Source organism: Gopherus flavomarginatus, chromosome 25, assembly GCF_025201925.1.
Source record: "Gopherus flavomarginatus isolate rGopFla2 chromosome 25, rGopFla2.mat.asm, whole genome shotgun sequence".
NCBI lineage: Eukaryota > Metazoa > Chordata > Testudines > Testudinidae > Gopherus > Gopherus flavomarginatus.
The window spans coordinates 15,141,387-15,211,992 of record NC_066641.1 but is presented as its reverse complement, the minus strand read 5'-3'; the positions used below and the strand labels follow the sequence as shown (position 1 = coordinate 15,211,992).

Here is a 70,606-nt window from a genome sequence, read left to right as displayed (position 1 = left end):
ATCAGCAAAGTTACCGGAAAGACAGTCACACAGTGGAGGGTGACTAGGTGCAGCTGCGTGGAAAGCCAGATTCTGCCCCACCTACTCAGGCACCACTCTTTAATCAGCTCAAATAGGAGAGGCCAGGACCAGCCAGGGCGTTCTGAATTGAGATCTTTATTAAGTAAGGGGAGTGGAGACTAATTCTAGTCTATTGCTCATTATTAGCAACCCTAGTTCATTTTTGGGTTCATTCGTACTGCTTGGGACTCACTGAGTCGGCACTGCTGACCCCAAATGTTCCAGAATCATGAGCCAGGCCTCAGAAACTCCTGAGATGTCTAGAAAGAACACATTTTCAGTTCTTCTTATGGGCCTCTGATTCTGAGCCTTGGAGGTCACATTTTCAAGCTCCCCCAATGTTTCATAAAAGAGGGTGAGACACTGGATATGTTTCCCAGGGAGCACTGCCAGTGACATGGCAGGTGCAGTTCACCTGGCATCATTTGCTGCTGTGCCTGGTGTGACCAGGCTAGTTGCTGAGAACTGTGATATTATAACCCCAGTGCTGCTGTTCTTACCCCATCCTGGGGCTCTAATCCGAACAAGTGTTACTCATGCTTTGAGTGCCTAGGCACAGGCCAGGCCTTTCAGGTCTGAGCCCATCACCTTATCTTCAGGCCTCAGCTGGCGCAGAAGAGAGGCCCAAAGGAAGGCCGACCCCCTGTGATGTCATCCCCCAGGCCAGCATTCCACTGTCAGTTCCTGATCAAGGAGACACAGGTTCTGCTTGTGCACTGGCTCCAAGGGGCCACATTTTCACGTTGTAAAGTCAATCCAGGCCAGAAAAGGATTAGTGTCAGCACATCCACTTACTCAGATCTTTGTCTGGGAATCCTGCACATGCTTCCCAGTATCTCATGGCTCCCTCGATACCCAGGCCCCTTATGTTAGGGTGGCAAGATTCTCATTCTGCCCCTCTGCTCCCCTGCTCCCTCTCTCATCCCAGAGCTGCAGGGTGCCATGCATTGGCCCTGTCTGGGATCCCTCTAATAATGCAGGAAACCTGGTGGTCTAAGAGAGCCTGGAAACCACAAAGGCATAAACAATGAACATTTTGATTTCCCCACCCCCACCCCAAGAAGTGACATTTCCAGTGAATGAGTGGGGGAGGGGTGCTGGCGAAGTGTTGAAATAGCACGAAGTGTGATCCCAGGCAGCCCCGGCGTGAGCTTTTGTGCCTTTTAATAGTATATGAAGTTCTCTCCTAGCCCTGGAACAAAATGTCACTGAGTCTCTTTATTCCTGCCCTTTTCCCCAAGGGATATTAACATATAAACTATGCGGCAGTGACTCAGAGAGCAGAAGAGAGTGCTTCCCCAGCCCTGGGTGTAAAGGGCACCTCTCCGTCCCAACACTGAGCTACCCCCAGTCTCCGGACAGCATCGTGGGTGATACATACCCGCCAGCACTGCTGGGCATACACTCTGCACCCAGAGAGCCTGCACTTGGTTTAGTGCCTGGGCTTGCTCTCGCCAGGTTGGGCTGCAAGATCTGGAAAAAGTTAGGCCTGGGTGAGACCTCTGTTCCAAGGTCAAACAGAACCAGAACCTGCATGACATGAGGTTTGGAAGAATCCAAGAACGTTTCCCCAGTGCTGTCTGTCTTAGATTTATCACATCTGCATTTTCTAGCTTCAGCCATAAGCAGAAATCCTGGGATATCATGAAAGAGATTATTTTCCAACCTTTATGAAACCTGGCACTGGTGGAAATCTCCCAACAGAGCCTGATTTGGGTCTCATACTGAGGTGACAGGCATGGTCTAAGAACTGGAATAGATGTCATGGTGTCACGGAGTGTGGGGGAGTCCGGCCCTGCACCCCTCTTCCTGGGACCCACAGTGACTCTCAGCCAGCCAGTAAAACAGAAGGTTTATTGGACAACAGGAACACAGGTTACAGCAGAGCTTGCAGGCACAGTCAGGACCCCTCCACCGAGTCCTTCTGGGCTTTCAGGGTGCTTGGATCCTAGCTAGGATACCCTGAATTCCGCCCACACAGCCCCAAGCCCAAACTCAAACTGCTTCCCTCCTGCCGCTCCCTTCCTTTGTTCCCCTTCCCGGGCAAAGGTGTTTGACCTTTCCCCTCCCTTACCTAGCTCAGGTTACAGGCTCTGGCATCGTCCATCCCCTAAAGTCCTCCCCTGCTCTCCCACTCCCCACACAGACAGTCCCTACTGCATCACATCTCTCCCCCCTTCGAGACTGAACTGAGCGGGGTCACTCTGCCCAGTGACCTGGGGAAGTTCAGGGTCCCCTCTCCGGGACAACGCATCCGCTGTCAGGTTGGCACTTCCCTTCACATGGACCACGTCCATGTCATAGTCCTGCAGGAGCAGGCTCCACCTCAGGAGCTTGGCGTTGGCTCCTTTCATCTGGTGCAGCCAGGTCAGGGGAGAGTGGTCGGTGTACACGGTGAAGTGTCGCCCAAAGAGATATGGCTCTAGCTTCTTAAGGGCCCACACCATGGCCAGGCATTCCTTCTCGATGGCCGCGTAGCTTTGTTCCCGGGGTAGCAGCTTCTTACTCAGGTACACGATGGGGTGTCTCTCCCCCTTTTCATCCTCCTGCATTAACACTGCCCCCAGTCCCGTATCTGAGGCATCAGTGAACACCATAAAGGGTTTGTCAAAATTTGGGTTTGCTAGAACTGGGCCACTAACCAGAGCCTCCTTCAGCGCCCGGAAAGCCTCCTGGCACTGCTCAGTCCAGATCACCTTGTCTGGCTTCCCCTTTTTGCATAGTTCAGTGATGGGGCCGGCTATGGCACTAAAGTGGGGCACGAACCTTCGATAGTACCCCGCCATCCCAATAAAGGCCTGGACCTGCTTTTTGGTTTGGGGAGCAGGCCAGTCTCTGATCACCTCCACCTTGGCTGGTTCCGGCTTCAGGCAGCCGCTCCCCACCCGATGGCCCAGGTAAGATACTTCAGCCATCCCCACCTTGCACTTCTCAGCCTTTACTGTTAACCCAGCCTTTCGGAGTCGGTCTAGGACTTGTTTAACCTGGGACATGTGGTCCTCCCAGGTCTGGCTGAAGACGCAGATGTCATCAATATACGCCACGGCAAAACTCTCCATCCCCCTCAGTAGCTGATCCACCAGGCGCTGGAAGGTGGCCGGCGCTCCCTTGAGGCCGAAGGGCAGGGTCAGAAACTCATAGAGCCCCAGAGGGGTGATAAAGGCCGATTTCAGCCTGGCATCTGCGTCCAGCGGCACTTGCCAGTAGCCTTTGGTAAGATCCATAGTGGTGAGGTACCGAGCACCTCCCAGCTTGTCTAGGAGCTCGTCAGGCCTGGGCATAGGGTAGGCATCCGATACGGTGATGGCATTGAGCTTTCGATAGTCCACACAGAACCGGATTGACCCATCCTTCTTGGGGACTAGCACCACTGGCGAGGCCCAAGGGCTGGAAGACGGCTGGATCACCCCCAAAGCCAGCATGTCCCTGACCTCTCTTTCAAGATCCTGGGCAGTTTTACCAGTGACCCGAAAAGGGGAGCATCTTATAGGGGGATGTGACCCAGTCTCCACCCGGTGGACAGTCAAATTAGTGCGTCCAGGCTGGTTGGAAAACAGCTGTCGGTATAGATGCAGCACCGCTCTGATCTCAGCGTGCTGGCCCGGGGTCAGTTGCTCAGAGACGGGAATCGCCTCCAGGGGGGAACCAGCTTTTGTCCCAGGGAATAGATCCACTAAGGGGTCATCTCCCTGCCCCTCCCAATGTCCACACACGGCCAACACCACATTCCCCCTGTCATAGTATGGTTTCATCATGTTCACATGGTACACCCGACGGTGATGTGCCCGGTTTGACAGCTCCACCACATAGTTTACCTCATTCAGTTGCTTGATAACCTTGAAGGGCCCTTCCCAGGCGGCCTGGAGTTTGTTTCTCCTCACGGGGATGAGAACCATCACCTGATCCCCGGTGGCGAAGGTACGGGCTCGTGCTGTGCGGTCATACCAGACCTTCTGCCTCCTCTGGGCTCGGGCCAGATTCTCCCTGGCCAGGCCCATGAGCTCGGCCAGTCTTTCCCGGAAGGTCAGGACATACTCCACCACTGACTCTCCCTCGGGAGCGGCCTTCCCCTCCCATTCGTCCCTCATCAGGTCTAGGGGCCCCCTCACCCGCCTTCCATACAACAGTTCGAAAGGTGAAAACCCGGTAGATTCCTGGGGTACCTCCCTGTACGCAAACAGCAGGTGAGGTAAGTACTTGTCCCAATCTTGCGGATGCTGGTTCATAAATGTTTTTAGCATCATCTTCAGCGTCCCGTTGAACCTTTCTACCAGCCCGTTGGACTGGGGGTGATACGCTGAGGCCCAGTTGTGCTGGACCCCACATTTCTGCCATAAGGACCGGAGCAGGGCCGACATGAAGTTGGACCCCTGGTCCGTTAAGACCTCCTTGGGGAACCCCACCCGGCTGAAAATTGTCAGCAGCGCATCTGCCACTGTGTCTGCTTCGATAGAGGACAAGGCCACCGCCTCGGGGTAGCGAGTGGCAAAATCCACCACCACCAGGATGTATTTCTTCCCTGACCGGGTCGTCTTGCTGAGAGGTCCCACTATGTCCATGGCCACCTTCTGGAAAGGTTCTTCTATGATGGGTAAAGGCCTCAAAGCCGCTTTCCCCTTGTCCCGGGCCTTCCCCACCCTCTGGCAGGGGTCACAGGATTGGCAGTACTGTTGGACATGGGTAAAGACCCCAGGCCAGTAAAAGTTCTGTAGCAGCCTCTGCCTGGTGCGCCGGATTCCCTGGTGCCCTGCGAGAGGGATGTCATGGGCCAGGTACAACAGCTTGTGACGGAACTTCTGGGGAACCACCAGCTGCCTCCTGATCCCCCATGACTCTACTTCCCCTGGGGGAGCCCATTCTCGGTACAGGAACCCCTTCTCCCACAGGAACCTCTCCTTGCAACCTCTCCTCATGGTCTGTACCGCACTAAGGTCAGCCCGGTCCCTGTGCTTCCGCAAGGAGGGATCTTTCTGCAACTCGGCCTGGAACTCAGCAGCTGGGACAGGAATGGGGACCGGCTCTCTCTTGCTGGCTGGGTCTGAGGCCGCAGCCTCTCTGCACCGTGCCCCTGGGCGTTCCCCGCTCCCTGAGCTAGGGTCCTGCACCTCAGGTCGAGTACCTTCCCCGTTGTCGGGGAGCAGTGCCATTTGCTGACTCTGACTACGAGTCACGACCAGGGCACTCTGGGTGTTACTAGGCCAGTCCTCAAGGTCCCCTCCCATTAACACGTCAGTGGGCAAATATTGGTGTACCCCCACATCCTTGGGGCCCTCCTTGGCCCCCCATTTCAGGTGTACCCTTGCCACGGGTACCTTGAATGGGGTCCCGCCCACGCCCATCAGGGTCAGGTAGGTGTCGGGCACCATCCGATCTGAGGCCACCACCTCGGGCCGGGCCAGCGTCACCTCTGCGCCCGTGTCCCAGTACCCAGTGACCTTCCTCCCATCCACTTCCAGGGAAACAATGCACTCCTTCCGGAGGGGCAGCCCCGCGCCCACTCGGTAAACCAAAAACCCGGAACCGGGAGCATCCACAGGTGGTATGTTGCCAACCCCCCTTTCCTGGGAATGTAGCCCCTCCTCCGATTGGGTTTTTACCCAGTCCACCCTCTGCGGGTTGGGTCTGCTTGGTCTGTCCCTGAGCTTGGGGCACTGGGCCCGTATGTGACCTCGTTGGCCACAGCGATAGCAGCCCATATCTCGTGGGTCCCCTTGAGTGGGTCGGAGGGACCTGCCGCTGGATGTTCCCCTTTTGGGGGGGTTCTCCATAGGCCCCTTTTGGGAGGTCCCATGATGACTCTCTCTCTGCGTTGAGGCAGGCCTGCTCCTTCGAGACTCCTCCCTGCCATCCCCTGCCCGACTGTCCACAAATTGGTCGGCCAGCTGGCCTGCGTGCTGCGGGTTCTCCGGCTTCTGGTCCATCAACCACAGCCTCAGGTCGGACGGGCACTGCTCGTACAGGTGCTCCAGTATGAATAGGTCAAGCAGGTCCTCTTTAGTTTGGGCCCCAGCTGTCCACTTGCGAGCATACCCCTGCGCCCGGTTGACCAGTTGTAGGTATGTGACCTCACGGGTTTTACGCTGGCTCCGGAACTTTTTCCGGTACATCTCAGGAGTCAGCCCAAACTCGCGGAACAGGGCCTGTTTGAACCGTTCGTAGTCCCCTGCCTCCGCCCCTTTCAGTCGGCTGTACACCTCCACGGCTGTGGAGTCCAGCAAGGGGGTGAGAACTGCGATCCTGTCTGCAGGGTCAACCCTGTGCAGCTCGCAGGCATTCTCAAAGGCCGTCAGGAAGGTATCTATGTCCTCCCCCTCCTTACGCCGGGGCAGCAAGTGCTTATCAAAGCTCTTTGTAGGCTTGGGTCCCCCCTCACTCACCGCAGCTGGAGCCTCACTGCTCCTCAGCCGGGCCAGGTCCAGCTCATGTTTACGCTGTTTCTCCTTCTCCTCCCACTCACGCTGGCGCTGGTTCTCCTCATGTTTACGCTGGTTCTCCTCATGTTTACGCTGGTTCTCCTCATGTTCACGCTGTTTCGCCTTCTCCTCCAGCTCTCGCCTCTTTAACTCGAGCTCCTCCCGTCTCAGCTCCCTTTCATATTCCAGCCGCATCCGCTCCACGGATGCCGAGCGTTGCCGGGAGGATCCCCTGCTGGGGGGTGGGCTTCGCCGGGCAGATCCCCTGCTGGCCGGGGGTGTCACGGTGCCCTCGGTATACACTGGGCTCCTCCCTGCCCTTCCTCTACGCCTAGGAAGGGGGGGTCTCGGGAAGCCCTCGTCCGCCGGCTGACCACTCCCAGCGGGGACAGACACTGGTGCCTGCGCTGCATCTGCTCGGCTGCTTCCCTCAGCGACAGGGCTCCGTTCATTCATGCGGTCTCCCTGCTCCAGCTGTGCAATCAGCTGGTCCTTGCTGAGCCTCCCTGGGTGCAGCCCCCTCTGCTTGCACAGCTCCACCAGGTCACACTTGCGCCGCTTGGCATACATCTTCCTGCTGACCACTCACAGGCCGGGGTGCTCGCCGCTCCCCACGGTTTCCAGGGGGACCCCTAGTGCACCAGCCCTTCTTGAGGTCACCACCTCTCTGCCAGGGTCGAGCTGCAGACTCCTCCGCCCCTGGGACCGCTCGCTGCAATCCCCCGGGGGACCCTGTTACTGCAAAGTCCTTCTCACTGGGCACACACTCCCAGGGGTTAACCACCCCTTCGTTTTACTGCTCCCCAGTCACTTACTGCAGGAAGCGCCGTCCACGGGGTGCAGTATATCCCACCGCTGCCACCAGTTGTCACGGAGTGTGGGGGAGTCCGGCCCTGCACCCCTCTTCCTGGGACCCACAGTGACTCTCAGCCAGCCAGTAAAACAGAAGGTTTATTGGACAACAGGAACACAGGTTACAGCAGAGCTTGCAGGCACAGTCAGGACCCCTCCACCGAGTCCTTCTGGGCTTTCAGGGTGCTTGGATCCTAGCTAGGATACCCTGAATTCCGCCCACACAGCCCCAAGCCCAAACTCAAACTGCTTCCCTCCTGCCGCTCCCTTCCTTTGTTCCCCTTCCCGGGCAAAGGTGTTTGACCTTTCCCCTCCCTTACCTAGCTCAGGTTACAGGCTCTGGCATCGTCCATCCCCTAAAGTCCTCCCCTGCTCTCCCACTCCCCACACAGACAGTCCCTACTGCATCACACATGGGGGTTTCCAGACTGAAGAACCTGGGAGATGTATCCATTCCTTTGGCTTCTTATCTGAACTGAACATTTTGAATCTGTCTTGTAAACAGTTTTTAAAGAGCCTTAACATCGTATAAGCATTTAACCAGGGCACTCATTAGGAATGTGTTCTCATCTCCAGCGTTCATATTGGATAAGTAATTTGCAAGGCTTTTGTGGCCACATTTAGGTATGTGACAGCTTTAAGCCACTCTGGAGCTTTGTATTCACATATAGACATAAGCCAAAAAATGTTGCCATACAAGAAATTATCAAGCATTTGGGGCCCTTCAAATACAACACATCACTACTGTGGAATGTGCTTATTCATTTACTGCACTTCACTCTGACGTCAAAGAACTCATATTTATTATTTCTTTCAACAGGCTTCCAGCAGTGTTCAAAATAGGTAGCGTAGCTGCAAGAGCGGGGAAAAATCTTCCTTTAATCAGTTTGCATTGTTGAATCAGTGTCTTTGTAGCATCTCCCTTCCAAGGGCTACAGGGACTGTAAAAACTAATCTGAGACAATATTTCCAGCATGATACAGTGTCCTGAGCAATTTTTAAAGCTGTGTTTTACATGCTGTCCACAAACACTGGTCTTGGGGGATGTTGTACCCAAGACAGGCTCTTTCAAAGTTTTCCAAGAAGGCCTCGGTGTCATCACCTGCCTTGTAGGTGGGAAATTTCCTGTGCTGTGGAGCAATATTTGGCGCCGGGTTGTTAGGGTTGGCTGGCACAGGCAGCCCAGCTTTTGCCATCTCCAGTTCATGTTTTCTCTGTTTTTCCTTCTCTTCATTCTCTTTTTGGTGCTTTTCCATTTCTCGGCGGTGGGCCAACTCTTCTTCTTCTTGTTTCCTTCGGTGGGCGAACTCTTCTTCCTCTAGTTTTCTTTTGTGTGCTGCCTGTTTGATTTGTTCTTCTCTTTCTTTCATCTCCATCTCTTTTTGTTTTATTTCCAGTTGTCGCCTGTGTTCAGCTTCTTTGATTTGTTCTTCGGCGTCAATTTTTGCCTTAGAAGTCATGGTTCCTGTTTTCTTGTGTTGGGGTGCCCTCCGGTGTTTATCTTCTGAACTGCAGGTTCTCTGTTGCCTCCTGAAGTCTGCCTAGCAACAGTGCCTTTAGCTAATTTTCCTTTTCTCTCTCTAGCTAATGTTCAATGAAGGGAAACCAGAAAAACCACTTTATTTGCATGCCTATAAGTGCTGGTACTTGCCTCCTAATGGGAGGGCTATTGCATGACAAAAGACCCTTAACATGCAAGCCACAAACTGCGAGAGAGAGCAGAAAAAAAAATTCTCTCTGGTTCCCTTTTAAAACCAACTGCTTCTCTCTGCTAAAAAGCCCTTAGCAGAGAAAAGAAAAATATAATATTTCTACTGGCTTCTGGATTTTGTCTATATCCCACCACTGCTACACCATGTAATAACCTTAGTCCCAGATTTGGACCTTAGCGTCCAAAATATGGGGGTTAGCATGAAAACCTTCAAGCTTAGCTACCAGCTTGGACCTGGTACCTGCTGCCACCACCCAAAAAATTAGAGTGTTTTGGGGCACTTTGGTCCCTCTGAAAAACCTTCCCTGGGGACCCCAAGACCCAAATCCCTTGAGTCTTACAACCAAGGGAAATAATCCTTTTTCCCTTCCCCCCTCCAGGTGCTCCTGGAGAGATACACAGACACAAGCTCTGTGAAACTACACAGAGGGACTCCCCCTCTCCGTTCCCAATCCTGGAAACAAAAGTACTTTCCTATTTCCCCAGAGGGAATGCAAAATTAGGCTAGCGATCCAACACACAAATCTCCCCTTGATTTCTTCCTCCCACCAATTCCCTGGTGAGTACAGACTCAATTTCCCTGAAGTAAAGAAAAACTCCAACAGGTCTTAAAAGAAAGCTTTATATAAAAAGAAAGAAAAATAAGTACAAATGTTCTCTCTGTATTAAGATGATACAACACAGGGTCAATTGCTTAAAAGAATATTGAATAAACAGCCTTATTTCAAAAGAATACAAATCAAAGCACTCCAGCACTTATATTCATGCAAATACCAAAGAAAAGAAACCATATAACTTACTAGCTGATCTCTTTGTCCTTACACTTAGAAACAGAAGACTAGAAAGTAGAACTACTTCTCCAAAGCTCAGAGAAAGCAGGCAGGCAGACAACAAAGACTTAGACACTCAATTCCCTCCACCCAAAGTTGAAAAAATCTGGTTTCCTGATTGGTCCTCTGGTCAGGTGCTTCAGGTGAAAGAGACATTAACCCTTAGCTATCTGTTTATGACAGGGGCAGATGTTATTATATTAATGTAATGGTACTCTGCTTGGAGAAATTAGGGTTTCATTCATGTGAGACTTGGAGGGGCAGCGAGGGGCTCAGTCTGTGCCATTCTTAGAGTGCAGCATTGGCTGGGATCTGGGATTGAAGAAACCACATCTTGGATGCATTGAGTGAAAACCTGGCCCCATTGAAGTCAATGGCAAAACTCCCACTGACCTCAGCGAGGTTAAGATTTCACCCATAGACACACAAGAAGGTTATGATTCTGTAGAGACAGGAGGAAAGCAGTACATGCAGGGTTGACAGCTGCATTGTGATTCAGTGACAGCAGGAATGTGCCAGCTAAATCAGCCATTATTTTCCATTGAGATTTACAATGTACTATTTCCATTCTCCTAAATTAGGCAACTTTTAGCCAAATCACCGTCTCTCAAGGAAGAAGGAATTTTTTTTCCTCTTCCTGATAATGCTTAGCACTTACACGTTCAGAGCACTTTCCAACATTAACCATTAGTTCTCCCAGCACTCAGGCGAGGCAGTTAAGCATGACTATTCCTGTTTGGCAGATGGGGAGCTGAGACAGTTGAGACAGAGCCACATTTTCAGAAATGGTCTCTAAGTTTGGATACCTGGGGCCAGCTGCTCAAAAGTGCTGCACATCTACAATGTGAGGGGAAGTCAGTGGAGCCACTGTGTCCTCAGCACCTTTGGAAATCAAGCTAAAGATGGCTCGAGTTTGACATTTTAAATTTGAGGCACCCAAAATTAGAGGGCACTTTTGAAAAATTAACCCTTGTGTTCAGTGTTGCCAATTCCCACAATTTTATAGCAAGTCTCTTGATATGAAAAGCCATGTGATGATGTGACAATCTCCGCTTTATTGATTTATTTTTAAAATATGTTTCTGGCCCTCATGGTTGTGGAGAAAAGTTTGAAAATATAACCCAAGTGCTCTCTGCACAGCAGTGACTCTAATCCCATCTGCAGAATTCCCACTGAGTTCAGTCTGGGGGGCTAACATGAGTTCTAGCATAGCTCATGCAGTACAGGATGCTGACACTGGTTATACACACACATGCCTCTCCACTCCGTCACCAGCACCTTTCCTGCATAGACCAGCCATGCAGATAGTCCAGTGTGAGCACCTCAGTTCTTACAGCAAATAAAACTAAGAAATTGCAGAATCTCATCAGCGAGTCTTATGAGTAAATTTATGTGCGAGCAAATCAGATAATAAAATTAGTAACTCTGAGAAATCAGCCCAATAGACCATGGACATATGATACATAATTCACCTTAACCATGAATAGTGTTTCACTGGCTTTCTGCAGAATTCATGGTTATTATCACTCGCCCAAGGCAATATTAAAAGACTGTAATGAAAAGGGAGTGTTAATGATCAGGCTCTGCTTAGAGGGGAGTTTTCGCTTTTCTTGAAGAAATCAGAGCAAAGTGGCCAAAGGATGGACTGTTCACATCTAATCTTCAAGTGAACGTCTTGCAGGTAAAAGGTGCCAGATTAGCAGCCCAGGAACTAAAATCCTGTTTTAATCCATGTGGCAGGAACAGCCTGGGATCGGGCAGGTCAAGCTTTCTACATACATGCCTGGACGCACACGCACGCACACTGCCCCTGCCATCTGACCCTGATGATGTGACAGGATCTTTAGGAGTGAAATGGAATTCTGTCTCCCTGCCCCCAACATCTCTGGCTCTGCATAGACTGCCAGCAAAAAGCTGATAACTGCTCCTCTGGCAGTTCTTGGCATGGGGATGTGTTCTATCTGAGAGACTCAAGGATACCTGGAGCCAGTGGTGGTGTGCATTAGCAGTTGGTACCTGACTGGCACTGCTTCTGAACCAGCGACCCAGGAGTGAGGGAAGGGAGCCTCCCAGCCGTATAATCAGCTTTCGGGGGGGATTCCAAAATTGTAGCTTTCAAGGGAAACCACAGCTGGTGGAGTTCGGTCGCACCTACGGCTCCATTCAGTGTCAATGGGAGATGCAGGTGCTCAGCACCTGCCTCTGAAAATCAAGCCCTCAACCCACTCTCCAGATTCTCAGGAATCAGAGATGGCAAAGTGGCAACAGCCTCTGACAAATAACGATTGTTTATTCATGAATAACTGTCCTACATTGATGGGTGCCTGATGGCGTCCCTGGAAAGGGTCACTTCACCTCTCCCTTCAGTGAAATGCAGCCACCTCTGGAGTGCAACATATCTGCTCATTGACTGTGCACAGCAGTACTGCACCACTGGTTAGAGCAGAAAGTGAAGAAGGAGACCGTGGGTGGGATCTTGGGCAGAAGAATATAATCACCTGAGACAGGATTCAACCAGGACATTGAAGCTAATGACCCTCCATTTACAGAAGTGCCAAGGGACCCTTAATGAGCGCAATTGATCAGGACCCCAGATTGATGCATTGCCTGACAGTTAGCACCTCCAGCGACACAGCTGCCCCTAACATCATGTTGAGGCATCAGTTCAAGTCTTCTTCAAGAGAAAAGTGACCCCTACAGAACCACCAACCCCACCTCCTGTACCTCTTGCCATAATGTTCCATGGAGGCCTCCCACCCTTGCACTGGGCCATCAGCATCCAGTATTTATTTGTGAGATCTGATGAAACCGCAGCACAAGATTGTCTGGCTTGCAAATATGGGAGAAGATGCCTGTGCTGCACACTGAGCCTGGGGCCTGGTGCTGCTAGCTGTGCACGAGGGCTTGGCCCTCAGACACACTGTGCTCACTGCCGCTGGGACGATTTGGGTTCGATAAGGTACTTTTTTATTTTGCCACGATCGGAAATTCTTTTCTAAAGAAAAGACAGTAAGATGGCCTGGAGCTGCATTAACGGTAGGATTATTCAAATGCATGTGGGGGAACAGTCACTCACCCCCTCCCTTTTTTTTATGCTAAAGTCGCTGCAGAGATTGATTCCTGAGTGTGAATATCCCATGCTGGCCTGAGCATCAGCCAAATGTTGTGTGGAAGGGATCTGAATTACATCCAGCAGCAGTGCGATGTTCTGTACATCAGAAATAAATTATGTCTCATACTATCACTCTCTGATGGACCAAGCCTTGTATGAAGGCTTTTACTTTTCGGTTATCCTCATGCTGATTCCTCTAGAAGACCCCTGATGAGATCAGATTATATCAAGGCAGAATTATTCCTCCTTAATTTTGATCCTCCTCAGAAATCCCAGGCCATGTTGGCCGTGGGGTTCCGTTTGGTCAGCAGCTGAGCTACCATGTGGGGTTGCTTTTCACTGTTTTACACCCAGCCAGGAGAGGGGGAGGGGAAGTGGAGCTATGCTGTGACACAGTCAGGAAAACGCCGCTGCACTTGCTGTCGCACTGGCTCAGAGAGGAGGCTACTTGCTGCTCCCGCCGCCTGTTGGCCATTTTATGCCTGAGAAGCATCAGGCCTGGGATGCTGGGAAGAGAGAGCAGGGGGAGTGTATCATGACCAAACCAGACTGGAGTGTGGAAGGAATAAAGAGACACTCAAACTGTGAGTGGAAAACCCCAGAATCATCAGTATGGGGCATCCCGAATCCAGAGGGCGTGTAGTCCCTACCCAGACTGCAGGTGGGAGTCTGGTGGCAGGACAGAGGAGGCTGTGAGACGTGTGATTTTTGCCCAGGTGACTGTGGCTGAAGGCTCGTTTCAATGTGCTAGCCATGCAGCAAGTGCATCAGCAAGTGTAATCAGGAAAGCCAAGGCACAATTGGACTTGCAGCTAGCAAGGTATGTGAAGAGTAACAAGAAGGTTTCTGCAGGTATGTTAGCAACAAGAAAAGGTCAGGGAAAGTGTGGGCCCCTTACTGACTTGGGGAGGCAACCTAGTGACAGATGATGTGGAAAAAGCTGAGGTACTCATTGCCTCTTTTCCCTCAGTCTTCACAGACAAGGTCAGCTCCCAGACTGCTGCACTGGGCAGCACAGTATGGGGAGGAGGTTACCTGCCCTCTATGGAGAAAGAACAGATTAAGACTATTTAGAAAAGCTGGACGTGCACAAGTCCCTGGGTCCAGATCTAATGCATCCCAGGGTGCTGAGGGAGTTGGCTGATGTGATCGCAGAGCCATTGGCTATTAGCTCTGAAAACTCATGGCGATCGGGGGAGGTCCTGGACGATTGGAAGAAGGAAAATGTAGTGCCCATCTTTTAAAAAGGGATGAAAAGGGAACTCAGAGAACTACAGACCTGTCAGTCTCACTTCAGTGCCCAGCAAAATCATGGAGCGGGTCCTCAAGGAATTCATTTTGAAGCACTTGGAGGAGAGAAAGGTGGTCAGGAACAGCCAATGTGGATTCACCAAGGGGAGGTCATGCCTGACCAACCTGATTGCCTTCTATCATGAGATAACTGGCTCTGTGGATATGGGGAAAGCAGTGGATGTGATATATCTTGACTTTAGCAAAGCTTTTGATACAGTCTCCCACTGTATTCCTGCCAGCAAGTTAAAGAAGTATGGATTGGATGAATGGACTATAAGGTAAACAGAAAGCTGGCTAGATCGTTGGGCTCAACGGGTAGTGATCAATGGCTCTGTGTCTAGTTGGCATCCGGTATCAAGCGGAGTGCCCCAAGTGTAGGTCCTGGGTCCGGTTTTGTTCAATATCTTCATTAATGATCTAGATGATGGGATTAATTGCACCCTCAGCAAGTTCACAGATGACATTAAAATGGGGGAGAAGTAGATGCGCTGGAGGGTAGGGATAAGGTCCAGAGTGACCTAGGCAAATTGGAGGATTGGGCCAAAATAAATCTGATGAGGTTCAACAAGGACAAGTGCAGAGTCCTGCACTTAGGAAGGAAGAATCCCATGCACTGCTACAGGCTGGGGACCGACTGGCTAAGCAGCAGTTCTGCAGAAAAGGACCTGGGGATTACAGTGGATGAGAAGCTGGATGTGAGTCAGCAGTGTGCCCTCGTTGCCAAGAAGGCCAACGGCATATTGGGCTGTATTTGTGGGAGCATTGCCAGCAGATCGAGGGAAGGGATCATTCCTCTCTATTTGGCACTGGTGAGGCCACACCTGGATTATTGTGTCCAGTTTTGGTCCCCCCACTACAGAAGGGATGTGGACAAATTGGAGAGAGTCCAGCGGAGGGCAATGAAAATGATTAGGGGGCTGAGGCACACGAGTTACGAGAAGAGGCTGAGGGAACTGGGGTTATTTAGTCTGCAGAAGAGAAGAGTAAGGGGGGATTTGATAACAGCCTTCAGCTACCTGAAAGGGGGGTCCAAAGAGGATGGAGCTCGGCCATTCTCAGTGGTGACAGATGACAGAACAAGAAGCAATGGTCTCAAGTTGCAGTGGGGGCGGTCTAGGTTGGATATTAGGAAACACTATTTCACTAGGAGGGTGGTGAAGCACTGGAAGGGTTACCTTGGGAGGTGGTGGAATCTCCTTCCTTAGAGATTTTTAAGGCCCAGCTTGACAAAGCCCTGGCTGGTATGATTTAGTTGGTGTTGGTCCTGCTTTGAGCAGGGGGTTGGACTAGATGACCTCCTGAGGTCTCTTTCAACCCTAATATTCTATGATTCATAGACTTAAGGCCCTCCAAGAGCCGGTTGTTGGAAGATGGAACATCTTTGTTTGCAGAACCAAAACACAACATTTCACACATCTTGCGGTGAGGGTGCAGCCATTTTTATGGCCTAGGGAGCGTATAAGCCAAAAAGGCGCTTAATGATTTCAGATGTATCATTACACTTTGTTAGCAGTCTCTGTGACGAACTGGGAATGTTCTTAATGTGTTCTTTGAATGCTGAGTGAGGAGTGTTGGCCTGGGAAGGTTGCAGGGAAGTTTTGCTGAGACAGTCTGCACTGGGGATGGGAGACTTTCCTTGAGGGAGGATACCTGAGCATGTAACATGAGAACCCAGGAAGGGGGTTGGAGGCCAGGTGACACCTCTGCCCAAACTGGACAAAGGCTGGGGGAGGAGTCGGGGGGAGGCTGAGTGAGACGGCTGGAGGGGGTTTCAGTTTGGAGCTGGATGGGAGAATGGAGGGGAGCTCAGATGTGGCTCTGGCCTCCCAATGTGGCTCTGGCCTCCCTGGCCCCCCAGACAGACCTAACTGAGGGGGTCCTGTTGTCTGTACCTGCAATGCCTGTTTTGGACTGTGTTCCTGTCGTCTAAATAAACCTTCTGTTTTACTGGCTGGCTGAGAGCATGGTGAATCGCCTTGACTCCCCCACACTCTGTGACAGTCTCGTTACCAGCGTGATCTGCAGAGATTAACAACCACCTCCAGTTTACCCAGTTCCACTCTGTAACGAAAACCTGCCTATCTCACGTGACAGTCAGGCCAGTGTCCTTGCACCGGGGACATGGGCTCACTTCACCACCAGGACTGGAATTTAGCACTTGAACTAAATCAGAAAATCTGTGGCTGCCTGGCGCTGGCAGTTTGCTTGGTTTGCACAACTAGCCCAGCACCGGCAGCTACTGTCAGGAAGTGCTCGCTTGTGTATTTCAGTTGAAACTATTATTAAAACATTTTATTGGAAAATGGGAACAAACAGGAGTGATTAGTAGAGTGAGTCCCTTCATGAAGTTCAAGGGCAGGACAGTGTCCTCCAGAAGACTCCAGTAATTCACCAAAGCGATGGAGACCCTGCCATTTATTACAGGTTTCCTGGAGTATCTCTCCTGGTGACTCATGCTTTGTGTTTTCATAATCCAATCATTGTTTCAATTTCCACATTACATCCAACTTAATTATATCTCCAATGTTTAATCTAGCAGTTTAACTCTTTCTCTGTGGCTTCTCTGCCTTGCTTATTACTCAAAAGCAGATTTAGTTGTGCATTGTTCATAATGGGACTTTAATACAAGGAGACGTATCCATAATTTCTGACTCAAGGCTTTCCTGATAAACAGTGGGGTGATCCTTATAATTCTAGGTGATTTCTTTCTCCTTATCTTATCAAACTGTATGTCATACACAAGCCTTTTTCTTGTCTTGGGGGATACCTTATAATTGCCCTTAAGAACTTTTATTTACCAGCTCAGTCCCAATGGATATTAAAACCTCTTTCTTAATGGGTTACAGCATCACATCTTTCATGAGCAGGTTTTCTGCAACATACGGGATACTTTTGCTGCATTCTGAGCTATGCTTGCAATGTGGCCCTCAGGAGCCAGCCTCTAGTGAAAGAGGGAGATTTTGAGAGCTGAGGGCTTAAATGTTTGTGAAAAGCAGAGCACGTGTAGCTGGAAAAGGCCTTCTGTTTATGTATGTATAACTGGATCCGATGCATATAGCTGATGCTGAAGCCAGTGGTCAAAGGCACAAATGGCAGTTGGTGCTCAATTTCCATTGACTTTCAAGGGGGGTTAGGCACCTGTTTTGGAAAATTTCGCCCAGCAGCCCTGTGCTTTGGATACAAACTCCAGACTAGCCCAGCCTGATCTGACGCTCAGCCCTGATGCACTGAAAGGTTTGCACGTCCCCATTAAACTCACTCTTGTGGGTTTCTAAGAAAATCAGTTTCACCTGGTTTCACACGTGAAATTTTCTCACCACTTAGTGGCATAGTGAGATGGACAGCGCCAGCTCTGAGCTACACTGGAAACCTTGTCAAAAGCACCGAGGGCTTGTCAAGGCTCCCTTGGGAAGAGGTGGCTCAGGGTAGGGGGCCATGGAAATCTGCCATAAACAGAGATGCGCCAACTGAAGCAGATGCAACATAAACCTGCAGAACCTTAACCTAACACTCAAACTGAGCGATTCGTTCTTTGCGGTTCCAGGAGGTTTGGAAGCTTTGGTCCATTTCTTTGAATGTTACTGTGTCTCTGTACTTGCAGGTTCCAGCCAGGACAGGAAGCTGACATCCCACAGTAACATAGGGAAGGCTGTTCTCACGAGCTTGTCAGTTTCCCAGTCAAATGGGAAACCCATATTGGTGCTTTCCTGACCTTCTGGGTCCTTGTTCATCCCCCGTAGAGACTCAAGCACCAGATTGCAATTGGTATAAAAGAGAAACAGGTGAGAGCACTGTCACAGCACAGACATCACCCTCCCTGTGTTGTTCTGAAGGCATTGGTCACCTTGCTACCTTAGCAAGCACTCTCTGGAATGCACGTCCAAGAAACCCTTGTGTGAGTGCATGGGGCAAAGCCCCCCAAAGCCTGCTGGGGCAGGCATATAGATTTGGAAGCCCATTTGGCAGCTTGTCCCATTTCCCCTGGTGATGCTAGAGGTGAAGAAGGAATGCTGATTTCTGCATGCTGATTAGCTGCGGCAGCCTCGGCTTATTGGCTGCAGACAATAGCGCCATTGTGAACAAATCCAGCACACACAAAATGCGCTTTTCTCAGCATGCAAGATAACTTAGCAGCCTTTGCTAATCAGCATCCCAATATCCTTCTCAGCCTGGGAAGCTGTATTATCAGCGTGAAGGGGGCAGTGCACACAGCTCTGTGTGAAGTAGGAACCAAGGCAGCCCTGTGCTGTCAGCTTCTCACATCAGCCCTTTGCAGAGCTGAACATTTTTACACTTCTTATAACTGCAGGATGGGAAACTCCTTCTTGTCTGCCTCTGTCCCAAAGCTCTGTGTGTGAAATCCAGCCCAGTGACAAAGCCCTGGAACTGAAAGGGTTAGTGCTAGCCCTCTGCACCCGGGTGCCAAGAGAGGAGTGCTGTAACACCCCAGACACATGGCTGCCAAGGCTGTGGGAGAAACACCTGAAGAGGATCGGGGACAGCTTAGATCCCCTGGCCAAGGACAGTCACATATCTTTGGAGACGTTATTGATTGAGTGCCAGGCTGGTCGTCTCAGGCTGGCACATCTCGCATGGATATTTATGTCTACTGAAGGGCAGCAGTGGTGTGTGGGGCCTTGAACCATGGGCAGACAGGAAAAGCCCCTGTGCGGCCCCCAGGATTCCAAGTGTCTTGACTGATCTATTGACCTCTGCTGTGTCTGTGCCTGGACTGGAGATGGGCGCCAGGAGGCTGGAAAATCTGGTGGGGCAGGTAGCATGGTGTAACCATTCGAGCAAAGCTCAGCATGCCTCGGTTCTTCTCCCAGTGCTCGGAGGCCGCGTGTGCTGTTGGGTGCTATTTCCATGCCAGCATGAAGGGAGCACTCACTCTGCCCTCTCAGAGCTGGAGGTTCTCATCAGGAGGGACTAGAACCTGCAGCATGCAGCTGCTCTTGGCAGAGACCTGCCTCACCCAGGCCCTGCTCCCGGGGCAATATCCTCGGGTTCATGTGAAGTGGCGGGAACTCGGCTCCTGGCTGGCATGGGTGAAAGGCCTATTTCCATACACACAGTGCACACCAATAATTCATTCACAGCCCTGAGGCTCTGCAAATCCCAAAGATCAATATTGATGCTCAGTAATAGAAGATAATGAAACATAATGAGGAGTGAGAAATCCATTTACCTTTCAGGTTTTCTTAATTGCTGTCTGGATATTAATAGTTACGAGATACTAATTTGTAAAGATTTCTCCCTTCACCTCTCTCCTATAGCCAACATCTTGCCCTTTCCTCTCCTCACACTAATTGGCCCTAATTCCCCATCTGAGATGACATATCCCTTTCCTGCAGCGGGGATCCTGAAGCCATGAACACAGGGATAGACATGCAGAAGCGAGGAGGAGTGGGGGAGGTGGAGGGGAGAGACTTTTTGTTCACATTGTAATCATGAAGAATTAGGTGGTTAGGGTAAACTCCTGCCCTAGGCCTAAGCCCCTCAACATGAGGCATGTGTGGAGTGTAAGGGTACACAGGCCCCTGCACTGGGATGGATTTCACCCTTGGAGATGGAAACCCCCCACCCTGCCCCCCACCCCCGCCATTGTAAAATGCCTTGGGCACTGCTGGGAACAATTCCCAGCTCCTTTGCCCTGGCCAAGGCGACTGAGATGCAGGAGTGCAGTGTGAATTGGTGAGGTCTGACCCTGGTCTGTTCTTCTGATCTCCAGCAGCCAGGCCTCTGCTCCAGCCTGTGGGGGTCTCTGTGTTCCAGGCACTGCCAAGTCACGGGACTTTCCCCAGCCCCCAGCTTGCGGATACGACAGAAAGATACTTGCTATGGGTGAATTCACAAGGTCTAGACAATGCTTAAGCCCTATGTCAGCCCCCGGGGTGCTGGCCCACTGCAATGGGATGATTCTCATGATCTGTCCCAGGCTGAAGTGGCTCCCAAGCTCTTAGGCTGCATCACAGAGGCTTGGATTCTTGAAACAATCAACCTGAAGTGAGTCCAAGTGCAACATGGCAAATTTCCCAGTTTGCCAACAGTTGAGAGTCGAGAAAGGTTGACCTGTCTCCTCGGCAGACACCATCATCCAGAATTGATAGACAGTCCAGAGAGAAGCATCAATCACACATGGTTAATGGACTAGACCCTGCCAGCAATGAAGATGATGCATGGGCAATGCTGAAGTAATGGAAGCAAAGAGCCTGGATTTCTCACCCTAAATCACAGCCATTTTCAAAGTGCTTCCAGAGATGAGATCTGGGCTGCAGCTCATGACAACACCTGCACTGGGAGATAAAAGGGTTGCATCACCCATTAGTGCCCAACTGCAGCCACTTCCTAGCTAATGACACAGCAGAATCGGTAAGGACATAATGTCGTGCTGTGCTCCCAGTCTCACTATCTGAGTGTACTTGCTGGAGAATCTTGGCTAGAAACATCCAGGAATGTGTCCCCAGAAGTGTGTGTGCCTGGAGAGGGGACAAGAGGGAGATGGAGCCTGCAGGCTTTCTATGCTGCTGGACATTTTGCAATATAAGACTCCAGGCTAGATTCTGATTTCATTTACACTGGTATAAATCCAGAGCCATTGCACGGACGGAGTCCTGTGGGAACAGACCAAGGCAAACCCAGAGTGACCAAGAGCAGAATATGGCCCTTGTTGGGCTTGGTTTGGGTTTGGTTTGTATCTGCTCCAAAATGTTTTGCCAAAAGGAAAATGGGAATTTGCTCCGCAAGAATTCTGGAGCTGCCACCAGCAGAGAAACGTCCTCAGCTTGCCTTGGTCACATGGTCTGGTGCTCATAGGCAAGTTGAAAAGGGAACATTTGATACAAAGGGCAATTTACCAGGCAGTATTTGTGCATCTTCCCTTGGTAACTATTAGTTTAGAAATGTGTTGAGTAAAGACCCTGGGCCACGTTCTGTTCTGCATCAGTGGGGCAGCCACACTGACCTCAGCGTAACTGGGTGAACTTCAGCTGTGGGGAGAGGAGTCTGTACAAAACCCAGGCACCGTTTAAGGGATGACTGTCGGCACAGCGCAAAATCTCACCTCCTGAGAGCCGATTTTGGTTCCTTCTCATTATCCCAGTCCAGCTTCTCCTCCTTACAAAGTCGGTCCTGCTAGCCAGAGTGTCAGCCTGGGTTTGCCTCATCAGGCTCATCAAATATCTGTCTGCTGTCACTGGCCAGGTGGGCTGGGCCCTTGTTGACACAAAGCATCTCTATTAAGTTGCAAGAATGTCAGAGGTCATATATAAAAACACATGCAGTGGAAAAGCAGTAAAACAATAAACACAGGGTGACCTGCTCTCTGCATGAAGGAAACCACTTCCAAAAGGCAGCCCTTAAACAACCACTTCAGAGTTTCTAGGACACTCTTCACTGACCTCTGCTAGTCACCCAGTGTGTGGCCCCTTGGTTCGGATGATCCAGAACCAAGGTGGGTGAGTTCGATATCTGGATCCCACGTCATCTAATCCATGCACCCATCCGTCTAAGGTGCCAGCCACCGTGGCAGCCACCATTACCTCAGAGCAGGCACCTCTCCAAGCACCTTTGCTGCAACCAGTGTTGGAAAGTTCTGGTGAGCTGGTTTGTATCCTCAGGTCTTTGTAGTGTCTCCCAGGTCCTGCTGAACTCCTATGGGGTGAAATATTCCAGGGGTTACTTCTGTCTTCCTGCTTCTTTCCCACGTGCCCTGCTGCGGAGCTGGGCTTCCGCTGCTTTTCCTGTGCTAAGGAGCCTGCCAAGTACCACGGCTGATGGACTTTCTGCTCCTTCGGCAGGACAAGGAAGGAAGGGGGAACTCCAGGAGCACCTGAGCCTTCCCCCCCCAGCACTGTTCAGAGAACAAATCGCCCGTCCTAGACACTGCACAGTGCAGTCGTCCTGTGTTGGGGGCTCCCCTCCTGTGAAGTGCTTGCACAGCTCCTGTGGCCGATGAGCCATTCCTCAGCACATGCCAGTGTGTGGAGAGGTGGTGCTAAGTTACTCTCTGAAGAGTGGGCTCCCGTAAACAGAATTAGCTTTGTCCTTTCGCAAGGAATCTCCTCTCCTGAAATGCTAGCTTAACTCCCAGTCCTGCTGTCTGGCCGGCCCCTGTCAGAGAAGTGAGTAAAGAAAGAAATACAAACTGCTCTTCTGGATTTGTGGGATCTCTGCCCTTATGAGTTAAATGACTTGTGCTTGGAATTAAAATGGGTAATAACTCATCCGCTCGCTGGCCTTGTCACTTGCCTGTGGTCCCGGCTGGGGACTGTCTGAGGGGATCCGTGGAGCAAACCTGGCACTCAGAAAATTCTGGTTCACACATCTTTGCCTTGGAGAAAAGGAAGCCTGGGGTGTCTCCCTCTGACAGCCTCAGCTCAATTCCCCCCAGCCCAGAGCGAGCCCCACACCCGGCTGTGCTGTTTGCTGAGCTGTGTAACTCCCCGAGGAGCTGACCTGTGCGTTCCGTTCCAGAGGGATCGATAGGGCTCCCGGAACCCGCTCAAAGATGGCATCATTCACCAGGACTCCTTTCAGCCAGGGCTCTTTCACATACCACAGCCATGGGCTATAAAAATATTTTGTCAGGCGGCTAATTTACTTTACTACCAGCTGGAGACTGTGACGGTCATGAGGCAGATCTGTATGGGAAAACAGACCTCCCAAGGATCTAGGGAACTGGCCTGAGTCACAGAGAACTAATGGGGGCCTTATAATTAACACACTGAGGGTGGAAGCGAAAGAGATGATGCGCAGGGTGTGATCAATGAGGGGTTTGCACCCCGGAGCCACTCAACTGTCCAGATTCAGCAACGTTAGGTTCCTGAAGTCTGGCCAGCTGTTCGAACAGCAAGAGCGCTGGAGAGTGGAGCTCAGCGCCCAGGCTGGAGGTGGGAGCGCGGTGGAGGCACCTTGTTGCAATCCTGGGCCTTGTGTAGTTCTGCAGAGACCCCCTGGATCGGATGCAGCGAGCGCAGTGAGAAGAGACACAGAGCAGCCCGATGCCAGGCCGGAGAGGGAGGATTAAATGGGATGATAATGGAAGAGCTGTTGAACCCTCCCCCTCGGTCTGGGGTTCCGAAGCAGCTTCACAGGAGATGGAGCCGCCAGAGCAGTGATACTTGGACTGAGGCTCGCAAGCCGCAAGTGGCTCTTTAATGTGTCTCCTGTGTCTCTGTGCAGCACGTGAGAGTAAAACACCGTGGGCGTGACTCTATGGTGCTAGAGTGACAGTGAATTCACACGCCTGGGGCTTTTCTGGGCAACGCTGATCCCAGGGCTCCTGTGCCACTGAGGTCACTGCCCTGGAGGGAAGGATGACGAGAAAGGCCCCAAGGAACCGGAGGCAGAGAAGGGAACAGCAGCAGCTGCATTTCCTTGTACTATGCTGACATGGCACCTGCTCCAAACCCTGCCCCCGCCCCCTCTAGTGTTGCCAACTCTCATGATTTTGCCATGGGTCACATGATGATTGTTTTCTTTAAAGCCCCAGCTCCTGGAGTCAGGTGGGTCTGGGAGGATTTCAGCTTCATGCTTAAAGAAAAAGCAAGTTTCTCATCCTCGTGGCTATGGAGAAACCTTCTGAATGTGACCCCAGTGCCCCGTAAAGGCTCAAGGAGCAGAAGGCAAATAAGCAGAGCCCACCTCTATCGTTGTTACAGAATCTCGGGATTTCAAAGCCAATCACATGATGATTGGTGAGCCTGACTCATGATTTTTGACCATTTGGGGTTAGGAATGCTGCCCATTCTGTGTTCCCCTGCTTTGAGCCTGGCATGAGGGGCACATGGAAATGGGTGAGATGGGGGTACTGTGATGCTGGAGGACATGGCACAGCCCATGGTTGCAATGGGTCACACAGCAGATTAACACTCTCTCTCCTTCCTTCATTATTTCCATTAACCTGCCTTGCAGTCTGCGCGTCCTCTTTATTCCCTGTGAGCAGCACCTGTCGTTCACCTCTGCACGCGCCTCTGTGCACAGATTTGCAGTGCTGCAGGCATGCTCAATGCAGTGGGGACCCAGCTGCTGGTGACTTTGTGACAGGACTTCGGAGGACGGGGGAAGGGCTCTGAATAGCCTGACACATCCAGGGCTGCCGAGAGCGGGTTCAGACCCCGGTGAAAAAAAATTTGGGGCCCCCCCCCAGCAAGGCCGGACTGGCTAAATAGGGCCAACAAAGCTGGGGAAGCTGGGCCCTGGGCCCCCTTCCGGACCTCAGGGCCCCGGGAATTTGTACCGGCTTCCCCTCACCCCTCCCTCGTCGGCTCTGGACACATCCATACAAATAGAGGAGGGAGTTAGGAAGAAAAAGTCCAAACCCCACATGTCGCTCCTACTATCCTTTTAGCTGTGATGAAAAAGGGCCATTTACGTCAGGGATGCAGTTCAGAACCAGGTTTCCAGTCTCTCATTCCCTGCCCTGGGCCTAGATACCTACAGACCCTGTAGACCCAAGGACCCCCAAAGGAAGGAGTGCTCAAGGGGGTGCAATGGTCCTACAGGAGCCCAAGCCCATGCCAGGCCTGCCTGGGTCCACAGGAACTGGGAACGGTGCTGGACAAAGCAGCAAGTTGTTGTCAGTTGCTCTGAGCTCTGCTAAGGAACCAGTTTCTCCTGTTTCCCTGTGCACTGCTGTAGTGCAGGGTGCACTCTCGCTTTTGCACACAGCTTGCACTCCTTCGCACAGCTTCCCTGGGCAATGTGCACAGTTTCCCCTGGGGGGGGCGCTCTGCCAGGAGTCTGCCCCTACACTTCACTGCAGTGGCACATTCCTGCCCATTCTGACCACTGACCCATGGCTCTGTGCAGTATTCATTCCCCTGAGCACACAGGAATATTCCCTGCATCTAGGGCTGGCACAGGGTTCGTGCTTGGCTTCTGGGGCAGCCCTGGAGGGGCAACTGTAGCTGTGCTAGTCGAGAATGCCAGAGAGAAGAGAGATTTTACATTTCTGCTTAAGTCGCAGCTCAACAGTCGAGCAAATTGTTTCTCCAGCCCCCTATTACAAGGGCTGTTTGTCCCAGTCGGCTGGGTCGCTGCTCACCATATCCCATCCTACTGAAATGCTTTTTAGGAGGGACACCTGCACTTGCTGTTTTGCTCATTAATTTTTCTGCAAGCACTAATTAGCGGCTTTGTGTCGTCCTCAGTTGCAGACTCTGAAGTGTTGGTTCCATTGATCCGATCTCCTTGGTTTTGTTTTACTGAGCTGACTCATTTGCTGAGAGCACCAGGCAGATTTTTGGGATATTTCTGGGGAGCCTCTGGTGACCCCTCTTCTGGGGCAGGCTGCGGAGATCACTCTTTTCTCTTTCCTGGGAGCGTTCCCTGGCTTTCTAGCGCATTGTTTCTCAGGGCTGTAACTTTTGTATGGATGCTTTACTCTGGCAGGCAGCTTGGCACAGTGGATAGAACATTGGACTGGGAGTCAGGAAACCCAGGTCCAATTCCCACCTCTGCCACTGCCCTGCTGTCTGACCTCAGGCAAGTCCCTAAGTAACTGCACAGTGCATGGTAGCCGCAGGCTACAGCGCCTGGTCACAGGCCCAGGGAATGAGGTTCTGTGCTGGGTGGCCCAGGGAGCTGTAGAATCCATCATGTTTTGGGTTGTGCAGCATTCTGCACCTAGCCAATTTGCAAAGAGGGAAAAAAAAACAGCTGGTGCTTGCAGAGATGCAGCCTATAATCTAGAACATGAGCATATCTGCAGGTCTGCATCTGTCTGTCCATCCCATGCGCCATCAACGAGGCATCTAAGCCCCGCTTGTTATCATTGTATCATGTCATCACTGGTCAGAAAATCATCTGGTTCTGGTTAAAATGCAGTCAGAGCTTTGACCCTGGGCTGGGGACGCCACAGGCTGCCTGTTACCTGTTGTGCACGGACATACTGTTGTCTTTTATTTGTTCTAAATTTACCTGGCATTAATGCCAAGGGATGCTTCGGAGCTGCTCCTGTGTGAAAAAAATCGCTCTCCTCTTCTGTTTTTTCCTGACACTGTTTCTTATGTAAAACATCCTACATCTTTTTAGGCAGGCAGCTGGCATGGCTTGGCGGAGTAAGACAGCATTTCATATGGTCTTTAGTGTCTTTGTCTCGCCTTCCCTCCATCGGATGTTTGTTTGAGGTTTGGTTTGCCTTTTTCCTTTCTCTGCTTCTCTTAATTTTGCTTCCTGTTTTCTCTCCTTTGTTTATTCCTGTTTAGAGAGAGAGGGAGGTTCCTTTGAAAAGCCTGGCTAAGTGAACCATTGTGCAAGTCTTAAGACTCTTTATAGTCGAGCAGGCTGGTGGAGAAGTGAGTGCCAGAATATTAAGCTGCATGCTGAAATCAGAGGACAATTTATTATGAGGGACGAAGGGTTGATCATTTTGCCGGGTTTAGAACCCACGCAGCCATCACAGGTTGTAGATTTCAAACAGGACTCCAAACAGCTGAGATTTGGGTCCCATCGGGCTTGGATGGGAGGCACGTTTTCTAGCTGTTGCATGCTTTGCACTTCAGTCTTTTTTGCAGCTGTCCTAGAAGCAACTGGTCACAAATCACTTTCAATGCAGACTCATTGTTTTCATACCACAGGCTTCCCGTTAGTTAGAACTACGCTGCAAAGGGAAACAGGCATAGAAATGACAGTTCTCTCCCTTTTCAGCAAGGGGAGAAATAGTTTCAGGAAACTCCAAAAAGTTTTGCAAAACTATCCAATAAAAGGTCCCAGAAGTTTCATGAAACCTCCAGCAACTTCCCTGCTTTCTGCTGTTAAAGGACCTGTGGCCAGTACTGAGCATGCCTAGTACGTGTCACACTGAGTTTGCTTTCGCAGAGGTGGAGCTAAGCGCTATAAATACAGCTTCTCTGTGTGTCACGGAGTGTGGGGGAGTCTGGCCCTGCACCCTTCTTCCTGGGGCCCACAGTGACTCTTAGCCAGCCAGTACAACAGAAGGTTTATTGGACAACAGGAACACAGGTTACAGCAGAGCTTGCAGGCACAGTCAGGACCCCTCCACCGAGTCCTTCTGGGCTTTCAGGATGCTTGGATCCTAGCTAGGATACCCTGAATTCCGCCCACACAGCCCCAAGCCCAAACTCAAACTGCTTCCCTCCTGCCACTCCCTTCCTTTGTCCCCTTCCCGGGCAAAGGTGTTGACCTTTCCCCTCCCTTACCTAGCTCAGGTTACAGGTCCTGGCATCGTCCATCCCCTAAAGTCCTCCCCTGCTCTCCCACTCCCCACACAGACAGCCTCTACTGCATCACACTGTGTCCTTCCAGACAGACTAATTTCCTGGTGAAGGGAGATGGCAGAGCAGGGCAGTGCTGATTTTGGAGATTAAAGTGGGTGGAGATATTGTCATTTGATCTGTTCAGCAGTTCGGGGGTGTCTCTCTGAGTTCCCAAGCCCTGCACACCTGTTTTTTAATTGACAATAATGCCAGCTTGTTTCGGGTTTGCACAGACAGCTGTCTTGGTTTTGCCCTGTTGTCTGCAGGTGGCTTGTGGGCCGTGTAACTCAGCTGAGCCTCCGTGGAGGGGTTGGGGTTTCAGCGTTCCTTGGTTTATGTTTTTTTTTGTGACCTTGCAGGGGAGAAGGTGTTGTGGGTTCCAGCTGCCATAAAGCGATTTCATTCCCTTGCTCCTTAGCCACAGGGCTCGCTCAGCCAACCGCTGCCAGTCTCTCTGGCCTTGGGAGCGCAGCATGGCCACCTTGACCTACCGCAGAAGGGCTCCCCAAAGCTCGTCTCACCAGTCACAAGCCAGTTCTCCCCTCCCAGCCAACATGGCCAGTAGTGCCAGAAAAACTTCACTGCAGTTGTGGCCAGTCCACCTGTGTGTGCTGCCCTTGCCACAGGCAGAGTGGGCATCTCTCAGCCGGTGCCCCCCTCAGAGCTTGCAGGAGCTGTCTGCTCTCCCAGCCGTGGTATGGAGGATCCTTTTGCAATGGCTGAGCCGGTGCATGGAGTTTCACCCTGAACTGGCTCCATTATTAACCCCTTCAGCCCTGCCTAATGTACCTGGTATGTCATTACCTCACCTTTCCGGTGTGGAGACGGTGTCCTGGCTGCTGTGCAATCGACACAGGCACTGGAAGAGTTAACTGTTGACCCAGACTCCAAGGCAAATTCCCTCTTGCCTGTCAAGCCCTTATGCTGCAGCTAAACTCACCCCTCTCTGGGCACCATGTACTCTGGGAAGGAAGGTGGCTGTGGAGGGCCAGCTGCCTGCCAGGCTGTCAGCAGACCCCTATGCCCTTCTAGCCCCAGTGATGCTAAAAAGAAACAGCTGCGCGAACGGCCTGATGATCACCATGGCCTTCCCTGCCCCTGCTTCCCTCTGCCCGCTGAGCCCCACCACTGACTCACAGAGATCAGACCTTCCCCTGCCTTTTTTTCTGATCTCCAAAGCTCTGTTTGTCAGATGTGACCCAGCCCACCTCTCTGCGCTTTCCATCTGTCTGGGGAAGCCCTTAATGGATGTCACTTTGACTCTAGTTCTGTGGCTGCTGCCCCTGCCCTCTGACCCCCGGGGCTGCAGAATTGCAGAGGTCTGGCCGTCAAACCTGACAGCCTGGTTGCTCCTCGCCCACGCAGATCGCCTCTGCGCCATCCAGTACATTCGCTGCTGTCTCTCATGGTGGGGCAGGCCCAGGAGGGGAGTGTGTTTGTGCTGGGAAGACAGTTACTGGCTCACTGAGAAAAACCATTAAGAAACCAAGTTCAGGAAAAAGTCTGTGTGACCTTCTGGGAATCTCACCCCAGCTCAGAGGTCAGTCGGAACTGCCAGTTGGGATTAGGTTCACCCAAATGGCTCTGTGTGCTGAACCAGGTCTCGGCAGACACCAACAAGCCCTCCCAGCCCCCATTCGGCTGCAGTAGCCACCTGCTTCACCTGTCCTAGTCAGAGCTTTTTCCCAGTGGCCTGACTTCTTAGCAGGGAACGCGCCTGTAGCAGCCAGGAGCCCCAGGCATGGACCAGGGCCAGGGTGTGCTAGGCTCTGGGCAAACAGAGAACAGAACTTGGAGTTGAGCTTCTGCATGGGGGAAATGCAGCCAGTGCCCCTGGCCCTGGGCCCTAAATTTTAATGTCATAATCTCTTGAATATTAAATTAAGACACATTTTATAAAGTATTAAAGATCAAATGAATTAACTCATTAGTGGCAAACTCCTAGGTTTCGCTGCCAGATCATGTCGGGGCCAGCAAGGGAGCAACTAGCCAAGGATGAGTCACCTGATGCTAGTGCTGGACACTGGCGGCAGAAGGGTGGGGAGTCAGTAGGTGGCTGCTGGAAGGAGTAAGCCCCACTTCCTGCTGTTGCCAAAAGCAAATACCACAGGTAAACATCCTGCTCCATCAGGAGAGGTGAGGCCCAATGGAGCTGGCTGCACCATAACCCAGCCATAGAGCGACTGGGGGAGCCCTGGAGGGGCAACTGTAGCTGTGCTAGTCGAGAATGCCAGAGAGAAGAGAGATTTTACATTTCTGCTTAAGTCGCAGCTCAACAGTCGAGCAAATTGTTTCTCCAGCCCCCTATTACAGGGGCTGTTTGTCCCAGTCGGCTGGGTCGCTGCTCACCATATCCCATCCTACTGAAATGCTTTTTAGGAGGGACACCTGCACTTGCTGTTTTGCTCATTAATTTTTCTGCAAGCACTAATTAGCGGCTTTGTGTCTTCCTCAGTTGCAGACTCTGAAGTGTTGGTTCCATTGATCCGATCTCCTTGGTTTTGTTTTACTGAGCTGACTCATTTGCTGAGAGCACCAGGCAGATTTTTGGGATATTTCTGGGGAGCCTCTGGTGACCCCTCTTCTGGGGCAGGCTGCGGAGATCACTCTTTTCTCCTTCCTGGGAGCGTTCCCTGGCTTTCTAGCGCATTGTTTCTCAGGGCTGTAACTTTGTATGGATGCTTTACTCTGGCAGGCAGCTTGGCACAGTGGATAGAACATTGGACTGGGAGTCAGGAAACCCAGGTCCAATTCCCACCTCTGCCACTGCCCTGCTGTCTGACCTCAGGCAAGTCCCTAAGTAACTGCACAGTGCATGGTAGCCGCAGGCTACAGCGCCTGGTCACAGGCCCAGGGAATGAGGTTCTGTGCTGGGTGGCCCAGGGAGCTGTAGAATCCATCATGTTTTGGGTTGTGCAGAATAAACCTTCCACCATAACCCATTCATTCACCTGGCAAAGACCTGAGCACACAGTCCTGCTGGGAGCAGAGCCCCCAAGTCCCCCCTTAAGCTCACAGATGATGCAGTAGGTGCATGGCTGGGCAGCAGTGTGGGCTGAGCGTGGACAGCACCTTGGAGGAGGGGCACAGCACCTGGCAGGATTGTGCAGCTGGGTGGGTGGCATTGGAGGTCTGCCAGCGTGACGTGGGGCTGTGGGATTCTGCTGGGAGCAGGCAGGTGCTGTATGTAAGAGGGGCTGGTGCCACTGAACCCCTTACCCAGGGCGCTGGGGTTCATTGTTCCTGTTCAGCCCAATGCCAGGCGTAACTTTGAATGCCTCACTGCAAATTAAAGGAGAAACAAGGAGGCTGCTGCATGGAGACAAAGTAAATCCCACCCTCCTTGGCTGAGCAGTGGCCCAGTGGCCACACGCTGAGGACCCCTGCCTGGTGCAGGCAGGTCACAGGCCTCCCTGCCCCTCCACAAACACGTCCAAGGCTCCAAGCATGTACACAGTTCATGTCCTCCTGCATCATGCAGGTGCCATGGGAGCCCCCAAATGCAGGGATACCACAAGTGATACACCCCAGCAGCAGACACGTGACCCATGCTGACGGGTCGTGCACACCCCAGCTCCATCATCCTGGAAATTGCTTCCTTAACTGCCAGTGCTAGCCATGCCAAACCCCACTGTTGATTTGCTCCACTGTCCTCATGCAGCCGATCACCTGCAGTGGAAGAGTCGTTCCCACAGTAAGGAGCCTGGAGCCTGCTGCTGCGAATTAGCGAGGACACCAGAGGTCTCTCTTGGAGGGCTTTAACATCGCTTTGCTTCCCCTTCTAGGGAGCCACCTCAGCTGCTTGCTGATAAATGGTCTTGGAGACTGCCTCACTGGCTCTTAATTCTGGTATGTTCTTGCACACTCCCACCCAGAGGTGCTGGGACGAATGTCTCTCCATCAGTCATGCTCCTTCCACGAGGGCCAGTTAAGCAGCAGGAGCCTGGAAAGTTACTTTTTTTTAATAAAACGCACACCAGCAGCAACACTGTGGTCACAGCTACCCCCAAGTGCCAGCACTGCTAAGGGCCAAGTTATCTTTCTGCACCAGTGACCTGAGAAAATGGGAAAGCATCGCCAGTTGCTTTGGGAACTGCCGGCTAGCGCTCATGCCTCTTTCTGATAGATTAATGGCTCTGCACCAGCCACAGTGCAATCCAGATTTTGCATTTTCTCATTAAAGCAAGAAGTGCTGAGTCTACTGCAGGTGCCAGAGGGTCGGGGGCAACAGATAGACCTGGGCACCGGGAGTTCTGCTTCTGACATTGTCACCCATTCATTGCGCGACCTTTGCTCACTTTTAAATTAGTTGCCTTTTAATTTCACTGCCTATCCGCTGGCTCCTCTGTGCTGAGAGAGGCTGGCTAGAAGAGTCCTGCAGCCCATTCACTGCGATATGCCCTGGCCATGGTCCCCTCCTCTATAAACCAGGCTTTTCTCTCCCTCCTCATGCAGAAGTTGCCTAAAGGTTTTTGTTGCCTATCTATGTTTACCTGAGATGGGTGTGACCAGCCCATCCCAGGTGAGAACATCCCATTGCGGATTATCATGGCTTTTTAATCCTTTGTTATACAAGATACTTAGTACAACTGGTGTTCATACAATGCCCAGGATCCGAGATTTATTTCCAGGGTGTTATCTAATGCACTGTTACGAGCTGGTGGCTTTATGAATTACTCACTTGACTGGAAGTTGCTGGTTGCCTAGTTAATGCACGTCGACTTAGACTAAGTATTGAGCTGCCAGAGTGACTGCGTGCAGCCAGGGTGGCTCCAGGCATCAGCACGCCAAACGCGTGCTTGGGGCGGCAAGCCACTGGGGGCGCTCTGCCAGTGGCCGCGAGGGCGGCAGGCAGGCTGTCTTCGGCAGCGTGCCTGCGAGAGGTCCACCGAAGCCACAGGACCAGCGGACTTCTGCAGGCAAGCCGCCGAAGGCAGCCTACCTGCCGTGCTTGGGGCGGCAAAATGCCTAGAGCCGCCCCTGCATGCAGCCTAACATGCTGCTTCCCTCACCCGTGCCAGGCCCTTGTGTGAGTGTGAGACCCGGAGTGACGCCCCCAGGAACAAGATGATGGCCCCGGTTTGAGGGGCAGGGACCCAGTTCTGCTCCATTCATTAAAAAGCAAAAGCCAAGTGCCTTCTGTTTTCCACGACATTGTTTATTAGATTCCTGCAGCCCATCTACACAGATGGGCCCAGGCAAGGAGGTTGGTGTTTTTCCTTAAAGTGTCTGTGTGACATCAAGTCAAAGTTAAGCTTGTAGTCAAAGGCATTAGAGGACATTAGAAGCAATGAGAGGTGGCAGGAGCAGGCCAGTTACAGGGGGCTAGCAAGGCAGGATGCTCCATCCCTCCCACTGGTATAGTGGAGATGGGGGGCGAGGATATTTTTGAGTGTATTCAAACCAAACAAACACAGGCACCATGCAACATGATCTGCGGTTGGGAATGGCTGGAGAACAGGATTTGGATCGTTATTGCGGATTGCTTTGTGGGATGCTGCATGCTTCGGGGTGCAGCTGCCCATGGCCAGGCGCGATACAGATACTCGCCTGGCTCTCAGCTGCTCTACGCGCTCTCCCGAATCGCACCCGCTTGCTAAAGGGAACCACACTTCATGGGGTGCGTCTGCTGGGACTGACCTCTCCTCTGGGGCCAGGTCTCCCCCCAGGTATATCACAACTGTTTAAACAGAGTTTGGATGTAATTAAAGTGTCTTGGAAGGGGCAAATTATCTGTCTTTCACTTGGGGCTGACTCAAAATCTCACTGGGTTATAGTCCACCCCAGGGAGCCTTCCCTTCCCAGCTCACAGACCCAGATCTCCTACTTCCTACGGCGACCCTGCCTTATAGCCGGAGCCAGTCCCTTCCAGTGGTGAGTCACCAGCTGGGCACCACTGACTCACCTGCTGCTTTTGGTCCTAAAAGATTATTGGGCTATTACTTCTTCGGCCCAGCAACACTGTCACTGACAGTTCCCCCCACTTCTCCGGCCTCCGTTCCAGACCGCACCGCCTGTCCCCATGCGCACTGTGTGTAGTTACAGCCACACATACACAGGGAGATGTGTGTACAGGAGATTCACACACACACACACTCCTTTTCTTTACTTCATCACAGACTTTCCAGCACCTGAATGTTCCTCTGCTGAGCGGTTCCTTTATCCCAAGCAGTCAGCACAGCAACAGCCAATCCAGAAGTCTCCATGGTGAGGGGGTGACACATGCACCCTGATTTGCAGCTAGCGTGTCTCAGACCTAGAGACTAAAAGAAAAGCCTTGGGAAGGCAGGCTGGCTCCCGCAGCCAGTGCTGTGCCCTTGTCTAGGCCTGTTACCGTACAAAAACAAACAACACGCGCACACACATATTATTTACAGCCCATTTGTCACATGATGGAGCAGCTCTTGGCTCGGTCTTTCCTGATCTCTGTGTCATTCAACAAGTCCGTCCTGCTGGGCATCTGAGATGCCCGCTTCAGTCCCCGCTTGGAGTTGCTCCGCTTGAGATTCTTGTGCATCCTGTTGACGGAGGCCAGCGTGGTTACGTGGAAGACGTCCCGCACGCTGTTCTCGGAGACCTTGGAGGAGCATTCCACATAGGCCACTGCCCCCATCTGCCGTGCCAGCGTGCTGCCCTAGGAGTTGGGGAAGGGAGAGAAGTGTTTGCATGGCAGCATCCAGTCACATGGCATCAGCCTGTGTCTGCTGGCAGCTGCGGGCAGGAAGTGCAGCTCACTGAGGAACTGCTCTCTCGCAAGGCTAATTCGTCCCCTCTCCAAACAGTGAGAGCGCTGGGTACAGACAAGCCACCTGAGCAGCCAGCACTGCAGGTGCCAACGGGACGGCAGTGCCAGGCATGCTGATGTCAGGTGCCGGTTCACTGAGATCCCGGCTGTGGGCAGAATCAGCCTGCGACAGGCAGGAGGGCCCGTTCTCAGCTGTCAGGACAGCAAGGTGGCCTTCCCCCCGCCCCTCACTTGGTGTCTGAGGCGCAAGAGGGCTCGGTGCATATCCTCCCCCGAACTAGGCATTCAGTTACAGGTTCTTCACATTCCTGGCCCCCAGGCAGGCAGCATGGCCTGGGATTAAAGAACATGTAATGACTTACTCAACCGCCACCCAGGCCTCGGCCAGCTCCACGTGCCGGAGCTCTGCCATGCTGGACGCTCGTGCCCAGGCAGGGCCCCAGGAGCTCATGCGGGGCTGTGCCATTTCCTGGCCAGCCTCAACAAGCAGTAGGGCTGGGACTACGTTACGCACAGAGAGGCCAGCAAGGGAGGAATGGGGAGGGGGGGCATTTCTGTGCTCCTAGCGGAAGTTAGAGTCGCTCAGCTGTTGTGGGGAGACGAGGGACAGTAACTGCCATGCTCACCATGGTTAGATAATAAAGATAAATGGCACCTTAAACGAGTCCAACTGCCTGTGGGCAGTGAGAGAACAGGCTGGGTTGGGTTTCATCACCACCCACTTCTTACTACAAGAACATTTACTCCCCAAAACAGCTTCTATCTCCTCTCCATCCTTTGCTCCCAGCTTGCCCTGGTGCAAGGGCCCCAGAATTATCAGGCACTGGCTGTCCAGGCAGCATCCCATCTATTAGACCCTTCTCTTGTGATTGGCACATTATTACCATGAATTATTTGAGATTGGGGTCCCATTGTGCTGGGTATACAGTGTGAGACCCTCCCTGGCCTGTCAAATAGACAAAGGCTGGATTATTGTCCCCATTTTACAGGCAAGGAACTGAGGCCCAGAGTAGTAGAGACTTTTCCAAGGTCACCGTTGAACCAAGAGCTCCCCAGGCCAGTGCCTTAACCCCACACAGGCCCCATGGCAGACGGAACCCCTCCCCTCCAGTTCTGGATAGTGGACCCTGAACCCCTGCTGCCTAAAAGTGGGAATTTGCTCAACACTCAGCCAGAGACCTGGTCCTTAAATGACTAGAGCCCTGGCACTTAGAAGGGGCAGTGGGAGGACTTGTGAGCTGTGCATCTCCAACGTGTGTTTGTGTCACCATCGCAGCTGCCAGGCCTGCACCAACACCCCTGTGGTGAACCCAGAGGGGAAATCATCCCCCGTCCCAGTGAGCAACCTTGTGTCCTCAGCACAAGTTACCAGCATCATTTATCCCTCCCCTGCAAGCTGACGCTATGGCACCATAAACAGAGGACAGGTTTCAGCCCACAGCCCAACAGCTCCAAAGGGGAGGCCAGGAGGCTGCAGCCGGTGCAACGTCTCTCCCCCACCCACCAGCAACGCCAAAGCGATGAGGTTGAGGACTGAGCTCAGGGGCAAAGTGCTGCTGTCTCAGGCCTTGGCTGCACACAGTTGTGCCATTTAACCAAAGACAGGATGTTACACGGTGCAAACCGCGGTGTGGATGTGCCGATTTCAGTTTAAAGCAAGTTAATTTCAGATCAGTTTGCATCAGTTAGGAATTGGTTTAAGACAAACTGAACTAAACTGCTCTTGCACCAAAACACAGGCTCATGCACCGGTTTGCATCAATTTCGTTAAACAGATTGGAAAGGCTTCAGCAGGCCTTGCACTGCCCCCTGCACAAGGGTGAATTTTTCCTTTGGGGCTTTCACCCCCATTCACTCCATTGAAATCTGGCAGGTAAAGATGGTGCAGCCATTCCCATGGGTCTTGCAGAATTGGCAGCACTTCCTTGGAGAGGTTATCGGATACTGGTCAGCATGCGCCAAAGCAGCAGAAGGCAGGACTGAGTCCGTCTGTTATCACAACTCCTGCATGCTCTGGGGGAACATGTCACACCCAGGGATGTGTTCACACACCTGACAGCGAATGGCTCGTCCCATGGCCTGCAGGGCACCCGACCTGAGGGCCAGTCCCACGGTAATTGGGCAGTGGCCTCCTTGAAGGGGTGGCCTAATGCAGCAGGACGGAATGAAGCCCAGCCCTGGTGCTAAACGCACCCACAGATAGCAGCTTCCTCTGTCTTACTCACCGCTTGCTCCAAGCTGAGCTCTCATGATCAGAAGTAGAGGGTGTTGCCAGTTTGCGCAACAGCTTCCAACGGGCCATGATCTGCTCTGATAAGTGACATTCAGCACTAGGGCTCTGCCCCCACCTAGTCACTAAACGCTGGCTTGTGGCTTTCACTCCCCCAGGGCTGCAGCAGCCGCAGCCGGCCCAGCAAGTCATCCTTATCACCAAGCAGCAATAGGAGAGAGAACTGCAGCCTCATTTCCCAGCCTGGAGAAAGAGCTTCCGGAAGCCCTCCCACCTTAGAGCAGACCCCCTCCCCGCTGCCTTAACCACCCACTTTATAGGCGAGAGCAAGTGTCTTCATCACCTTCTAGGAAAGTAATTTTAGCTGTTAGGTGCTAACCAGAAACTGACGCCAGAGTAACGGCTCCTGGGAGGCGCCTGCAACCTGAATATTCAGTGACAGCGCTAAGAATATACCCAGCCTGCGTCGAGGGCAGAGAGAAGAGCGTCTGTGAGCCAGGGCTGCCTGCTCCATCGAGCCTGGGTCAAACCAGCTCTGGCGCAGGCAGAGAGAGTCCTGCGCAGACAGTCCCTGGCACAATGGACGGGAGCTGGGCTGCCTGCCCTGCACCAGTTGGGCTGCCTGTGGCTAGCAGGACGTAGGGCATTCCTCCCCCGCCCCAAGTCCCCTGGAGAAGCACACCTGCTCGTGTGTGACGGGGATGAGGCGCTGCTTGGAGAGCTCCCGGAGGGTGTTCAGATCTGTCCGCATGTCCAGTTTGCAGCCAACCAGCACGATCTTCGCATTGGGGCAGAATTCCTGGGTCTCCCCTTGCCACTGCGGGAGAGAGCAAAGCAGGGGCGGGGTGAAATGGCAGCTCACAGGGCTCTCCCCCACCCCACCTTCATCCTTGCAGCTGGACAGCCGCCCGGGAAACAGCAGGAGCCAGCAAGGGGCATTAGCAGACTCTTAGCCCTTCGGGCACAGCCCCTTCCGGCCAGCAGGGGGGCATAATGGGGGCACCTCAGGAAAGCAGGCAAGGGCAATCATAATAGTGCTTTGTATCGGACACGTCTCCAGCTCCACTCCCTGACCAGAGCCAGGGAGAGAACCCAGGAGTCCTGGCTCCCAGTCTCCTGCAACTCCCCTGCTTTAACCCACTAGGGTCTACTTCCCTCTTGAAGCTGGGGACAGAACCCAGGAGCCCTGGCTCCCCGTCCTTGCCCTCCCACATCCCCCAGCATGGCTGCCTGGGCAGTGTATCCTAGGACCCCCCTGCACGGTCAGCACAGAAAGGAGCTCTTTCCACAGTCTGATCTCAGCCAATGAAGACCAGTCCCACATTTCGTCCCCTTTTCAATGACAAGAACCTCAAGGCCCCATCACTGGAGCCGCGTTCCACAGGGACAGAGCGCTGCTTTCAGCAGGTTATCTGCAGCTGGCTGGCAGGAGGCTCCCCAGAGACCCCAGGCAGCTGCAGCTGACAGGCCCCTTCCCCTCCCTCCCCCCCGCCGCCCACTCTGGCCTTCAGTTAGCAGCAGCTGGCCCCCACCCCAGCTTCCCTCAGGGAAAAAAGAAAATTCTTCTCTGAACCACCAGCTCCATCCTCACCCTCCGCTCCCTGGCTCGGCTTGATACCAGCCAGCCTGCAAATTACAGACCGGCACCGGACTCCCAGTGAGGGAGAGGCCTCAGCCTTCTCTAGGCTGCACGCCAGGGCCCTGAGCCATGCTGCTGCCACCCCTGCCCCACTGGACGGGGGGTTCAGAGACCCCATTCCTCAAGCCTCCAGAGTGGTCAGTGCCACTTGCCCAGCACCCGAGTGGGAACAGGGCTCCGCAGTCGGGGCAGGTCCCTCTGCAGCTGGGAGGGAAGGGAAAGTATCTGTATGCCGAGGCCTGGTCCCCAGAGGGCCAGGGCTCAAAGCCAGCTGGAGAGGCCAGGCATGATGGAGACTGCCCAGGTAGCGAACAGGTCACCTGGGCAAAGGGCTACCCAGGGTTGGTCTGAACACAGCTGGCCACACGCCTCCTGGAGGACGGCATACAGCCCTTGTGAGCGAAGGGCCCACCTCACCCTGCCAGTGTTACCCAGCCAGCAAGGGCCTGGCTCCAGCTCACAGGTGCTTGGAGGCAGCTTCTCCAGAACCCAGCACCCTCGCACGCAAACCTGGGTGCATTTCTCCCTCCCGCACTCTCTGACCCAGCTCCCTCAGGGGCCGCCAAGCCAGCCTGACTGGCAGATCTCCCTGAAAGCCAAGCTGTGATGCAGTAGGGACTGTCTGTGTGGGGAGTGGGAGAGCAGGGGAGGACTTTAGGGGATGGACGATGCCAGGGCCTGTAACCTGAGCTAGGTAAGGGAGGGGAAAGGTCAACACCTTTGCCCGGGAAGGGGACAAAGGAAGGGAGTGGCAGGAGGGAAGCAGTTTGAGTTTGGGCTTGGGGCTGGATGGGCAGAATTCAGGGTATCCTAGCTAGGATCCAAGCACCCTGAAAGCCCAGAAGGACTCGGTGGAGGGGTCCTGACTGTGCCTGCAAGCCCTGCTGTAACCTGTGTTCCTGTTGTCCAATAAACCTTCTGTTTTACTGGCTGGCCGAGAGTCACTGTGGGTCCCAGGAAGAGGGGTGCAGGACTGGACTCCCCACACTCCGTGACACAAGCTTACAGCAGCACAGAAACCGAAACAAGCAGATTGGCCCAATATGCCTCCACGGTTACCGTGGAGCGAGTTTGCGTGGGCACTTGGTTCGGAAGATGTGTCCCTAGCCCGATGCAGCTGACAGGGGTTTACCCTGCCAGGGCAGGAGCCCCAGCAACCCCAAATCAGCGGCACAAGGAGGGGGACTGATGTCAAAGAGGCCCGGGGACCATGAGACACGGGTGTGTGGAGGGAAGGGGTACGCAAGATTGCACCTGGATTCGCTGAAGCTAGACACACCGGAGGGGACTTGGCCGTATCTCATTACAAGCGCTCAGCCAACGCACATGCTGGGAGTGGCTGGGTACCTGGAGACCAGGATGGGAAAACACAGGGACAGTCGCCTTTTGAATCTAACGCGAGGCTTTAATGGGATGGGGCTGGGACAAGCTGCAAAGCCCACAAGCTGCACAGCCCATGCCGTTGCCAAGCTGGGGGCACAGCTGTTCGGAGGGTGATTAGCTCACCAGGGCACGTTATTGACTGTCACAGGCAGGGAATTAGCAGAGAGCCCCCTATTCAAGAGACACTCTGCTCACTTGTTGCAGATGTGCCTTGCAGACCTGCGAAGCCTAAGCTCCCATTCCTCACGTCGGCCCCAGGAGGCCACTTTTGGGCTTAACTATGGAGAAGTAATGACCACGCAGTCTGGTGCGCAGATCTGGCACTTCAAAGGGTGCCCCAGCTGAGGCCTCTGCACCACTGTTTCCAAGACCCCGCAGTCAGCAGGGAGCTATTTGCACAGCAAACACGGAATTGGTTTGCAGTTAGGAGCCATCAAAGCCCGTCAGACTTCAGAACACAGCCATGGCCAGTGGCCTTAGGAACTGGGAGCCCTGGAAGGAACAAGCTAGGGCATCGAACGGCCATTTCCTCTGCTCTAACTGGCAGCTTCTGAAGCTCCAGCGTGCAGCTCAGTGGCTGCAGCAGAAAATAAAACCATCTCTGTGACTGCTCTGCCCCCCACCCCTCTCCAAAGAAGATCTGTCTAGGTCGCTCTTGCTGTGATCTCGAGTCAGCTACCTGGCTACGTGCTCAGTGCTGGGAGGTGCAGCCAGACAGTGAGCAGAAACTCCCAGCATCTCAACTCATCCAGCCTTCACTCAGAACTAGCAATATCCTACTAGAGGAGCTGATGGGAAAATATACCAGGAAATTAAAAAATGACTTGGAGCCCACGGTCTGATGAAAAAAATATATGGCTCAGAATAGCACCGGTTTCATTCTGCGAATGTCAAGACAGAGCAGCCACAGCTGGACTTGGGGAGAGAGAAAAACCATCTATTCCACCAGGAGAGTGGGGCGCAGTGTTTGCTTCCCCACAGACTGTCCACACCTGTGGCCAGGGACACACACAGCCTCTGTGCTGCTCAGCAATTCCACTGCACCAGCAGCTGATTGCACAGCTCACGGGAGATTCCACAGTCTCCGACATCACTGCAAGTTGCCATGACTCAGACTTCTGATGGCAGGTGCCTAAAATTCCTTTGTAGCTTGAACGCAAACATCAGCATTCTTCCAGGGGATAGAGATCCCGATCCCGGAGACACTGGAGTAGCAGGATCACCCAAACTAGGCTCCAAACTACTGCAGCCCTGAAATGACACACACTCCCCTGCACTGGAGAGAGAGGGGCCTGATTCTGGTCTGCAACCAGGCAGAAGTTAACCTGCATGAGGCAGATGCTGGAGAAGGGCACACAGGGACTGGAGTTTGCCGTAGGTCCCACGCACAGGGCTGCACTACCAAGACCTGTCAGGATTAAGGCAGTGCACCATGAAAGCCCAGGCTGTATAAACTAGCAAGCTGTTTGTTTGGATTCTCTCAGGTGGCTCCTTCCCCCTCAGTGCAGCATGCTGTTTGTATAATCTAAGGCTCTACGAATGAAACGCTCATTCAGGTTTTGCATCCTAGGCATCAGATGGACAGAGATAATAAAGATTCCTCTGCTGAATTAGCATCTTGATCCAGGGCTGGAATAGACAGCTTTATTATCCTTACTTATTTGATATCAAAAGCTAAACCTTATTTCCACTTCATGGCGTCTCAGGCGTTCTCCTCACCTCTGAAGGCTGCAAAACCTGCGCCAAAGGAAACAAGGCATCTACTCAGAGGTACTTAGAAATCCCTGGTGATTCAGGGTTTATTTTCAGTTGCCGTATCAAAAAGACTGCCTAATTGTATTTGAGGCATCTGGGAAGGCTGTGCGTGGAAGATTTTGCATTTAACAGCGCAGGAATGTCTGCAGACAGAGCCATAAATAAATGCCAGCTCAAGACAGTTATTAGTGGGTTTCTTGCTCATTAAGGTAGAAGTGATTTGCTGTTGCTATTATTCTGCAGATCCTTAAACTGGGCAATGAGTCTCCTTACTGTCCGCATGCAGCCTGCCGCCCTCTGAACAGAGAGAGTCAGATCCAGGGAGCTGCTTTGGATTCAAACACTGAGCCACTGACTGAGTTGTTAAAGGGTCTTTGTCCCACTCGCCAGAATCTCGCAGTCCCAACCCCACCTCCCAGTGCTCCCTATCAGTAGCAACAGCTGAACAAGAGGCATTTGCTTCAGCTCAGCAGTTGGCCAAACTCTGGGGGGTCACCAGGCCAGACACTACAATGTGACTTATTCAGAAGCCAGAGTCTGGGCCAGTCCAGTAACTTGGGGCTTGTTAGCAGGAGCAACAATAGATTTGTTTATGACCTTTCACTCCACAGGACTCCAAAGTGCTTTGCAAAGCCGGTATCAGTCCCGGCGCCCCTCTGGAGTGGGACAGAGCAGCTATTTCACAGAGCACAGCAAGGGCGCACTGCAGTGAGAACCTACTGGAAATTGCAGGGGGAGTCTCAGTCGACGGAATGTAATAGCCCATCCGAGTCTGGCCAGGATGCTGGGGTAACAGGAAGTGCTATCAGGTCACAGATGTGGGTTTTGCAGCTCACCAGAAAGGAGGCTGCTCCAACAGCATGATACCCGTAAGCAAAATTCTGGGTCATTGGGTCACTCAGTGCTAACTCAGAGGGAAGTGCTTCCCCAGCTCCGTTCCCTGCAGTGTGTGGGTTCTCCCTGGTAGCCTCACAACTCTGCACCACATAGCGCATGCAGGTCTGCTGACGTTCTACCCAAAATCTGTTATTCCTGGGTAGCTCTAAAGATCTGACATACTATTACCAGCCACACAGAACAGCTTTGCTGGAAGGTGCTAAACTGCCACCAGACAAACCTCTCTGGCTGCTAGTGGAGAAGCTTGACCGGTCAGCTCAGATTTATGCTGCCAGATGCAGGCAGCATCCAAGTGGCCATGGACCAACCGTGGCCCTCTGCACCTGGGCTGGCCTGTACCCTCGTGCCAATTCATCTTATTCTCACACAGGTCTGAGATTCAGTGGCACAGCTGATTATGTTTGTTGTCAGTCTGTGGGGAGTTGACCGCTGCCCTCTCCATGGTGCATACAATGACCCGAGGGGGACTGAACCAGCTAACGAACTCCCCAGTCACAAAAAAAATGGGCACCGGAGACCACTTCTCGACTCTGCCGTGAGCTAATTCCTAGCACGCTGGCTTCTGGGGGTGCTAACCAGGGCTTTGAGATGCACAGCGCTTTCCGAGGTCTTCATTAAAAACAGAACACCTGCCAAGCCACCCCACTCCTACACAAACGCCCCCCTTCTCCAGCCCTCCAGAAGCTGCATTATTCATATGGGCTCCTTTCTGCTGCAGCCCAGGTGGGGGGAGGCAGTAGCTGCTGTCAAGAGCAAGGATGAGAAAAGTGACCTCCGACCTGGCTCACAGCAGGGGACTGGCCCCTCCAGAAGGGCACAGGTATCAGGAAACTCACTCCAGGAAAAAGCTGGTCCTTTCCCAGGTAGTGTGAGGGGCTGGGAAGCGCACAGGGTGAGCAAATGTGCCCAGGGCATCTTGCCCCACCACTCAAGGCCCTGTCCCTGCAAGTGGAGAGCCTGACACCATTCTGAGCTGGGTGTTAGACAATGGCCAGGACATGCTGCCAGACCTAGAGGGTTAACAGGGCATTCACCTGGCCCATGGCAATGCCCTGACCCCATTTCCACTGGCCTCGGGCTACAAATTCCCAGAGGAGCAGCACGCCTCTGGAAGTGGCACCCTGGGCTGTATTGGCACAGCTGCTTCACGGGACAGCGGCCATGACAGAGCATTGGACACTGACCTTCTTGAGTACACTGTCCAGCGTCTCTGGGCGGCTGATGTCAAAGCAGATGAGCACGGCATCCGAATCGGGGTAGGCCAAGGGGCGGACGTTGTCATAATACGCTGAACCTGCAACAGAGAGAGGGAGGCGAGCCGTTAGTGGAGATATGTTCCACACCCCTGGAGCCAGACTGTCAGCTTTTCCTGGAGCCTGGTGAGGGCAGGGCCTGTTCGCTCTCCCAGGCACAGCTGATGGTGAGATTGCTACAGAACTGCCCAGGCAATATAATCAATGCCAATCACTCTGGGTTTATGGACAATAGAACCTGTCAATCTAATCTGATTTTTTTTGATGAGATTACAAGTTTGGTTGATAAAGGTGATAGTGCTGATGTAATTTACTAAGACTACTGTAAGGTGTTTGACTTGGTACCACACAACATTTTAATTAAAAACTAGAATGAAATCAAATTAACATGGCACTTCAAATGGATTAAAAGCCTGCTAACTGATAGATCTGAAAATGTAACGACTTGAGCAGGTGTTTCTCTAGTGGGGTCCTGCGGGGATCAGTTCTTGGCCTTGCAGTATTTAACATTTTTATCAATGACCTGGAAGAAAACATAACATCACCACAGTCAGCCAGATTCCCCCTTCTTTTTGGTACATAAAAATGTGCCGTGTTTGGAGAATAGGCCATAAATAGAGGAACTCCGATTTTGTATTCTGCAGGATTTCTGACAGAGCTGGCCGGGTGCGTGCACTGCTACCCACCCACCCAGCCCTCAAATGCAAGTGTCAGCCATTAAAGTCAGCATCTCATCATGTTTTTATTTGAAGTGCATTCTGTGTGCGATTGTAAATGCCTCAGTAAACAGCAATGGAGCAATCAGCTCACTGCTACTTAAAAACACTGTTACAGTTTTATATTTGGCTTTACAATGGCTTAAGCTTCCGGGAGGGGTGAGCAGCTGCTGTTCATTTATGAAATGGGGAAGCAGAGACACCGAGTCCTTGTTGAATTCACTATTCTTTTTTCCTCTTTCACCAAAAAAATCTCCCACCCCGAGGGTGCGGAAACAGGACATGCTTCCTGTCGGCAGCCCCTTGGGAATACTCTTGGCCAGCACTTTCCCACTGTGCGGGAGGGAGTCTGAGCACCCAGGCCTGGTGTCAAATGGCCCCTTGATGGAGCGCAGCGCCCGATAAATTATGGATGATGACAGTTATTTCCGGAAGGGTGAGAGGAGAATAGGCTAATTCTCTGCCGGAGTTTCTGGCCATGAGAATCTAGCTCTCCTCCCCCATCACTGGCTAAGAGAAGGCTCCGCCATACGGGCCGGGACGCATAGCGCCAACCGGGAGCTTGGCAGACAAGAGGACAAGGCCCTGCCCCAAACTGCCTCCCATTGAAATATCCGGGGAAAATAAACCACCCGGAACAGGGTTTCCTCGTCTGCGTGGACAGGCTGAGCACAGAGACCTATTGATTTCCTATTCAGCCCTGGAAAGGGAAAACATTCTGATCTCCCCATCCCCTGACACAGCAGGCAGACTCCCCCAGCACCATCAGGGCTCAATGGCTTTCAGCGAATCCTAGCAGAACACACATGCTAACCGTGCAGAGCCCTCCCACTATCACAGAGCAGGACACATCAACTCCGCCCAGCCAAGGCCATGCCAGAACCCAAGACCAGCCCCACAGGTGCTGTGCATGGCTGCCATCTGCTCGCTGGTGGAGTGCTGCATGCGGAGGCCTGGTACTGAAACACAACAGAGTCGTGGGCTGCATGTTAGAATCCCCTGAACCATGGAGAGGAGGTCAACAGATCACGGTCAGAAAGTGCAGTTCCACACGCCAACAGCCCAGTGAGCGTTCAGGAAACCTAGAAGGCTGGGGATGGGGAACCAGACAGGACTCAGCTCACTACACACCGTAGAGACAAGGCGGGTGAGGTAACATTTCCACTAGTGAGAGAGACATGCTTTCCTTGCCCACCTTGTCTCTCTCATGCTTGTGACCAACACAGCCACAAGAACACTGCAAACTGCACAAATTAACGGACGCTGTTACCGAGCATGTCTTACCCAGAGCCAGAGCTGCAGCGATAGGACGTGAGGGAGCTGGGGATGGGATTGTGTAGAGGGAGCAGCTCCTGACAGCTCCACGGTGCATCTGTTAATCTCAGACGTCCTCCGCTCATCAGGGTCAGATCTGTCCCAGAGTGATCCCCATCTGGGGAGGGGTATCCCATGCTGGGAGCCCAAAATGCCTTGAGCCTGATTTTCCAGAAGTGCTGAGCACTCAGGATTCCTGGGGACTAGAGGAATTCAGACTCACTGCAAAATTCAGCATAGGGTGGCCCTAGCCTACCCGGCTCCAGCACAGGGCACCCACTTCTGAGCAATCTGACTCAGATGCTCCTGTCTGGGCCAGTTAAGGCGCCTGGCCCAGGAGGGAAAGTCACCAGCAGCCTGCACAAGAGAGCCCCCTGCACATTGCACCTAGAAGCTAGAGGATGCCCAGCCAGCGCCCCACTCACTACACCAAAGCAGCAGGGCAAGCCAGCCGCCTGTGCTCCCACCTGCCATAACTGCCCGAAAGCCCGGCCTGCTCCTGGCATTCCCAGTGGGAAAGGGCTGTGGGAGCACTCTGCTCTTGTCTGTGGAGGAGGCAGCCAGCATGCTGAGAAAGCAGCTGAAGCCCCCAGAACGCTGCAACCTGCAGATCCATCCGGAGAATCCTGACCCAGCCTTAGGCCCGAATCACCTTGTCTGTGGCTGGCAGATCTGGCACCAGCAAATCCCTCCTGTTCCCAGCTGTCCCCGGAGCACAGAGCGGACCCCACACCCACTGAGACGGAGACTGCTGGTTAAGGTAGCCAGAGCCCAGAAGGGCTGAGCTCTACTAGGCAGCCAGTTTCCAGACCCCTCTTCCAAAGCCAGTTCGGCAGCTCAGGCTCTAGCACAGTCCAGGCAAGGATAGCCACAGGCTCTGCGGTCAGAGCAGGTCACGGGGCCCTCCCCGCTGCAATAGACATGGGACCCAGCACAGATCTCTGTGCACTCAGAAAGGAGCTTGGACAGAGTCTGTATAGAGACATTATCCCCCTGTGTGGGCAGGACTGCACCCTTGCCCCCCTGGGCAGGAGGGCCTCCATGACACCCTGCCCCACACATCCCCTTGTTAGAGCTCCCAAGTTTTAAATAAAGGCCTCCGGATGCCTCCTTCCCTCTTCCAGTCTGAGCATCTTTCCCTTTTGTGCAGATTTCGGCTCCTCTGAGCACAGTCATTGCTACAGCAAAGTGTATCATAGCAACATGCCATTTCCTGCAGCGGATCCCACAGGGCTGTGGAGCACACCTGGCCGGGCAAGGATGCTGGGTAATGGAGCATGAGCACAGCCCTTTATTTAGTCTGTGCACCACCGGCAACGTCACTACCCTCCCGAGTCACACACGTTTCGGCAGCTTCTCCGGCCGCGTGAGCATGTGCTCGCTGTTCAGGGGCTGCCAGGGTAGTGGGGGCTTCTGCTGATGGGGAGGAGGCTCCAGACCAGAATGGCCTTTGCACTCCCTGACATGCTGCTCCCAATTCAGGAGCTTGAGAAAGGCACAGAAGCAGAGTTTGGAGTCACACCCGCGTCACTCCTGGCTGGTCCAGAAACCCACCAGCTTTCCAGAGTTCATTACAGCCATGAACAGCAAGGGCTGGAGCAGACGCTGCCTGCCCGAGGAGCCCCGAAGCCAGAGGTGTTCTGAGGCAGAGCAGAGGTGGGGCTTGGTTTCATATCTCCTTAAAACCCAGACTTTCCAACGGTCTTTCGGGAAACGACTCAAATTCGCCTGGGGGCTGTTTTAGAATTTCTGCAGCCAACACTTTGTTAAAGGCCCTGGTTCCCCCAGCACCGACTCTGGCTTTGATTGGCTCGCTGACCACTCTACGCCTTTCAAAGATTCCAGCGAGACGCCCTGGAGACCTACGGTTTAGCGCTTTCAAAAGCACGCACGGACTCGTGGGTCTGTGGAGCCGACCTGCCAGGACTGCCTAGGACATACTCCCTTTTGGATCCAGGTCTGCAGGAAATAAGATAGATTGGCATCTATCCATGATTAAAGAGAGAGAAAACTAGACTGAGTCAGTCCCCAAAGTCACTGTCAAAAATAAAATGAAGCGTCTGAAATTCGGAGGTGAATCGCTCCTCTCCCTTAGCAGCACCATGCCAGGGCTGCGACTCAGCCAGGGATTCATTCTCCTCTTGTTGGACAAGGTGCTGTTGCCTTTACACTCAACAGTGCTATGCTTCATTTGTTGCGTCTCAGCTGTTCTGAGCGATAACGAGACTCGAGCACGGGGCCCCTTCAGCCAACACTAGCACGTTCCAAGCTGGGACACTGAATATGGATGCAGAGCCCCAGGCGGCTGGGCAGGAGGCCCCCACCAGCTCCAGCTTACACAGCACAGAAAGCTGCCAAGGGGCCTGAATCTTTGAGCCTCACACTCTACCCAGAGGATTCACTATAAACTGTTCCTCCAGAACCCACAGATGCTGCAGTGCATCCTGGAGTCCTGCCAAGAACGTCCTTTCCAGGGCCGGCTCTAGCCATTTCGCCGCCCCAAGCACGGCGGCACGCTGCAGGGGGCGCTCTGCCATTCGCCGGTCCTGCGGCTTCGGTGGACCTCCCACAGGCGTGCCTGCGGATGCTCCACCGGAGCCGCGGGACCAGCGGACCCTCTGCAGGGACGCCTGCGGGAGGTCCATCGGAGCCGCCTGCCGCCCTCCCGGCGACTGGCAGAGTGCCCCCTGCGGCGTGCCACCCCAAGCATGCGCTTGGTGTGCTGGGGCCTGGAGCCAGCCCTGGTCCTTTCCAGAGCAAGGCAGCAGCTCCAGCCAGCTCCCTGTGCCGAGCACAAGCCAGCCCACAGACTGCAGAGTCTGCGGAGAATGCTCCCCCTTCACTAGAAGGATCCCAGCTCCCAGGCACTGGGCGAACAAGCCCACTAGCTGAGCACCCTCAGCCTCCGCTTTGTGCGGGGAGGGGGCTCGGCTCGTTTTTCTCGCCTGGTGCTCACAGAAGGCCCTGGCTCTGTGCAGAGGGTTCACACCACTTCTGCCAGTCCTGGCATGGCAGCAGGCTATGTAACGCTCCATCTCCACTCCCAGCTCAGATCACACATGGGAAACCATGTGGCCATAGCTGTATATAACACCCAGCTTCCCAGCCAGCACCTTGCACTGCAGGATCTTCAGCACATCGGGAACATGTAACAAGGCAGACACAGCGACCCTGCAGCCCCACCCCTCTGGGCAACATTCTCACCTTGCTTTGCTATAGGAACCAGATGGGAGATACTGCTTGGCCCTTAGCTAGGCAGAGGATTCATTTTCTAGCCGCAAAGGCTGTGAATACACAGGAGTGACTCTGATAAACACCCTTCCCGGCAAACATCCTCCCAGGCTGGCTGGGAAGCCCTGGGCGTTTTGGGGATGGATGAGGACTAGCCGAGAACAAAGCTCTGCCTTAAGAACAAGCACAGCATTCAATCACAGCCTCGCCAATCCAGCTGCTTTACAATTCCGAGTGCTACAATCCCTGAGTTAATATTACGTGAAGTGCCAGCTAACTGCAACTGCTTTCCTGATTAGTCACTGCCCCAGCAGGTCCAGCGAGGATGGAGGTGTTAATAAATAATAGGAGATTTTATTCATCCTGTGAAAATCCCAACATGCTTTACAAACGCATGGGATAAAGGAATACTTCACCTAGCCTGAGGGAGGGCTGGAAGACAACAGCGATATGCCAGCACACAGCAAATCTACACAGTCCTTTGGGACAGGGAGTAAAGGAGGACAAGACTGAGGAAGGATGGTCAGAGCACCAGTCCGGGGCTTAGGAAACATGAGTTCAGTTCTCTTCTCCACCACAGACTCCCTGTGACCCCAGACCAGTCACCGAGTCTCTCTGCCTCACCACTGGGATAACAGCCCCGCTTTCCCAGAGAGTGAGCGAGGGCAGATGCATGAAAGATTCAGAGGGGTGAGACAGCGACAGGGGCCAGGTAAGCGCCTCGGAGACTGAGGACGGCCGACTGCGATTTCCCCAGTGGGACCGACGGGACCGACCAGGTGGGATCTGTGACATCCACATGTGGGCAGGAGCTCATCAGCACAATGCCCCCTAGCATCACCCCAGGGCAGTCCTCTGCACCTATTCAGAGGGAAGAGCACCCCCTGCTGGGGAAAGACCACTTCCTGCAGCACCCAAGTTTCCCCTTGGGGGTCTCCCAGCCAACTGTGCTCTGAGCATAGCCCTGGACAAGGGTCTATCCCAAGGTGAAGGGCTGCACGGGGGCAGGGAGGTGGAAAGAGCAAATACGTGGACGAGCTCTACCAAGTTCACAGCCTTTGCCTGCCAGAGCAGAGGCAGCACAGAAGGTGGCGCGGAGTGAATTTACAGATGCCAGTCAGGTGGCATCCAGCTTTCTGCCACGGCAGCAGCCTGGGAACACCTCTGCCAGGTACAGAGCTGCACAAAGGAGCAGGACTGGGCCCTGGGTGCCACTGACTGAACTTGCAGCCTCCTCCATGACACAGCCATGCACTGGGGAGCAGCAAGCCACATCTCCCTGCTGCGTGAGGGCAGGATGTTCTTCTGGCTGCACCAAGTAGCCCACGAATGGGATACGAGCAGAACAGGGAGGGAACATGACGCTCCAAGGCAAGCCTGAGGAAAGTGTGCTTCATGCATACCACCCTTCTGGGCTGCTGGCCCCTCCTCACCCTGCTAGCACTCCTCAGCTTTGTCTACAAGGAGAATTCACAGAGACAAGCCTGAACCCTGTGTAAACACAGTGTAAACCCCTTACTGTTTCCATCCAGTCCAGGTCAGCAGATGCCACCACCTGTCTGGCCCTTCCTTGCTCCCTTCCTGCCCTCTGCAAAATCCTGCAATACACTAGCCTGAGCAAAGCCTTTCTGAGCAATAAATGCAGTTGGGTTTTTCTCTCCCGCATCCACCTTTGTGCTTTGAGGTGTCCTTGAATGGAGCCTCCTGCAGCAGGCAGCTCATCTGCATGAGAAAGGCACAGATCGTATATAACAGCCCCGCTATTGTCCCCCTCCCAGGACCTGTCCAAGAGGAAGTAAAGGAGTGTAAAAGACCCTGGACTGAAAACCTGACAGTGAATGAAAGGGACAGAAGTGGCAGCCTTCCCAGAAGGCTTTGGTAAACAACGGCCAGGCCAGTCCCCATGGGGAGCTGGGAACCGGCCAGCTGATTTTCTAAGAAATGTTTGGTGCCACTTTCTCTGCAGATGCACTGAGAGGGGGATGCCCTCCCATGTCTCCTGGCAGCTACCGAAGGCCAGCTGAACACAGGGAGAGTGCAGGGAAAAGCAGCCCAGCCTTCAAGAGCTGGTTAAACAGCCTTGCGAGGACATGCCTAGTCCCTTTGTACCTCCCAGTACAGAGTGTGGGGAGGTTTGGGGCGTTGCATGCTCAGAGACTTTACTATTTGTCTGTAAAAGGCCCAGCTGGCATTTACAGGAAGCAAGTATGTCATGGGAATCCAGCCACTAGCCTTGCCAGCTTGGGATGGGCCCGGCCCTGCAGAGATCCCTTCACTGAGAAGTGTGGGCAATGCCCGCCAACAGCTACATGAATCCATGTGCACCAACTGCAGACACATCCCCAGATCCTTTACTTCAGGGACTGGCCCGAAAACAAAGCACTCAGCTACTGGTGATGCTAACCATTGGGACTGGGAGCTTTTTCTGTCCCACTCTCTGGAATTCCTTCAGATGCATCTTCCCATCTCAGGAATACGCCTGCTTCCAAGCTGTGCCTCCAGTGGAAAAGCCATCCAGTCAGAGCCATGGGAATGGCACTTTGTGCCCTCAGAACCCCATGACACCACAGGCCCATTTTTAACAGGGGCATTGTACACACCATTTAATAAAAGCTTCACAAGAGAAAGGTTGTTCTTTAGATAGCACCAGCAACCTGACCGACTCTTTGCAGAGGTGTGGGAAGGCAAGGTCCCTGCCCGAACAACTTTACAATCCTTAAACTATAGAGAAAAATAGCATTTAAAGAGAACTGGCTCGATGTCTCTGGAATATGCCAGAGCAGAATATTTAAATGTCCCACCTCTTTATAGCTAGAACTGATGGGCAATATAAGCAGAAGGCTAAGAAATTAGCTACTGCAGCTTTTTAATACAGCAGTAGCTGTCAAGTCAGGAAGATCTGAGCTTTTTTTCCACTGGCTCAGAGATCAGCTTCGTTCTCCTGATCTGAAACAAGCCCCATTCCCCCTGAATAAAAGTCAGAGGAATTTCTTGTCAATTGATTCGCAGGCAGCGGTGATATTCCTGAGCAGATTGCTGAGTGCCCTCCTGACCCCAACTCAGCTGGGCACAAAGAGAGGTCCAGGATCCATGACCCCAGCCTAGCTGCTCATTGTGTGCAGTGGTTGATAATGCAGTCCCTTATTTCAAGCAGTGACATGGTGTACATCCCAGTTCAGGCAGAGAGCAAAGAATTCTGGTGACAAACCCAGGTGAGCCAGCAATCAGGGCCCTGCTAATTGGGATAGCATGACAACAGTTGAGCAGCGAGGAAGCCCAAAAGCATCCACCAGAATCCAGACCAGGGATGTTAGCAGCACAAGTGGCACAATGCAGCAACTACTATTCTTATCAAAGATAAAGGTCAATGGCACCAAAAGTGAAATGGATCTAGTGAAACAAGGGAGAACAGAAGCAAGAACACTCCAAGCTCCACCCTGCTCCCCAGCTGCAGCTGGAGGCAGGCAGTTCCATGTCTGCAGACAAAATGCAGTGTTTGTACCTGGCCCTTCTCTAGCATTTTTCACCCAGAGATCTCAAAGCCCTTCACAAAGTCTTGTTATCCCATTTTATTTATTTCTTGGCACTTAAAACAAGCCAGAGGATGTTTATCTGCTGCTCTGGGCACCCTAACGTTATTAAAAGCAACAATCCAACATAAAGAAACCCAGCTGCAGCCGACCTCCTCATCAAAATGCCACCCCCAACACAACCAAACAAGCAGGACTTTCCCAACATGCTCCTGCGGACGCATTTCTCGCCTCAGCTTGAGACTCCTCCATGAACGGCATTTACCACAGGGAGACAGGACGCCCAGGGACTTCAAAGGAGTTTTGGCCAAGGATGCCCTGAATTGCTCTGCAGAAGTTACAGCTTAATGAGAACAAGTCAGCCACCTTTAGGCCAGTCCTCAGTGGGGATCTAGGGGAGGCCATTCAACAGCCTAATACCCCAAGAGTCTTTGCTGAGATTTGCGCCTGGCAGGACATTGCTGCTGCGATGTTGCTGTAACCCCGAAGTCTGCGAACACCAGGCAGAATAAGCGATCAGCTGGAAAGTGCATGACTAAGACAACAGCTAATCAGCTCAGACAATTAACCTCTGCTCCTAATTCTTGTGCTGCACATAGAAAAAGTCAACGAGCAAATTACCAACTGGCCCAGCTGGTGGCTTTTCCGAATGGAAGTGACCAGAATGAAGGGGGTGTGGGATTTACCCACTGGGGGGGGGGTGATTTCTGGGCCTCTCACCAGGCCTTGTTACTGAACAGTTGTCACTCACAGGAAGTCCAGCTTGTGTAGTTATTGGCAGAGGAATCCCCCAGTCGAGGTGAGGGTCAGGGAGCTGGTGCCAAACTCTCACTGTGGATGTGGCAGCTCACAGAGGGAGAACCGCACTGGTTCACACACCCACGCTGCTGAGGGCTGAAGCCCAGGCACGTCAGGAAGGAGCGGCTCCAGAAGGTCCATAACACGAGCTTTGCTGCACACCACCCTGAGAGACCAGCCCCTTCCCTTCTCCTGGGGAGCACTGGGACTGGGAAGGGTTGGGCAGAGGGCGTTTCCAGGCGTTCAGCACACTCCGCTTTGCACACTGAGTTTAGGAAAGCCAGGCCCAGACCCATCTGTGAAAGCCCCAGGCCCAGCACCTGGGAAGCCCCTCTGCAGCGTGTGCAGTTTGCACCACAGGGTTTCAGTGGAGCAGGCAGGTCTCTAACCCAGATGGCAGCTGTCTCAAGGAGTCACAGGGAGCAGTTTTAAATGCCCCAGAGCATGTCGTGTTGTACAGATGGCCTGGCTTGGGAAAGGAGGGGAGATTGGCTCCCTGGGCCAGTGAGAACAGGTACATGAACATGCAGGGCTTGGTGGTCTCTGGCTGCCAACTCTCTAGCAGCCAGTTCTCAGAGTGACTGGGCAGTGGCCCCAGCACACGCAGCTCACCCACTTTCTCCAGCCCGATGCTAGAATCACACTGGTGGCAGCTGATGAAGTAGACGAATGAGAAAAGTCTCTGGACGTGACCGTGACACATCCGGAAGCCAGAGCCTTTAGGCACCACAAGCACATTCCAGATTCTCCCTGGTGCCTCTTAATCCAGTGCCTGAATTACAGCAAGGAACGGACGTGGCAAGCCCACAGGTTCCTTCGGCGTAGCGTGGTGTAGGCACCATGCCACTGGGCTTCCCAGGGACATGTCTCTGGGGCCAACCGAGCTCATGCAATTATCCCCCAACCAGCTGAGATGCTCCATGCATTGAGTTCCACATGTATAAGTGGTTGACAGCCCAGCTAAGAGCACAGGGGCTTCTGCCTGCACTAGGGGCTGGAGCTCAGAAACTTGTGCACTTTATTTCTCTGGAGAGCCTGGCATTAAAGGACTGCTGCGTCCTCCTCACCATTCCCAAACGGAGCAGGGTCCTGTAACACCATGTCGTTCCGGCTCATTCACAGCGAGCTGTACCTTGTGCAATCCGCCACCCCTCCCCCCTACTCCGGCATTCGCCCACAGCTCCCGTCCCCATGGACCAGACTGAAGTTTATTCGCATTTCTGGAAGGGAAAAGTGGTGGGATTCTTGTTACCAGTCTGGCTGCCTCTGCCCCTTTGCTATTATAAAGACCAAGCCACTGCAGGGCCTGGATTCCTAGGGGACTTGCTGTTCCAGGGGGCTTTCTGCAGTTCTGTTTATGTCGCCTGCCGTGATAGGAAACTTCCCCTCCCCCCTACCGTTATCTGTATTGCTGTGTATTGCGCCAGCAGGCGCCGTTCAGCCAGGCACTGCAGATGTGCCGAGGAAGAGACCATCCCTGCCCCAAAGCACTTACAGTCCAACTAGAAGAGACACAGAGCTGGGGAAAGGGAGCGTTATTCTCCCCATTGTACTGAAGGGAAGCGTGGTCCGGAGAGAGCAAGTGACTGGGCCAAGGTCCCACAGGGAGTGGGAGTCAGAGCAAGGAATGAACCCATTGCTCCTAAGGGCTGTGCTGCCGCTTAACACCTGCCTCTCACTCCTAAACCAGGTCACAGTCCCATCACTACTGCTCTCCAGCCCTGTCCACCAGCAAATCTCTGCACGCTTTATTGGCCATTAAGAAGGTTAGCCTGCCAGCCTGCCTGTGAGATGGAGAAAGGCCTGTCACTGCAGAGAGCCACGCCCTGCCCCTGCCACGTGGGGGCCAGAACTGCATTGCTTGGCAGAAAACCTTCACTGTTGTGCCACACAGCACCCAAAACCCCAGCGCCCCCTCACTTCACGGCTGCACGGACCTGATCCAATCCCATGTACCCCCTGTCCTGCTAAATGACCCCTGGGCCATCCCTGCGCAGGGAAATCAGCCTCTGCTAGCATCTTCCCAGGCACACAGGAAATCTATTTCAAGCATCAGCATTTCTGCCGCTAGCCCTGCAACTCCTTAAACTGCTGTCCGATTGGTTATTGACCTGCATGAGAATGTGAACCAGCTGCACATATATTTAGGCTTAACTACTTATTTGTCCTGAGGCAGGACACAAGTACGTTGACGGGGGATATTTGAGGAGTTATTCTGGGATGAAAGGGCAGCTCTGCATTTCTCCTCTGCCTCAGAGAGCGAGTGGCACTGAACTTCTCCTGTCTTTTCCCTGGGACTAAAAACCTGCCATGGTGATTCTGCAGGCACTTCACTGGGACTCTGGGAATGAGAGAGCACCAAGAACCCATAGCAAGGTCTCCCTTAAACCCCACCCTATTCAGCTCCTTAATTTCATCAGCATTTCTCACGAGCTCCCGCTGAAGAGAGATGTGTTATCAGAAGCGGTGGGTTCCCACACTCCAGACCACAGCAAGGCAGCCTGCTTGCTGAATGCCAGAGGGCTAGTGGGGTGGGGCAGAAGTCCAGATTCACTGTTATTCTTGTCCTGAAAGCACAAACACCGAGGCAAAAACACAACCCACAATCCTGCGCCAAAGCAGCCCCACTGCTGCAAGCAGCAGCACGGGCAGATGGCACTGCTTAAATCGCCCAAGCCCTGTGATTAGCAGGTCCATGGGATAGGCAGTAAAGGCACCGGAGTCCTAGCTACACTACAACTCCCACTGTCCCTCCTACGGGTGGTGAATTCTGGGGCCTGTTCTTTTCAGCATAGACCGGTGCTGTCTGACTCCCTTTAGGGGGCTGCATCGGAGCCAGTGCAAAGCACAGTCAGGTCAGGATCCACACGAGTTACACCGTTGGCATAGTTCCCCCTGGCATCAACAGGCAGCATGCAATGTGCATCGGCAAGGCGTATCCAGGTCCCAAGCAAGGATAAGCTGCCTGAATGCAAACTGCAGCTTTGCCTGTCTACACAAGGGGGCGCTGTAGGACGCGGGGGCAGCTCTACTGATGGCAAGGGGTGCTGGCTGTTTGCACCAGCAGCGGCTTTGCCTGCAAGGGTCTGCACTCCACAGCACAGAGGAGGCCTCGGATTACTTGGCTCACTTCTTCCCCTTTAAGGGGAGAGAACAGAGGGATTAAATCCCAGACTGACCAAACCCCATTGACTTGCTGCTTGTCCCACGGCCTCAGAGAGGGATTCCCGACCCATGTGTCATCTGAGGCGGTTTCTCCAAATCCAGTAACCAGGGCACGGGAGGGCGTGCTGGGGAAGGAACACTACCACCAGAGCCATGGAGGAGAAAGGGAGGTGGATGGGAGAAAGTCACCCTGGTGCGAGCTGGCTGCAGTACACACACCGGCAATACGCGGGGGCAGCAGCGACTGTTGGCAGGGAGTGAGCAGAAGGAGCGTTCAGTTTGCAAACTCTGAGTCACCCCCTTTCAGGATTCGGCTGGAGAGCTCAATCACTGGGAACAGGGCAAGCAAAGCTTTTAGCCACTGCACTGCTGGAGAGAGGGGGACTTGCTGAACCCACCAGCCATTCCCATAGAGAGCAAGATTTTCCATAGCTAATCAGACCATTGGGCCAGCAAGGCCGGTGACCAATACCTGGAGCTTCACGGAAAGCAACCCCCTCCACCACCCCCCACATCACCAAAACACAACCAACCTGCCTAGCCCTGTCGTCTGGCCAGCCATCAATCACCGAAGTGGAGACCCGCACAGAGGCCTGGAAATGTTACAGCCTCACCTGAGCAAAAAATGTCCTGAGGGGTCACTGACTTACCCAGCCCTTTTGACAGCTGGCTGCAGGTTCTTGCTACACCTGGCGGAGGAGGGGGAGAACCCTCACCCTCATCAGATTTCAGGCACCACTCCTGAGACCTGTGGAGGAAGCAAGCCCTGATGGGGGAGACTATTTACCAATCACTAGGGTCACAAGACAAATATGAGCATTTCCCAGTGCAACCGGTGCTTCCGGACTGTGCAGAGCCAGCCTGCACCTGTGGCAGCACATGTACCTCCGTGAGCTCAGAGATCAGAATGCAGGTGCCGTGAGGCTGGAAGGGGCAAAGCAATCTTGCCTCTGCAACAAGAGCACCGCAGCTCCCCACTGAAGTCCTGGGCCCGGCAAAGCTGTTCCCAAAGCCATGGGTCCCCCTCCCGCCGGCAAAATGCTCCTCTTCTCTAGACTGACAGGAGGGCTGTCCCCACTTCCCCACCTCCTTTCAAGCACAGGCATCAAACTGCTTCTTAATAGTTTCAAAAATTCACAAATGTGGCGGGGGGAGGAACGGACATCCCTGCTGTGCTGTAAAATGGCACCTGACGCGATTTCACTCTCATGCTGCGTCTGGGTGTAGGACTGATGTACAAAGAAACAAACATTGAACATGACTAATGTCTGCAGGGGGACCTGAACCAACCTCTTGTTCTCTTCATTGTTGAATGCATGTTTGAGATCTCAGGACCTGGGGTGAAATTCCTGGGGATGGGGTGCATAATGCTCACACTGGCCTCATCTGCACAGGAGGCTTTACCCTCACGGAAGGATTTTCAGGGCCAAGAATTCTATTCTAGGCCAGGGTCACCTTCCAGCTACGAAAAACTAAATGGAGAGTTAAGGGTTAAAAGATTTTCAAGAAAAAATCCAAGTCTGCAGTATGATTTGGGATTAATTTGATTCCTCATCACTGCCATTCACCCTCCAATAACGTTTCCCTAACTAGATTTACCTGTTCTCTTGCCATCTGCTAATGTCAGAGCCTGGATTTGCCACTTAGCAAGAGGGGCAAATTCAGCCTGATGTAGGCCTACATTAGCCAGCCTCCTCCACACAGTCACCTGGCTCCATTAGCCTCAGGCAAGCTGCTCCGAGGAGCTGCACACAATATCCTAGTGTAGAACACAATTATCAACAGGCATTTTGTACAGCCAGACAAGCTGTGCTGCATTTAGCTCCAGTAGAGGGAGTTTTCTAACTAGAGTGCCCTTGCACTAGTGCCCGTTTCTGGACCCGGGACTACCCCATGCAGCTCTACACACTTTCACAACTACCTAACTGCAAAGGAAAAAAGTTGCTAGGCAGCTCCCCAGCTCAGGTCTCTTTACAAATCCCAGGAGGGTGGAAGTCCAGGGCTTCAGCTTCAGTTACCAGGAGCTGGCGAGTGAGAAAAATATAAACCACAGTCTCAAAAGGAGAAAAGAAGGAGCTACCCAGCAGCACCCTTCCCTCCTATGGAGGATGGAATTTAGCAGGAACAACACTCCCTGCCTGGAAGCCAGTTAAAAGGGGCAACAGGTAGCCCCTAGTCTAGAGAAAGAGCATCCTGGGGACTGCCACTCTGCACCAGTGGGGCAATTATCTGCTCCAGATCCTATCAGCTCAGCTGCTTCCATTTGCTATTATGTGAAACTTATTTTACCAAAAGCTTCTGTTGACAAGCACGGCCGGCTTTAGGCCAATTCCCCCGAATTGGGCCCCGCGCCCTATAGAAAAGCGCCTAACTTTTTAATTTTTACTCACCCGGGGGCAGTCCGGGTCTTTATTTCACCGGTGGGTCTTTCACTCGCTCCAGGTCTTCCGCAGCACTGAAGGACCTGGCGCTGAAATGCCGCCGAAGACCCGGAGCAAGTGAAGGACCTGCTGCCAAAGTTCCGCCGAAGACCCAGACCACCGCCAGGTATTCAAATCGGGCCCCGCAGTTCCTAAAGCCGGCCCTGTGACAAGTGTGTCCAAAGGGAAGTGGAAATTCAACAACAGCTCACAGTCTACAGCTAAAAATATCAGTTTGATTAGGGGGGGACATTGGTGTGTGTTGCTTTGCAGGACTATTCTTGAAGAACTAGCTCCTGAATAGTTCACATTCAAGCTGCAAAGGAAGGGAACTTATCTGGGAAGCTACCTAGTGACCTCTCTCCACAATAACCCATTAAAGAAGGGTTTACACGTTTCCAAAGGAGAAGGAGTGAGAACGAATCCAAGTCTGTTCACAGCAAAGAAGAAAGGGAGATAACTGTTGGATAAAACTCATTGTTTTTGTTTAAAAGACAAAAAGGGTAGAACTGAGTGCGTCACAGAGTGTGATGCAGGTGTACAATGCATGTACATAGCTCTAAAACCATTTCATCGCATCATTTTTTTTTTTTTTTTTAGCATTTGTAAGATCAAAGCAAACGTTCTGGAAAATTCCTAAAAAACACCAAGCGCGTCAAACATGCGGCCATGCGCTCGAAAGCTGATGTTTTTAATTCTGAGATGCAGACGCCCACCACGGAGCCATTGGTCTTTAACAATCATACCCTACTGCTGAGCTGCTGGGGACAGGCCTCAAGGTTCTACACTTCAGAAACTCCCCCAAGCAAATCTGAGGCAATTATTCTGGATAACAAAACTCAGCATGCACAGACAAAAAGCCATGAGAATGACAGGATTTTCTGCTCCCACCTCATTCCCTAGCAAGCCAAGTGTCTGATTCACCACTGCACTACACTGGTGCGTACTCCACCGTTAACAGGCCCTACACATTTAGCAGTGCAACTTTTGCTGAACTTCGGTTACTGGGCGTTCGGAAGGACTTTATGCAGACACATCAGTTCAATAATTCCCCAGCCCTGAACCATCGCTTTGTGTATTCAGTCTCCACAGTTTGTGCCTCTAGGTAAACACTGGTAGCTGAAGCCTTTCCACTTCACTGTTTCATCCCTTGTTCTACCACCTCCAACAGCTGCCCTGCCAACCAGTTCACTGCTGCTGCTGCTCCTGCAAAGGGAAAGACCCTCTTTTTTTTTGCAAGATAGAGGGACCTATCAGCAGCGCATACTTCTCCCAGGTCAGGACGCCGTTAGTGAGGACTTCACAGCTGCATCTTGAACAGCAGAGCTAGACCAGCTACCAGGAGTAAACTGTGCTAATCCCACAGCTATCAATTAAGCTATCAGGCAAGGGTGAGATTTAAACATTCACGAGCGAGGGAATTCCGATTTAAGGTTTCATATGGAATATAATCTCACTTCTCATTCTGAATCCAACAGCCATCGATAGGAAAAAATAACCAAGAGCCTTAATTAACCTTCCCAGTAGGTTTCTAGCACAAGCGCCCAGCCACGTCCTGGCTACATTTAAAGGTGCACCCACATGTTTTTTGCTAAATGCCAACATTTTATCAGCACTGCTACAAATAAACCACTTGTGTCGACTCCCGTTCCGTAAGGCTCTCTGTGGCTTAGGGGGCTGTACATATGGCTTCCTGAATGATCTCAGCGGAGGACACAGACAAAAACAAACGAACAAAAACCCAAAGCTATTTGTCAAAGGGAAGAGAGTAATGAGAGAAAGGAACCTTCCTGCAGCACATTCCTCACCAAGGTGAGGTCTCCAGTCTGAGAGCTTTTTCCCCCTTTTCTTGCTCGCCTCACCTTGCACTGAAGAACTGGTTTTATTATCACGCAATTGGATCCATTATACACCCAAACCAGGAAAGACACGGAGCGCAGCACAGCAGCTGAACAGAGCGTGGAGCAGGAGACTGTATTAGTGCAAGCTACAATCCATCTACAGGGGTCACTGTGTCATTCAGTGTGTTAGCGTTGGGCCAGACCGGGGGGGGGGGGGGGGGTGCAGTGAAGCACAGGGCTGTGCGGAGAAGACACTGACACTACCTCTGTATCAGAATGCAGCCAGTGACATTTCTAAAGCAGCAGTGCAAGTTCCAAGGCATTAGCGGGAAAGCCAGTTGTCGTGAGTGCACCCAGCATGCAGAGTGGGTCTACAGCCGCACGCAGCTGTGTAACGATAACAGATGTGTGTGAAGGGTGCCCACACCACCGAGGGAGATTTGTTTGGCCTGGTCCAAGGGGTAGAATAACCAGGAGTCACAAGTTTCCAATAAACAAGGAAAATCTAGCTTAACTGTCATCAATAGCTCCTGGGGGACGTGTTCTTGCTGCTTACGGAACAGTCCCCCGAGGGAAATGGTAAAAGCCCAGGCCCTGGAGACACTTACAATTGGATTAAATAAAAACCAGCACGAATTTGCAGAAAAATCCCACCCCTGGAGGTAGCTGCACCCTGTTGTTTCAGTTCGGTGGGTCTGGGTTTGGTTAAGCGGGATGGAAACAGTTTCTAACCCTCAGGGACTAGCCCCTTGTCATACAGCGTAGGGCATGCCCCTGCATTGGCCCTGAGGGGCAAGGAGAGGGAGAAAGGACCCAAGAGACCTCCCCATCTCTAGTTTCTGTGAGAACAAAGCAGTTGTCAATTCAAAGGTCCAACTTCCATAGGTCTTAGAGTCCCAGCAAGGCAAATTGCAGGAAACTATGAAAATACCCACCCTGGCCTCCCCAATAACCCATCACTCTGTCTCCTCCTATGGCCTGCGGGGGTCGGAGGTGCCAATAATTCTACTGTATTACTTTAACCCCCCTCACCTCTCTGGGCAAGGGGCACTGCCATGATTCCCTATGTGGGAGAAAGACATCTGTGGCTGAGTCTGGTGTGTGCCCCACACAGGGAAGATCAACAGGCAGGCTGCTATCACCACCCCATGCCATCACTTCAAAGCTGGCAGGCTGCCTCCTCCTGGGGGCAGCTGTCATGCCCTGATGAGGGAACAGCACAGGGTGTGGATGGGGCTGCTGGGAGTAGGGGGCTCTGCAAACCTGGGTGGGGAGCAGTGGGGGGATGGGGCAGAGCAGGAGAGGGAATGGAGAGAGTTGGGGGACCCAACAGGAGGAATGGGGTCAGGAGTGGCAACAGGGTTTTTGGTGCCCTAGGCGAGGGTCCTTCCATGCTCCCGGTCGGTGGCAATACTGCGGCAAGGGGGGGTCCTTCCGCACTCCCGGTCTTTGGGGTACTTCAGCCGCAGGTCCTGGAGTGAGTGAAGGACCCGTCGCAGAATTGCCGCTGAAGATCTGGAGCACGGCAGGACCCCCCCACAGCCAAAATGCCACCCCCCCCCAAATCCTGGTGCCCTAGGCGACCGCCTAGGTCGCCTAAATGGAAGCACCGGCCTGAATGGGGTAAGGGAAAGGCAGGCAGGAGGGGAAGAGAGGGGTCCCAGCCTGGGAGAGAGTCCTCACTACTGAATCCAGGATGCAACATTCTCATGAACATTTACCAGCCAAGCCACAAAATCTCCCCTCCCAAAATCCCCTGCGCCCCCATCCAGCCTGTCTGCCCCCTCACCTGAGGTGTCCCACATGTTGAGCTCGATGCGCTGCTTGTCGATCTCGAAGCTCGCCGTGTAGTTCTCGAACACGGTGGGGACATAGTTCTGGGGGGGAGATGAGATAAGCCCGGGTTAGCAGCGCCCAAGCCTGCAGCCCCAGGGAGCCAAGCGGAACCTGCCTCAGCATCAACACCAGGAGCTGATCACGGATTGTAACTGTCCCTGACAGACCCCAGCCAGCATCCGGTGGCACCCCCAGCCCAGACACCAGCTCCCCTAGTCACACCCCAAATCCCCCACCCAGACCCCCATCAACTCCTGCCACACCCACAGACCATCCCCCATGCTCCCCCAAGTCTCCCACCCAGACCCCTTCATCCCTCACTGACCCCCAGCCCCTGCCACACCCCCAGCCCCCCAGCTGCACCCAAATACCCCACCCAGACCCCCAACTGGAACCACAGATCCCTTCATTGCCCATTGCACCCCCAGCCCCCCATCAACCTCTGCTGCACTCATAGGCCATTCCCTGTGCTCCCCCAGCCACACCCCCAAATCCCCTACCCAGATCCCCAGCCAGAACCCCAGTCCCCTTCATCCCCCACCGCACCCCCAGCCCTCCATCAACTCCTGCCGCACCCACAGGCCATCCCTCGAGTTCCCTTGACTGCACCCCCAAATCCCCCACCCAGACCTCCAGCTCCCTCCGGACCCCAAATCCCCCGGCTGGACCCCCAGCTCTCGCAGCCAGAACCCCAACCCCCTTCATCCCCCGTGCTCCCCTGACTGCACCTCCAAATCCCCCACCCAGATCTCCAGCTCCCTCCGGACCCCAAATCCCCCGGCTGGACCCCCAGCTCTCGCAGCCAGAACCCCAACCCCCTTCATCCCCCGTGCTCCCCTGACTGCACCTCCAAATTCCCCACCCAGACCTCCAGCTCCCTCCGGACCCCAAATCCCCCGGCTGGACCCCCAGCTCTCCCAGCCAGAACCCCAACCCCCTTCATCCTCCGTGCTCCCCTGACTGCACCTCCAAATCCCCCACCCAGATCTCCAGCTCCCTCCGGACCCCAAATCCCCCGGCTAGACCCCCAGCTCTCGCAGCCAGAACCCCAACCCCCTTCATCCCCCGTGCTCCCCTGACTGCACCTCCAAATTCCCCACCCAGACCTCCAGCTCCCTCCGGACCCCAAATCCCCCGGCTGGACCCCCAGCTCTCCCAGCCAGAACCCCAACCCCCTTCATCCCCCACCGCAGCCCCAGCCCCCCATCAACCCCTGCCGCACCCACAGGCCATCCCCCGGCTCCCCAATCCTCCGGCCGCACCTCGGGGTAACAGTCCTTGGCGAAGACATGCAGCAGCGCCGTCTTGCCGCACTGGGTGTCCCCCACCACCACGATCTTGCAGCGGGCCCCGCTCTCCATGGTGCCGCTACGCGCCCCGCATCGCGCCGCCCGGCCCCGCTCCGCTCCGCTCCGGACCCGCGCCGGGCGCCCGGGCTGCTTTAGCCGGGACCAGCCCCCGCGCGGCCGCGCCCCCGGCTCCGCCCGGCACCAACCAGGCGCGGAGCCGCCGCCGCTCCGCCCCGAGCCCCGCCTGCGACCGCCTCTCCCCGGGCTGCGAGCGGCCAGCGGGGGTCGGGTAAGGGGTCTCGGTGCGCCCCGCCTCTGAGCCGCAGGACAGCCCCCCAGTCATCCCTCCCCCACAATCCCCCCAGCTCAACCCAAGCCCCCAATTCATCGCTCCCCCACAGTCCCCCCAACTCGTCCCTCCTCCCCGAGCCCCCAATTCATCCCTCCCCCACAGTCCCCCCCAGCTCAACCCAAGCCCCCAATTCATCGCTCCCCCACAGTCCCCCCAACTCGTCCCTCCTCCCCGAGCCCCCAATTCATCCCTCCCCCACAGTCCCCCCCAGCTCAACCCAAGCCCCCAATTCATCGCTCCCCCACAGTCCCCCCAACTCGTCCCTCCTCCCCGAGCCCCCAATTCATCCCTCCCCCACAGTCCCCCCCAGCTCAACCCAAGCCCCCAATTCATCGCTCCCCCACAGTCCCCCCCAGCTCAACCCAAGCCCCCAATTCATCGCTCCCCCACAGTCCCCCCAACTCGTCCCTCCTCCCCGAGCCCCCAATTCATCCCTCCCCCACAGTCCCCCCCAGCTCAACCCAAGCCCCCAATTCATCGCTCCCCCACAGTCCCCCCCAGCTCAACCCAAGCCCCCAATTCATCGTTCCCCCACAATCCCCCACAGCTCAGCCCAAGCCCCCCAATTCATCGCTCCCCCACAATCCCCCCAACTCGTCCCTCCTCCCTGAGCCCCCAATTCATCCCTCCCCCACAATCCCCCCCAGCTCAACCCAAGCCCCCCAAGTCCCCAATTCATCCCTCCCCCACAATCCCCCCAACTCATCCCTCCTCCCCGACCCCCCCCAGCTCAGCCCGAGCCCCCAATTCATCCCTCCCCCACAATCCCACCCAGCTCAGCCCAAGCTCCCCAAGTCCCCAATTCATCCCTCCCCCACAATCCCCCCAACTCACCCCTCCTCCCCGAGCCCCCCCAGCTCAGCCCAAGCCCCCAATTCATCCCTCCCCCACAATCCCCCCAACTCATCCCTTCTCCCCGAGCCCCCAATTCATCCCTCCCCCACAATCCCCCCCAGCTCAGCCCAAGCCCCCAATTCATCGCTCCCCCACAGTCCCCCCCAGCTCAACCCAAGTCCCCAATTCATCCCTCCCCCACAATCCCCCCAACTCACCCCTCCTCCCCGAGCCCCCCCAGCTCAGCCCGAGCCCCCAATTCATCCCTCCCCCACAATCCCCCCCAGCTCAGCCCAAGCTCCCCAAGTCCCCAATTCATCCCTCCCCCACAATCCCCCCAACTCACCCCTCCTCCCCGAGCCCCCCCAGCTCAGCCCAAGCCCCCAATTCATCCCTCCCCCACAATCCCCCCAACTCACCCCTCCTCCCCGAGCCCCCCCAGCTCAGCCCAAGCCCCCAATTCATCCCTCCCCCACAATCCCCCCAACTCACCCCTCCTCCCCGAGCCCCCCCAGCTCAGCCTGAGCCCCCAATTCATCCCTCCCCCACAATCCCCCAACTCATCCCTCCTCCCCAAGCCCCCAATTCATCCCTCCCTCACAATCCCCCCTAGCTCAGCCCAAGCCCCCAATTCATCCCTCCCCCACAATCCCCTCAACTCATCCCTCCTCCCCGAGCCCCCCCAGCTCAGCCCGAGCCCCCAATTCATCCCTCCCCACAATCCCCCCAGCTCAGCCCAAGCCACCCATTCATCCCTCCCCACAATCCCCCCAGCTCAGCCCGAGCTCCCCAAACCCCCCAGCTCAGCCCAAGCCCCCAATTCATCCCTCCCCACAATCCCTCCAGCTCAAGCCGAGCCCTCTAGCTCAGCCCAAGCCCCCCATTCATCCCTCCCCACAATCCCCCCAGCTCAGCCCGAGACCCCAATTCATCCCTCCCCACAATCTCCCCAGCTCAGCCCAAGCCCCCCCATTCATCCCACCCCACAATTCCCCCAGCTCAGCCTGAGCCCCCTGAACCTCCCAGCTCAGCCCGAGCCCCCAATTCATCCCTCCCCGCAATCCCTCCAGCTCCGGCCAAGCCCGCCCAGCTCAGCCCGAGCCCCCCATTCATCCCTCCCCACAATCCCCCCAGTTCAGCCCGAGCCCCCCAAGCCCGCCAGCTCAGCCCGAGCCCCCCATTCATCCCTCCCCCACAATCCCCCCAGCTCAGCCCAAGCCCCCCATTCATCCCTCCCTACAATCCCCCTAGCTCAGCCCGAGCCCTCTGAACCCCCCAGCTCAGCCCAAGCCCCCCAAGTCCCCAATTCATCCCTCCCCCACAATCCCCCCAGCTCATCCCTCCTCCCCGATCCCCCAGCTCATCCCTCCTCCCTGAGCTCCAGCTCATCCCTCCCCCACAATCCCCCCAGCTCAGCTAGAGCCCCCCATTCATCCCTCCCTACAATCCCTCCAGCTCAGCCCGAGACCCCAATTCATCTCTCCCCACAATCCCCCCAGCTCAGCCTGAGCCCCCCATTCATCCCTCTCCCACAATCCTCCCAAGCTCAGCCCAAGCCCCCCATTCATCCCCCCCACAATCCCTCCAGCTCATCCCTCGTCCCCGAGCATCCCTCCTCCCCGAGCCCTCCAGCTCAGCCCGAGTCCCCCATTCATTCCTCCTCGCAATCCCACCAGATCAGACCATTCATCCCTCCCCCACAATCCCCCCAGCTCAGACCGAGCCCCCGATTCATCCCTCCCCACAATCCCCCCAGCTCAGCCCGAGCCCCCCAAAACCCCCATTCATCCCTTCCCCACAATCCCCCAGCTCAGCCCAAGCCCCATGCTCCCCATTCATCCCTTCCCCACAATCCCCCAGCTCATCCCTCCTCCCTGAGCCCCCAGCTCAGCCCGAGCTCCCCAGCTCAGCCCGATCTCCCTGAGCCCCACATTCATCCCTCCTCCACAATCCCCCCAGCTCATCCCTCCTCCCCAAACCCCCCCAGCTCAGTCCAAGCCCCCCGAGTCCCCAGTTCATCCCTCCCCCACAATCCCCCCAGCTCAGCCCGAGCCCCCCAAGTCCCCAGTTCATCCCTCCCCCACAATGCCCCCAGCTCATCCCTCCTCCCCAAACCCCCCCAGCTCAGCCCTCCCGCCAGCTCCCCAACTCATCCTGCCCTCCCCGCCCACTCATCCCTCTCCCTAACCCTCCCCCAACTCATCCCAACCCATCCCTCCCCCAGCCCCTCAGCTCAGCCCCCTTCCCCACAGTCACTGGGACAGGGGTGCTGGGTTCTGCAGGGGCTGTTTCAGCCAGTAACTCATTGCCTCTTGGTTCCCCTTTGTGCTTGGTTTGCTGGCCCCATGCTGCCGTGTTTGGGTCACCGCAGCGCAGGAGACGGGCTGAGTAAGAACTAAGGGTGGGGGTGGGGGGTGAGAGCCAATGAACCAAACTGTAAACCCTGCATGTGATGAAAGCCGGGTTCCAGCACCCAAGGGCTGAAATGACTTTATCTGGGGGTGCAGGAGACATCTCAGCCGCTCACCTAATGCACTCAATGTGTGTAGGGTTACACCACCCCAGAGCTGGGCTCCGCAGTGCTGCCCAGGGGGAGCACCCAACTCTGCTTTCTCGGGGGCCTGCAATCAATTCCCGCACTTGGTTTTTGAGGTGGTTTTTGATTTCTCGGCTTTAGGGCGGGCTTGAATGGAATGGGATCTATTACAGTAGCTCCAGGCAGAGGCCCCAGACAGGCGTGGCACCCAGTTAAGGCAGACTCTGTACAGACAGGTAGACTAAGCGGCTGACCTGCCAAGATTTGTGCCTATGCTTACCGGGATGCAGTGAGTAGGGCTACTGCAATGTATAAAGGCTTTGTGTGCCTCAGTCTTCGCAGGATTGGGGTAGGGTGACCAGATGTCCCGATTTTATAGGGACAGTCCCGATTTTTGGATCTTTTTCTTATATAGGCTCATACTACCCTCCAACCCCTGTCCCGATTTTTCACATTTGCTGTCTGGTCACCCTAGATTGGGGACTGACTAGATGTGATTAGAATCCAGCATACCTTGCTCTGCCAGCCTCTGGCGAGCTTTAACAGAGACACTGCTGACATGAGCAAGGTCCTGATCCCGCCAGAAGAACTCTGCAGACAGCCCTAGGCCCACACATGGCCCCATTCATGTAAAAGGGGCTTTGCTCACACAGAACCGGGGCCTACAATCCCTCAAAGCATCTCGGTCATTAATCTGTAATGGGCAGATCAAAGAAGCACAGAGTTCATCATTACCTGTTATTAATAGCACACTTTGGGTGACTTTAGTGCTTTACAAATAATAATAATGGCTTTTCCCTGGTGCAAATAACGTATCTCATCAGTCAGTGAAGGTGTTGTTTCTCCAGGCTGTGGATACTGGTCTCTGTGCCCTGGCCCAGGGCTGGTGGTAAGCTAACCTAGTAGTAATGATCCGCCAGCATCCTCCTGCAACCAAACTTCCACCAGCTGATTACATACTGAGATACGCTTGCTGAGCTGCCAGGCCCGTTTCTGGCTCTGACCTAGCCAGAGGGTTATAACTCGTTCTGGGGAAGCCTTCGGCACTTCCCAGAGCACCTCTCTTGCCTATGTCTAAAGCTAAGAACAAAATGTCATATCAGGGTGCTCACCAAAAGGGAAGCATGAACAAATACACAGGTATCGCCAGACCGAAAATCACCAGACCTGAGCCTGCATGGGCCAATGAGTCTTTGCACCTTTTTGCCAGCCTGTTGTCTGGGTTCACGGGGCAGCCTGGTGAAATTGCACTTACAATCACATTTCTGAGTACTTGTGAAAAACAGGAGTTTTCACAGGTTTTTGCAAAGCAGAGCTTGGTTGTGTTGGGGGAGGGCCACCGGTAAATCAAGTGGGAGGAGTCATGTGGTGCCTAGGCGATGTGCAGTGGGGTGAATTTCATCCTCTGTGCAGTACTGACCTGGCTTTAATTGAAAGTACCTTTGTATGTTACAGTGGAGGGTTTCTTTTTGTAGATTGCATAAGGTGAGAACTGTGATTGTCAGCTCTTCAGGGCAGGCTCTGTCTTTGTCTTTTGGGTTATGTTCGTGCAGCATGGCGGGCCTGGGGCACTACCATCATGCAAATAATAACAACACTAATGAAAGGCACCACAGGACCTGGAAATCATCCCAGAGGGCAGTGCTGTTCACCCTCACCTAGCACTGTTCCTCCTGTGTCGCCCCAGCATGTGTTAGCCCTTAGTCAGGAGCAGAGGTGGTAGGGGATATATTTTGTTCCCATGAACATTTTCAGCAAAAATTAAAAACTTTTCATTTCATTTTCATTAAACATTTTCTTTTAAAAAAAACAACAACAGTTTTTAGACTTTTTGTTTTTGTTTTCAGTTGCCACAACATTTTGTCAGTTCATTGTCCACCTCCAAAATTTTGACGAAAGCAGACATTTCCCACTATGACAAAAACATCGTGTCTTCAAACCATTTTGAATTACAAATGTTGACTAGTTCTATTCAAGAGTCTAAAACCTCTGCATTATTTAAAGAGCATCACTAGTATCTGCAAAGACAGAAGGCTGGGCTGCTGGCCATTTATACATGCTTCTGCCTTCGGGCAGATTCACAGGCCTGGTCTGAGCTGCCACAGCCTTCTGCAAAGAGTTTGGTAATTTCAGCTCTGCGGTGGAGGGGCATTTCTCACTATGTATGGCCTGCGTGTATATACATTACGTGCACCGATTTTATTTAGCCGAGTTCTTGAAAGAGGAAGGGCTCCTTCTATGCTAATATCTCACTGGCTGAGTTGCAGAAAGATTTACCCTAATGGCAAATTTTAATTTGTCAGCGACCGGCTGTCACAAAATGCTGTAAAAATAGAGATAACGAAGACACAGCGACTCTGAAGAAGTGGAAATAGAAATGTTTTGGCAGCAATGGCAGGCGGGCGTGGGGGGTTATTAATGGGCTGTGGGGCTCATTTGTTATTGCTCAAAGCATGTTCTTTTTTCATGAATAAATGTTGTGCATAGGGCAAAGGACGGAGACAAAGCCAGGAAAGGCGCCCGCTGCTCTTCTCTGAGAGAGTCCGTGGGGCTACCAGTGCCCAAAGCTCTCAATTGCTCTACCATCAGCTAAGGAGTCTGTCCGCCTGAGCGCTGACTGAGACACGTTTCCGCAGACTGGCTTGCACCTTGCAGAGCGGGCTACAGCTCCATTGCACATTGACAGGTCAGCCCCCCGTGACCCCAGCCAGGATCCATATCTCCCCAGGCTCTGTCATGGCCGCCTGCCCCTGAGGCAAAGGCCTTATCTAGATTAGGATTTAAGGGGTGATGTTAGCACGTGTTAACTAGTGCAATGTAAAAGTCCAGTCTAGATAAAGCTGTGCACCTTAGACGTGTTAAAGCCTAGCCCCCCCCCCCCCCCCCCGACATCTTCACATGCTGGCAGGGGCGTGGGAAATCACAGAACAGCACTGCCAGTCCTGTATAAGTGGAAGCCAGGCGGTTGGTGCTATTATTCCTTTAAGGCAGGGGGTGCTGCCGCACACCCAGCCCCCTTCCTTCTAGCACCCGTGCACTCTAAGCAAGCCAGAGGGGGCTGGGTGGGGCTCTCCTTGCAGCCGTGAGACACAGCTGCTCACAGACTATAAGGCCAGAAGCACCTTTGGGAGCATTTACTCTGAGCTCCCCATACACAGACCACAGGACTGAATGAATCCCTGCTGGAGCCAGAGCACTGCTAGTTAGAAAACAGTCCAGCCTTGACTGGAAAGTAGCCAGGGATGGAGAATCCAGCCCAGCCCTTGGTGAACTGGCCCAGTGTCTAATTACCCTCACTGTAAACTTTTGGACCTTGTTTCTATCCTGAATTTGTCTAGCTTCCACTCCTAG

The 70,606-nt window shown here is 53.6% G+C and overlaps 1 protein-coding gene across 2 annotated transcripts; it reads right to left on the bottom strand.

Annotated features, from left to right (window-relative positions):
- Positions 1 to 32,628: 32,628 nt before the first annotated feature.
- Positions 32,629 to 63,643, bottom strand: RND2 (Rho family GTPase 2). Of its 2 annotated transcripts, XM_050935123.1 has the most exons (5): positions 63,507 to 63,643; positions 62,198 to 62,285; positions 43,325 to 43,434; positions 37,149 to 37,283; positions 32,629 to 34,125 (listed from the first exon to the last, which is right to left on the bottom strand). In XM_050935123.1, exons 1-5 carry the CDS (start codon positions 63,603 to 63,605, stop codon positions 33,877 to 33,879), a joined length of 681 nt encoding a protein of 226 aa, XP_050791080.1. In that variant the 5' UTR covers positions 63,606 to 63,643; the 3' UTR covers positions 32,629 to 33,876. The 2 variants fall into 2 exon arrangements, with proteins under 2 accessions (XP_050791080.1, XP_050791081.1); XM_050935124.1 differs by lacking the exons at positions 62,198 to 62,285; positions 63,507 to 63,643 and adding an exon at positions 45,394 to 45,604.
- Between the last annotated feature and the right edge of the window lie 6,963 nt (positions 63,644 to 70,606).

Bases quoted from the DNA above. Each gene is read 5' to 3' on its own strand.
- RND2 (XM_050935123.1), bottom strand. From the start codon at position 63,605: ATGGAGAGCGGGGCCCGCTGCAAGATCGTGGTGGTGGGGGACACCCAG. The intron at 43,435-62,197 runs GTGAGGGGGCAG...TCTCTGTTGCAG, and splicing joins CAACATGTGGGACACCTCAG to GTTCAGCGTATTATGACAAC. The intron at 34,126-37,148 runs GTGTGCTTCTCC...CCCAACTCCTAG, and splicing joins TCCCCGTCACACACGAGCAG to GGCAGCACGCTGGCACGGCA.